This window comes from Equus asinus, chromosome 10 (genome assembly GCF_041296235.1).
Source record: "Equus asinus isolate D_3611 breed Donkey chromosome 10, EquAss-T2T_v2, whole genome shotgun sequence".
NCBI classification, from domain to species: Eukaryota; Metazoa; Chordata; class Mammalia; order Perissodactyla; family Equidae; genus Equus; species Equus asinus.
Genome location: NC_091799.1, coordinates 36207125 through 36278745, shown reverse-complemented (window position 1 = coordinate 36278745; position 71621 = coordinate 36207125). Strand labels below are relative to the sequence as shown.

General features: G+C 46.2%; 1 protein-coding gene and 1 long non-coding RNA gene across 3 annotated transcripts; both read right to left on the bottom strand.

Moving 5' to 3' along the window:
• Window positions 1-14574: 14574 nt before the first annotated feature.
• LOC123289346 (uncharacterized) lies at window positions 14575-42538 on the bottom strand. The gene is made up of 4 exons (XR_011506301.1): window positions 42188-42538; window positions 16116-16180; window positions 15412-15594; window positions 14575-15220 (listed from the first exon to the last, which is right to left on the bottom strand). It is a non-coding gene; the product is annotated as an uncharacterized lncRNA (long non-coding RNA).
• Window positions 42539-55488: 12950 nt separating this feature from the next.
• On the bottom strand, window positions 55489-60210 carry KLF4 (KLF transcription factor 4). 2 transcript variants are annotated; one of them, XM_070519074.1, is made up of 5 exons: window positions 59623-60205; window positions 59389-59509; window positions 57745-58735; window positions 57490-57654; window positions 55489-56575 (listed from the first exon to the last, which is right to left on the bottom strand). In XM_070519074.1, the coding sequence occupies exons 1-5, from the start codon at window positions 59625-59627 to the stop codon at window positions 56400-56402; spliced, it is 1458 nt and encodes a 485-aa protein (XP_070375175.1). In that variant the 5' UTR covers window positions 59628-60205; the 3' UTR covers window positions 55489-56399. The 2 variants fall into 2 exon arrangements, with proteins under 2 accessions (XP_070375175.1, XP_070375174.1); XM_070519073.1 differs by having other exon boundaries at window positions 57490-58735; window positions 59623-60210.
• Between the last annotated feature and the right edge of the window lie 11411 nt (window positions 60211-71621).

Genomic DNA, 71621 nt, shown 5'->3' with positions numbered 1-71621 from the left:
GCTCTCAGAATGAAAGCCAAGGTTTCCTTGAAAACTAGAAACTAACATTGTAATTGTCACATGTATCCTGTTAGGGCATCTGAGAGCCAACTATGAGACGATCTTTGCCCAGAAGTAGAAATGGCACCCGTGTAGGGGCTCCCCTTGGTGTTGCTGACTGATGTCAAGGAGTGAATGTTTCAGGATAACAGAGATGCAAGCAGGCCATGCTGAGGCTTTCAACAGTTCATCGAGAAAGTGCAAAAAGGAGTAGAGAAGAGTTTTGCAAGTGACAGATCACTGTGTGCCTGGATGGGCCAGTTATCATCATTTAAACTCTTTCCCACGTGGTACAAATAAAATAGAGACCTCATGGTGTAAAGAACACGTAATGGGAAGAGTACTGAGTTTTGAGCCAGAAGGCCCAGTGTGTAGGGTATGGCCCCACCACTTGTTGGTCACATGATCTTGGACAAGTCATTTGGTTTCTAAGTCTCATTTTTTTCATCAGCAAAAGAAGGCGGTGAATGCCTGCCTCGCGGGATTGTTGGGGGGCCTGGATTTGATGATGTCCTTGAAGGTGCTACCACAGCATGTGTGGCACTTGATAGGTGCCTTACAAATATAGGCTTTTGGCTCTTTCTGTCACACCCAGTAATAGGTCTCATTAAGTCACAGTTCAACTTAAGCATAAACTGTGACCTTAAGACTGGACAGAGCTTTAATTGTCCTCTGGTCCAGCCCGCATCTAAGGCCAGAATCTTGGCTGCAATATCCCTTCCAGATGGAGAGCCAGTCTCTCTTTGCACACTCTCGGGAACAGGGAGCCTCCTCCCAGAATCCAGAGGAGAGCATTTTCTAAACTTCCTGAGCGCTGGTCTCCCTGCATTCTGAGCCCTGTGCTGTGCTCTGCTTGGCAGCCCCTCCCTGACTCCCTGGATGAAAGTCACTCTCCACCAACATCACTGCTTCCTCCATTGCATCAGGACATCCATCCCCGTTGGTCAACGTTGGGTCCAGAGTAGCCATTCCCCATGGCACCAACTCCCTCGAGGTCAGATGCTGGCAGGCAGCCCGCAGACCACTGAATCTGCTCTACAGATGTGCTTGTTTTCGTTTTTTTTTTACCTCACAGTGTTTTTAAAAAATAGAATTAGTGCCAACATTTAAAAACCAGAAGCTATTACATTTTAAAAATCTAGGTTCTTATGGAATGTCTGTTAATACCAAGCCTCTATTCCTATATGCCAAGAGTTGGCTGGAGCTGAGTAGAGGCCACCCCAGACACAAGGGCACAGGGGTTTGCTGTTCACCATACTCTCCACCTCTCCCAACTGCCTTACACTCAACTGGTTCACCTCACTTATATTTAATACGTGGTCCCTATGGGCATTAGGATTTACCACCTGTGCTCCACTTGGGAGACCTCCTTTGTATGTAAACAGTTCATTCTCAGCCAACACAAAGGTAATCCACACCCCTCAACAGGCAACTTGACTTTCTGCAAAATTCTTTCATCATTTTTGGGTACCACCTTTGAGTATTCATCCTAAAGAAATACTTTCACATGTGTCCTAAGTAGCATGAGTAAATATGTCATCCCAGCATCGATTATAATAATGAATAGCTGAGAATCACTTAAATGCCTATTTACTGGGCCGTGGCCAAGTCAACCACAGTATCTCCACGTCACAGAGTACTATGCAGCTGTAATAATGATAATAATAGTAATAATAAGACGGCACTACATGTTCAGACTTTGAAAAAATCTCTAATATAGATTAAAAAATAGTACAGAAACAAATATAGGCAAAAACCCAGTAAGCTGCAAGATAATATAAAAATATGATGCAATTTGTAAATATGTAAAATATATATTATGTAAATAAATATTATAAAATATATAAAATAACATCGTCACAAATAGATATGCATATGTAAATGGATAGAAAAAGTTCAAGAAGGCAACACATCAAATGTGGCAGCAGTTACTGCTGAAATGGGACTAGAATTGGGGACAATGGTTAAGGAAGATTTTGGCTTTATTAAAATTGTTTAAAAATTTTTTTCAGTGAGAGTGTATTTATGTGTAGCTTGAGTTGTTGAAATCCAATGAAAAAGACAATTCCTGCTCCGTGCAGAAGTTCGTGCCTAGGATGGAGACTGAAGGTGAAGAAATCTGTCACCTGGATCACACTCTGTTTGTGGGCTGGTGTCCTGCATTTCTGGGGAGCCATCGCTCTGGGCTTTTTGGGTAGAGTTCCAATTTGAAATGTCCTGTGTCCCCATAAATACACTCATTCTTGCCAGACTTAGCCTTCTGATTTTAGGTTTGCAAAATATAGTCACTGTATACCTTATACAAATTGCTGTTTCTAAGCAACTGCATATCAAGGATACATCAAATTTACCAAAAATATACCCTGGAAGCCTCTGTGTCCCCAAACAGGGCTCTATAATGTATCACTTCTGACCGATATAAATTCTTGTGGGCTCAGAGCAGACGGAAACTCATCCAAGTGTTCCATCTCGGCTCCAGATGGCACAGTGACAGCGCGGTTGAAAACAGCGCCCGGAGGGCACTGCTCTGAGGGGCTGTGCTGCCTGCCGGCCCGCACGTTTCCACAGAGGCTGAGCACGGAAATCTTGGCTGCTGCCAGCCCCTTCACCTCTCGACAGATGTGTGGCTCCACATGAGGCAGGCCCAGGGAGGCGCCGGCTGGGGTATTTCCACATCTGGCGGGAGTCTCCCATCCAAGCTGTTCAAGACGAGACTGGGACTCGCTCTTTGAGGTCAACCTGCCGAGGACGGATGCACTGCTCGTGAAATCGCAGACTCTCTGGGCTAGACGTGGCCTTAAGGGAACCTGATATCTAAGAGATGCCCTAGGTCCCTAGCAGGCCAGGGCAAGCCCAGTGGGCATGCTGCCCCCAGAGAAGGGGCTCAGCCAAAGCAGAGGGGCCAGATTTTCTTGGATCAAGAAGGGTGACACGAACACAAATCAAAACCACAATGAGAGATGACTTCATACCCATTAAGACGGCTATTATAAACAGCAACAACAAAAACAAGCAAATAAAACAAACAAAAGAACTCCCAGAAAACAACAAGTGTTGGCAAGGACGTGGAGAAAATTGGAAGCCTTGTGCATTGCTGGGAAGAATGTAAAATGGTGCAGCCTCTGTGGAAAACAGTATGGTGGTTCCATAAAATATTAAATATAGGATTACCATATGACCCAGCAATTCCGCTTCTGAGCATATTTCCAAAAGGATTGAAAGCAGAGACCTGAACAGACAATTGTACCCCAATATTTCTAGCAAGAACCAAAAGACAAAAGCAACACAAATATCCATCGACAGATGAATGGATCAACAAAATGTGGTCTATCCATGCAACGGAATATTATTTGGCCTTAAAAAGGAATGAAGTTCTGACACCTGCTACAATGTGGGTGAACCTTCAAGACATTATGCTAAGTGAAATAAGCCAGACACAAAAGGACAAATATCATACGATTCCACTTAAATAAGTTACCTTGAATAGTCAAATTTACAGAGACAGAAAGTGGAAGAGTGAGCACTGGGGATTGGAGGGAGGGAGTGATGAGTTATTGTTTAATGAGTGCAGAGTTTCAGTTGGGAAGATGAAAAAGTTCCAGAGGGTCCAGCCTGGTGGTGCAGTGGTCAAGTTTACATGTTCCCTTTTGGCTGCCCAGGGTTCGCCAGTTGGGATCCCAGGTGCAGACTAGCACCACTTATCAAGCCATGCTGTGGTAGGCGTCCCACATATAAAGTAGAGGAAGATGGGCACAGATGTTAGCTCAGGGCCAGTCTTCCTCAGCATAAAAAGAGGAGGATTGGCAGCAGATGTTAGTTCAGGGCTAATCTTCCTCAAAAGAAAAAAAAAAGTTCTGGAGATGCAGACTTGTGATAACTATGCAATAATATGAATATACTTAATGCCACTGAACCATACACTTAAAAATGGGTAAAATGGTAAATTTTATGTTATATATATTTTACTACAATTAAAAAACAAAGAAAGAAAAAAGGAAGAGGGATGATATCCAGAGCAGAGAAGGTTACCGTGGTGGCAAAGTGACGTGGCAGATGAAGCTGGAATCACCCTAAAAGGCCATGGACTTTCGTCTGCTGCCGTCAGGGCTTCAGCCTCCTTTTAATGGCTGGGCTCCTGGGAACGAAGTTTTACAGCAGGCATTAAAGCTGGTTCCGTGCCACTCCGGACCAAACGTCATCGTAAATCCAAAGGGAGTAGAAGCTAATGATACCCTTAGTCGGGTTGAGCGCTGCTCTTTGTTCTTGCTTTGGTGGCTGTCAGGAGGGTAAGAATTCACATTCAACCTGACAGGTGTGTGCTGGACTCATTTTCCCTTAGAAGGTTATGCTTTTCTTTGCTTTTTTTTCCTCCTTAGGGGACAGCCATATGTTAAATCCACGTGCCTGTGTCAACGCAAAGGTGGAATTGCATATGGCTGGCGTGCCCGCTGCATGGGGATGGGTAAGGCTGGCTGGGTGGGAGGGACATGAGAGCCGAGGCCCTCAGGTGTGGTTGCAGAGGCCTGCTGTGTGGCTCTGTGAGGCAGGGCACGCGAGCTGAGACTGCTGTGTGGCTAAAAGGCATCGGATGTGAGTGCTGAAGTGAGGCGGGGGCGGTGGTGGTGTGTGTTGACCAGAACACTCATCCAGAAATTCTCACACTGACTCTGGGAGGTGGGCATGACTATCAACCATCTGCATAAGTTGGATAAGAACGGGAGCCCTAGAGAGAGGAAGGAATTCATCCAAATTGCTGCAATGAGTTAGCGGCAGAGCTGGGACCAGAACCATGTGTCCTTGGCCCAGGTCCAAGGTGCTAAGTTCCTATTTCCAAGTACTTAAAAATTGAGGGTCCCAAGCCATTTATTGGTTCTCACTGACACATTACGTTGTAAATTTGCAAGTACTGAAATTCTGACTTAAGCCAGAATTACCATTGACAGGATGAGTGCGGCTATAATTCTAAAAGGGCCCAATGATCTCCTCCCTCTGAAGTTCTGCCCTGTATAATCCCCACCCCTCGAGTGTGGGTAGGACCTATGAGCTGCTTCCAACCAATAGAAAACTGTGAAGGTGATGGGCCAGCACCCTTGTGATTATATTATATTATATGGCACAGGTGGCAAGATTTTGCAGATGTAATTAAAGTCCCTAATCAGTTGACTTTGAGTTAATACAAAGGGAGAATTTCTTAAGTGGGCCTGACCTAATCAGGTAAGCCCTTTAAAAGGGACTCAGGTCTTCCCCGATGTCAGAGACTCCAAGCAGCAGATCCTTTCTCCCTCTCTCTCTGTCTCTGCGTTGCTGGCTTTGAAGAAGGAAGCTGCTACGAATGCTACAATCATAAGGAAATGAATTCTGCTAACAACCTGCGGGAGCTTAGAAGCAGATTCTCCCTCAGCCTAGCCTTCAGATAAGAACGCAACTCAGCCAACACCTGGATTTTAGCCTGTGAGACTCTGAGAAGGAGACTCAGTTAAATGTTATGCCTGGACTCCTGACCCAGGAAAACCGTGAGATCGTATAGGTATTGTTTTAAGCTGCGACATTGTAATAATTTGCTATGCAGCAATGGGAAACCAATACAATGGGCAAATTAATTGGGCATGTCCAGAAAAAATCCAGAGAGAAAAACACTAGCCTAAGAGGTAGCCAGACGAATATAACCTCAGGAGGTAACAGAACCCCCTGCCCAGCTGATTCCTTATCCTCTTAGGCTCCCCTTAGATTTATCTAAAGCTGTGGAGTCCACCATATGCTCTGGCACACAGGATTTCATTGTCTTCACAACAACCCTGCAATGTGCGTATTTAAAATATACCCATTTCACAGATGAGGAAACTAAGACCCAGTCTCAGAGGGTAGTTCTTTTGACACATATTCATTAGGCAATTTCTCTCCTCCAGGTACCATTACGGGTACTGATAAGACATCAATGAAAAGAACCAACAAAAGGAGCTTATAGTATAATGGTGCTTTGAGTTGTGGTTAAGTGATGTACCCAGAGATTAAATGACCTGTCTGGGGTCTGGGTTAGCAAGGGGAAGAGTGAAAACTAGAACCTGGTCTGTCTAAGCTCCGAAGTCTATACTCTTCAGGAGGAAGTCGCTATGGACTGCCCACACTTAAGGAATGGGGAATTATGCCCCCACTTCTTTAGGGTGGAGTCATCTACAGAATTTATTTGGAATTCTTCTGCACGGGGTATTTGTCTCTTTTTTCCCACTTGTTTATTTGTGCAATCAAGTATCAATAAAGTATCAGTTGTCTCTTTGACATACCTCCATCAAGGTGGCTGTGGTGGTGATGGTTTGAACACCCCCTTGCTTTCCGGCACTACAAGACGCTCCAGACTTGTTTTGTGCATCCCTGCCCCAGTCCTACAACCAGCCGTTTCTCCAAGGAGCTCGGATTCCTTTTAGTGGAGAATAGCATTAGAAACCAAGATCTGGGCACTAGGTGTGCTCATTGCTTCTGGGGCACTTTTACTTTGTATTTTCAGGTTGAATGTATTTGCTCCATGTTCAATAATTATAATTAAGTCTGCATATTTTGTGAACAGGTTGATCCTAAAAGTTAAAAATCAGTAAACAACAAAAGAATGAATTTGGACCCCTGCCTCACACCATATACAAAAAATTAACTCAAAATGAACCAAAGATCTAAATCTAAGAGCTAAAATGATAAAACACTTAGAAGAAAACATAGGCATAAGTCTTCGTGACCTTGGATTAAGTGATACTTTCTTAGACATGACACCGAGAGCACAAGCAACCAGAGAAGAAATAGATAAGTTGGACTTTACCAAAATCAAACATTTTTGTGCTTCAAAGGACACTATCAAGAAAGTGAAAAGACAATACACAGAAAAGGATAAAATATTTATAGATCATATATCTGATAATAATGTATAAATAACTCTTACAACTCAACAATAAAAAGACAAATAACCTAATTTAAAAATGGGCAAAATAGTTAGATAGACATTTCTCCAAACAAGATTTACAAATGGCCAATAAGCACATAAAAAGAAACTCAATGTCATTGGTCATTAGGGAAATGCAAATCAAAATCACAGTAAGATACTATGTCACACCCCCTAGGATGGCAATAATGAAAAACATGGACAATAATAAGTGTTGGAGATGATGTGGAGAAATTGGAACCCTCATAGATTGCTGGTGAGAATGTAAAATGGTGCAGCTGCTGTGGAAAATAGTTTGGCAGATTCCTAAATGCTTATACAGAGGCTGGCCTGGTGGCGCAGCAGTTAAGTTCGAGTGTTCTGCTTCTCAGCGGCCCGGAGTTTGCTGGTTTGGATCCCGGGTGCGGACACGGCACCGTTTGGCAGGCCATGCTGTGGTAGGCGTCCCACATATAAAGTAGAGGAAGATGGGCACGGATGTTAGCTCAGGGCCAGGCTGCCTCAGCGAAAAGAGGAGGATTGGCGGTAGATGTTAGCTCAGGGCTAATCTTCCTCAAAAAAAAAAAAAAGAAAGCTTATACATAAACCAGCATTGACCCAGCAATTCTACTCCTAGGTATATACTCAAAGATAACTGAAAGCAGGTGCTCAAACAACATGTTTATAGCAGCACTATTCATAAATAGCCAAAAAGTAGAAACAACCCAATGTCTCCTAATGGATGAATGAATAAACCAAATACGGTATATCCATACAATGGAATATTAGTCAGCCATACAAAAGCATGATGCACTGATCTATGCTACAACATGGATGGACCTGGAAAACATTACACTAAGTGAAAGAAGACAGCCACAAAATGACACATTTTGTATGATTCCGTTTGTATGAAATGCCCAGAATAGGTAACTCCACAGGGACAGAAAGTACATTAGTGGTTAGCAGAGGCTGGAGAAAAGGCCTATGGGGAGTGACTGCTAATGAGCACAAGGTTTCTTTTTGGCGTGATGAAAATGTTCCGGAATTAGATAGTGGTGATAGTTGCGCAGCCTTGTGAATATACTAAAAACCACTGAGCTGTCCACTTTAACAGGGTGAATTTTATATGTGAACTAATCTCACTAAAAAAATTAAGTTTAGGGGCCGGCCCAGTGGCATAGCGGTTAAGTTCCTGTGCTCCACTTCAGCAGCCCAGGGTTCACCGGTTCGGATCCCAGATGTGGACCTACACACCGCTTATCAAGCCATGCTGTGGCAGGCGTCCTATATATAAAATAGAGGAAGATGGGCATGGATGTTAGCTCAGGGCCAATCTTCCTCAAAAAAAAAAAGTTAAAAAAATCCTTTTAAAACTCAGTAAATAGCATTTACATTATAGTGACTATATAAGTATTGCATAATGCTGAGCTAAAGATCTCTTTGATGACATTTCCTGTCTTTTATAGTTTCTAAAAATTTCCCTGTGGCATCTAGTTGCCTTTTTAATTTAATCGCTTAGTTTTAGGAAAGGTAACAGGTGCACACGGAATACAATTTTAAAAGTACAAAAAAGTCTATAAAGAAAAATGATCCACTCAACACCTCTGCCCAGCAGCTACCCTGGTCTCCTCTCGGTTTCCTCTTCCTCCTGGTTTTAGGGAATATTTTACTCTTAAAGATAATTTTATATCAGCACATTAAAACCCCTCCTTTCATTTTTTTACAGTTGCATTTTATTCTATTGTATAGATTTCCTCCAAAGCAGCAAGTTCCCTCTATAATTTGTTGTTTTCAACCTTTCACTGTTATCGGCAATGCTATAATGAATACTCATGTACATGATCCTTTCACACATAGTTAGGTATCTCTATGGGGTAATTCCTAAAAGCAGAATTTTAGGTCAGATGGTGTGTGCGTTTTTAATTTTCATAGCTATTGTCAAAGGATCCTACAAGGAAAGTATATCAATTTACACTCCCAACACAATTCATCAGAGTGTCTTTTGCCCTATTCCGTTGCCAATAGGAGTATTATAAAACATTTTAGTCCTTATGAATCTCAGAGTGTCTCATTCTAGTTTTAACTAGTATTTCTTTTATGTTTAACGGGAAACATCTTTTCATATATTTTTAAGAATATTTCCCTTGTCTGTGAATTATCTGCTTTTCTATTGGATTTCTTATTGAATTGAAGGAACTCAAAGGAGAAGAAGAAGAAAAAGAAAAAAAAGGATTGGCAACAGATGTTAGCTCAGGTGCCAATCTTTATTTTTTTTTAAGATTTTATTTCTCCTTTTTCTCCCCAAAGCCCCCGGGTACATAGTTGCATATTTTTAGTTGTGGGTCCTTCTGGTTGTGGCATGTGGGACGCCACCTCAGCATGGCCTGACGAGTGGTGCCATGTCAGCATCCAGGGTCAGAACCAGCAAAACCCTGGGCCACTGAAGTGGAGCGTGTGAACTTAACCACTCAGCCACCAGGCCAGCCCCTAAGGTGCCAATCTTTAAAAAAAAAAAATTAGGGGGCTGGCCCCATGGCCAAGTGGTTAAGTTCGTACGTTCCGCTGCAGGCGGCCCAGTGTTTCATTAGTTCGAATCCTGGGCGCGGACATAGCACTGCTCATCAAGCCACGCTGAGGCAGCGTCCCACATGCCACAACTAGAAGGACCCACAACGAAGAATATACAACTATGTACCAGGGGGCTTTGAGGAAAAAAAGGAATAAATAAAATCTTTAAAAAAAAAAATTAGCCCTTTATTGATTTTTGTGTTCAAATAATTTTTCCAACTTACAATTTGAGTTTTAAATTTGTTATGGTATTTTTTGCCATGCAGGAGAAAAAAAATACTTTTCATACAGTTGAATCTATTGAGCCCTTTTTAAAAAATAATCTTTTGCTTTTTTGAACAGGTACCTTCCTAACTCTGAGATGTATAATAAATTTTATGTCATAGTTTATTCTAGAACATTTACACTTTTTTCTGTTTAACTTTTTAGTTATTTCTTATACTCTTTGCAAGAAATACAACATGAAGTTTTTCCAGCCTCCATATGTAATCAGACAGTCCTTCAAGTGTTTCCAGAAATCTTTCTTTGGGGATTTTTCACTCTCCTGCTCCAACCTGGTCTGGCCTCTCCAGGCCTATTGTCACCGGGACTTCCTTCACTGCTTCCCTGGGTTGATCGCCCCATTCGTGGATCCCATGTGGGTTTTTTCCTGGATTTCTTCTCCATTTGCTGTTGCACTTCCATTTGGTGCCCGCCCTCCCCTCCAGAAGAACTTGGACACTGTTGAGCTTTGTGATTTGGGGCAAGTCATGTGACACCCTGACCCTCAGCTTTCTCGTCTGTGAGGAGAACACCTGCCCCACAGGATGGATGAGATGATGGAGTGGAGAGTGCTTACGACTGGGGCTGGCATGTTGCGGGAGAGCAAAAATGGTGGCCAGTCCATAGCTAGACACTGAGGTGGACCAACACGGTGCTCCAGCATCCACACTTCCTTTCTGTTCCCCTCCCCACCCCCACTGCCCCAGGACCTTGTCTCTTCTCCCTCCAAAGAAGGATTACATAGTCATTCCCACCAGAGCATTCAAGATGTCCCTGGGAATCAGAACAGTGCATGAAGTTTTTAAGAAGTATTTATCATGGAGAATCTCAAACACATACAAAGCTGGAAAGAGTCATATAATAAACGTCCATGGACTCGGCTATAGCATGTGTCAGTTCATAGGCAAATCTGTGTCGTCTGTACCTTCACGCAGTCCCCGTGCCCCACTCCCCATACACACAGGGTCCTTTTGAACCAAATCTCGAATTATTTATAAATATTTCAGTAAATATCTCCAAAAGATAAGAATTAAACACACACAAAAAATACCATAATTGCACCTAAAAATTAAAAATAACTCTTACGACTGTCCAGTCAGTGTTTACATTTTCCTGAGTGCATCCTTAATTCGTTTAATCGTTGGTTTGTTCCAATCAAGATGCAAACAAAATCCAATAGAGCATCCAGTTGCGATGTCTTTTCAGTCTAAAGTTTCCTTCTTCCTCTTGCAATTTGTGTGTGGTTGTTTTTCCCTCGCCAGTGTCATCCTGTTACCTCAAGTTGGCTACGTTCTCGAGATCACGGATTGCAACCCCGGGATGTCCTTAAGCCCGGAGGCTGGGTTTTTGGTGCCTTTCGTCCAAAGTAGACACCATTGCTAAGGCAGGAGAGGACAACGGGCTCAAGGAAAGGGCCGTGCTGTTCCCTTTTCTGCCCCTCGCCACGTCTGCAGCCTGACCAGGCTTGCCGCTCAAGTGCTCTGCCCTCTACAGCCTGTGGGACTCTGGAGAGAGGAGTGGTCAGTGAGCAGGTGGAGTATGAAAGAGAACGTTCTAGATCAGCATGAAGAAGAAGCTTCTTATAGCACCAAGAGGGCTGCCAAATGGGATTTGAACAAGGGCAATAATAACTCAGGTGCACAAATGACTTTGCAGTTTACATAAGTCATGTTATTTGACCTCATATGATCTTGTGGCCCAGGGATTCGGAGACCCTTTTACAGATGAAAAGACAAGCTTAGAGAAGGGAAGCAACATGGTCAAGATCACAGACTAGTGGTGGAGCCAGAAGTTTCCCCTCTGAAGACATCCAGCAGAATCCAAAAGGCCAGTTAGCAGTGGTGTCCAGGAGGAAAGGCAGACAACAGATGGTACATCTCCTTTCCTGTGCTCCAATGCTGGAACTTTCCAAACATCCACCCATCCATCCTCCCACCCACTCATCCATCCATAGCCCTTTGCCTTGGCTATCTACCAGCCACTCGGTGAGAGGACACTATGACCCCACCACTGGGCCAATGGCCAGGGACACAGGGATGAATCAGATCCAGCTTTGGTCTTCAGGATGATCAGGACCAAAGCAAATACCAGCAGGGAGGCAAGAGATGCCAGCATTGGGCCTTCCTGTCATGCTCCTCTCCTCACAGACATGAGCAAAAGGGAGCTCATACCAGGGGTTCCTGACTGGATCTCGGAACGTTTCTCAGAGGATGTGGCTCCTGGGTTGTCTGTTGAAGGATTCACAGGAATCAGCCAGGCAAGGCGGAGAGGGTAAGTGGGGAGGGAAAAGAGAGGACATTCTGAGCAGAGGCAGTACAGGTGGAAAGGCCTGGAATCTAGAGAAAGGAACAGCAAGTGTTTCAGAATGGCTACAGCACAGGGTGTGATGGTGCGGATGGCTTTAGACCTTGGAGGCCCCAGGCACTATTTTCCGAGGCCCCACTCCCACATTATAACATTATATCATGCATATTAACATTCACCCACATTGCACATTAAATATGAGTTATATAGAGCTATGTAGCAGTTGAGGCCAGCTGCAAAGACAGTTGACATCACGTTACATTTTTCAGACATTGAATTACACATGTATTCATTTTGCCTTGGCAGCCTCCTCGTTTTAAAATTTGGGGACAAAATACATATATATAAGAAGAGAGACTCTGGAAAGAAATCTTTCTGCAGCTTTATCTATCTGCAGTAGCTAATTAATAACTCAGTCCTAGAGAATGAGTTGCTGCAGGAAAGGACCCTAGAGGTGCCTGTGAATGGCCATCCCAGGGGGCCCTGGGTGTCCTGGGGGAAGCTTAGTGTGAGAAGTTTTGAAGGATAGGCAGCCTAGGAGGGCTTCAGAGGGAAAAGTCTAGAAGAAGGGAGGCCAGAGAGGAGGCCCGTGCAGAGGCTGAGATGCAAGATTGGAAAGAACAGTCGACTTCTTTCTCCAGTAGGCATGCATTTGCAGGCTTAACGCTTTTTCCTGATTCTCCAGCCCTGGCCTGGGTCCAATCCCTGGGTCCCAGGATTCAAGGCTGAGTACTTGACAGCAAGGACAGGACACCCTGCTCCTGCCTCCAGAGGGCGTAGCAGGACAGCTTTTCCCGGGCTGGGGCTGGCGCATGTGCGGCCGCTGCAGACACTTGGGTTGACAACAGCAGTTTGGCTGGGCTGGAAGCCAGCACGTGGTGAGGCCCCTGGAAGAAGCTGGTCCGGCCCGGAGAGGAGGGGCTCAGTCTTCCAGAGCCGGGCTAAGACTCCAGCTCTACAGAGGGAAAGACCCCAGCGCATCCCCAGCCTGGCTGCTGGGAGCACCTGCGTGAAAATCTGAGCCTACCCAGATGGCCTCACCTTACCTAAGAGGAAACTGAGGCAGGGAGTGGCGGAGCTCATCCGGGGCCCCAGAACCTTCTAGAGGCAGGCCAGGACTGGAGGCAAGCTCTGTCCTGGCCCTTGCGCTCCATTATTTCAGTGTGTGGCTCAGCACCTTGCAGCGGTCAGAGACGTGGCGAGCGAGAGCAGTGAACATTGAGCCCTGTGCTAAGCACTTCATAAGTGTCACCTCCTTTCTTCTCACAACTTCCCTGGAAGCTTGGTAATAGCAACTGCATGTCCCCGACCAGAAAACGGATCCCCTCGAGAGTAGGGCCAGGCCATGCTTGAAGTCACACAGCTATGCTTTACAGAGCCGGGGACCCCCAAATGTCCTCTGACTCAGCCCCAGGGCTGGGTTTAATTTCGAGAAGAAAACAAGAATGCCGCCTTACTGTACTTTCTAAGAATCTGTAACTGTGTGCACTAAAGTGACTTTCTAGACCTGGAAAATGGACTCATATACTATCCATATTTTCAATAAGGATGTTCTAGTTAGTTGACCCTTAGCCAGGATGTTAAATTAACCAGGACACCTGCAGCCCTCAGCACTCTGGCTCATTGGTTAATGGAGACTTTGTCGTACCCGCTATGTGGCTTTGAAGGCAAAACAGGGTGAACCACCCTGAGCGGGGCTTAAGTCCAGGAGCCCAAATCCTCACATTTGGGCAGGAAGGACCCTTAGAGATCAGCACTTGAGGGACGCTGGGACTCTGAGAGGGGCAGTGACCTGTCCAGAGTCACAGAACTGACCGCCTTGTATCAAAAGCCTCCACTCTTAACTGTGAAGCTTGGTTGCAAATCAACAAAAGAAAGGACTGTGACAGCCATGCAATTCACATTTGCTTCTCCATTTGCCAGGACAAGTAAGCAGAAAAGACAAAATAAAGGTTCCAGGAGCATGTTCCTTGAAGGCACACGGACGAGAATTTGGCTTTGTCCATCTTGAAGACAAACAAAGGCACTTGAGGGGTCCCCCCCTCTTGGAAGAGCCCCTCAACATTCATTAAACAAATATTTCCTGTGGGCTCGGAGGAGACCATGGTGACCAGGATGTTCAAGGTCTCAGCTCTCAAGGAGCTTACATTCTAAGGATGAAGAGAGACTGGGGTGGGGAGTGGACAGCAAACACAATATAAAAAAGTGTAAGTTCTGTGACGACAATAAATCTGGCTGATATGATGAAAGGGGGCTGGAGTGGGACCGTTCAGGAGTCAGGCATGAGAAATTTGAATTAACATCTGAATAACATGACAGAAGAAAGTCACGCTGGAAGAAAAGCATTCTGGGCAGACAGAAGAGCAAGTGCAAAGGCCCTGAGACCAGAAAGAAGCTTGGCATGTTGGGGTAGCAACCGAAATATAACGTGAGAGACGTGCAATTTTAAATTTTCTAGTTGCCACGTTTTTTAAAAAGTGAAAAGAAACAGGTGAAATGAATTGTAATAGATTTTATTTGACCCAATATACAAAAAAATTTTATTAAGATATTTACATCCTTTTTTTTTCTTACTATGTCTTTGAAATCTGGTGTCAATTAGGAGCACATTTCAAGTGCTCAACAGCCACATGCACCTGGCGGCTGGCATGGGGCAGGCCGGTGGGCTGTGATAGGAGAACTTTAAGCCAGGGCTGTGAACTGATGGGTTCTGATGATTCTGAATGTCTCAGGACTACTCCTTAGAAACCCTGAGAAAGCCCCGCTTGGGCTCTTTGGAGCAGCGGCGTCCTGGTGCAGGGCGGCGCACACAGACGGGAAAGCCCCCAGCTTTCCTCTCTCGGGCCCTCCACCCCTAGAGTTTGGCCCTGGCGAAGCTAACGACTTCACACGTGGGAAAGCAGTGTGGCTGGCCCTGGGCCTGGAGCCACCTCCCAGGCCCACTCTGCCAGGCCTCATACCAGATGCCAGCGTCCTCCCAGGTGAGGTGGGGCCTCTGCGCCAGCCGCCCGGCCACGCCCCCTGGGCTCGGTTTTGGTGTTCGGGTGCAGACAGGTCTACGTTCCTCTGAAGAGGCCCGCTCCGGCCTCATCAAAGCCAGCGAAATCCAGGAAAACAGCCACCCAGGACATCGGCCTGCAGTTCCTGCGAGCGCCACAAGGGGCGCGAGCAAATCAGGCTGGTGCTGGGGGCTTCCCAGACCACCCCCGCCCCCGCAGCCTCCCCTCCCCACTCCCCTAAGTGGACCCCAGACTGGCTAGCCCAGCTCAGCCCCCACCTCCCAACACGATGCTCCCTCCCCCAGCCTCACCCCTAACCCACGTCCCCAGCCTTGCCTAGGCGTCTTAATTTTCTAGGCCTTGGGCCTCTGCCAAGATGGACGTCTGCCAAGGGTGCCAGCTGTGCACAGGCCAGAAACACGGGAAGAAGAGGGTAGATGTGCCTCGGGAGGCCCTTCTGCTTGGTGTGGTGATGGCTGGAGACAGACAACGGTGAATCCAACGTCTGTGCATTCCGAGCTGGAGCCAGGAACAAAAAAGAGTCCGCTGTTGGGATGTTTTCACCCCCGAGGCTGAAATAACAGCAGAGGCCTGGCTACCCACGCGCTGTCTATGGTCAGAATAAGACCCACATAATAATGGCTTAGATCAGGCAAGAGCCTTTCCCGTTCCACGGGGCGATGTCGTCATAACAGCAACAACAACTCTCTACAAGCTGACCTAGCTACACAATGGATGCCTTGCTTCTGCCCTCGCCACATGTCAGTGTGTTCCAGTGGCCTCCCCAAAACCTGGCGCGGTGATGCCCTGACTACTGGGAACTGCTAGGCCCTAGAGGGAACTAGAGATGGCTCATCCCTAGAAGACTAAGAGACCCATCCAGCTGGCTCATCACCTTCCTCAACCAGTGGTCAGCGAGAGACGGCTGCTTCCGGCAGGCTTTCTGGTAGAGGGGTGGCTGTGCTCATCTTTCTAGAAAAACACGTGTCGCATGTGCCCGTGCTTGTGCAAGAAAGCACCCACCTTTAGGAGTAGCTTACCTCCACAGCCCTAATGAAACGGCAAAGGCCAGGTCACCGAGGAGCATGCCATTGGACACGCCAAGCTGGAGGGTGAGATCAAATAGTGAGATTCCAGGGAGGAGAATGTGAAGAAAGCAAGTCTTGGTCTGGGAAGAGCACACTGAGGAGGTGGGTCATGAGCAGGAAAGGCAAAGAAGGCAGTTTGGAAGGGCCTGAGGGCAGCATAGGATTTGGAAAGCAGGGGAAGAGAAGGGCTGCCTTCTGTTAAGCACCTTCTGTTCCTCCAGGGGGCCCGCGCCTGCATTCACCAGTATTCGTGTGTACTTTGAGTGTCTTTAGTCCTCGTGGTAACCCTCGGAGGCAGGTACACAGCCATGATGTCAATTCCAAGTTCCGAAAAGCCGCCGAAATGAACACACTTTTGTAATTTACTTAGTGGTAAAACCTAATTTGAAATCACACATCTTTATCTCACTCGGTGTGAATATCTATGCTTTTGTTGCAAAAATGGTCATGTGTTTGATTTTGGGGGTGCTGTCCCAGACTCCAGTGGGATGTTATATAATACATAGCATGACTGCTTGTTACCTTTCTAAAATCTGCAACGTGCTGGCTTCTGAGACACTGCTGGCCTGGAGGGTTTTAGGAAAGAGATTGTGACCCTGGATTATTCCCACTTAACAGAGGAGAAAGCTGAGGCTCAGCAAGAAAAGCAAATTGTGTTAGGTCACAGAAGTGAGGATGGCAAATCAACGACTCCAGCCGACGTCCAGTTTCGAGAAAGGGACTCTTATCCCATGAGGCTGAGAAAAGGCTAACCCTGGATGACAGAGAAATGGCCTGATGGAGAGAAGACTGTGTGGGCCATTTATGGCCCACAGATGCAGAGGCCAGCTAGCTGAGAATGGATGTGGAAGGCAAAAGAGACTGCTGCCCCTGGAGAGATGTCAGTGTCCCTAGCGAGCTGGGCCCTGGGCTTCGGGCAGGGCCAGAGGCTTCAGTGAGGCTGCTCTGAGGTCTGAATCCAGAGATCCACAGCTTATTAGCAAGTTACTCTGTTACTCTCTGCATTCATTTCTTTTTCTGTAATATGGGGATTGTCACAATATCTGCCTCTTAGAGTTGCTGTATTAAATATGTTTGAAAGCACTTAGCATCGTACCTGGAACCTAGTAAACATCCAATAAACATTAGCTGTGACCATGATTCTCAAAGTGGGGCACGCAGACCTCTTGAAGAATTCCAAATCTCAGTGTAGATGTGATGAATATTCTCGGATTGCCCATTTTGTTTGTTTACTAGGAACTTAAATCATTCTTTCCCGTTAGAACAAGTACCGAGTAAATACACTTAACCCTACTGAACTGTGCACTTAAAAATGGTTAAGATGGTAAGTTTTCTGTTTTGTGTATTTTACTACAATTAATAAAAATTAAAAAGCTGGCACAAATACATGACAGAATAGAATGCAAAAGTGCATGAATAAAATACAGGGGATTTCAAGGCGTTTCCAGCCGTTTGCGGGGTGGGGGAGGGGAGGATGGAGATTGACTGTGGGGAAGGGAGAGAGGCAAATTCATGAATTGCAGTATGAGGCGTGTGAGAAACTCGGCTTAGATGCCCTCTCGGCCCGTGTTCCTGAACTTGGTCCAGGGTTATAGAATCTGACGCACTTTTTAAACGCAGGCAAATCTGAGTTCTACAAATCTCCAGGACGTGAATAGCCATCACACGTTTCAGGTCCTACGCTGGGCACTGGGGCAGACACAGACTTCATGTGACGAGGTCCCTGGCTTCAAGGCTCTCTCGGCTAATGCTGGGAACATAAATATAAGGAGGTAACAGTGACAGCCACTGCACGTGACAAGCGCTGTGCAGAATTCTGTGAACACTTTGAGGAGCTTTGAAAAACGAGGCGCTCCATCTGTAGAGGGCAGCGGGGTGTTGGGAAAGACATCACGAAAAGGCAACCTCTGGGCTTGGTTGCGTACATTTTAACTAGACAGTGGTTCTCAAACGTAAGCAGTCTCAGAATCCCCTGGAGGACTTGTTAAAACCCAGATTGCTAGTCCCCACGCCCAGTGTTTCTGATTCACTGGGTCTAGGGTAGGGCCCCAGAATCTGCTTTTCTAACAAGCCCCCTGGTGATGCAGCTGCTGTGGCCCAGGGACCGCACTTTGAGAACCACTGAGCTAGACCAACGAGAGGGGGAAGAGCATGCCAGGAGGCAGGAGAAGTTCATGCAAAGACCTGAGGCGTGAAAAAGCAGCAGATGTTCAGAGGGGGATGAGCAAATTTATGAGGCTCGAGCATGGTGGGTTGCCAGGTGCCAGTGAGGATGGACTCGTGTGCCAAGCCTCGGAGTTCGGACTTGATCCTGGAAGTGAAGGGCAGCCAAAGGAGTTTCTTGCGGAGGGAAGAACATGAAGACATTGGCACTTCAGCAAGATCACTTTGCAAGGCAGGTGACTCGGGGAGGAGAGAATGGAGGCACAGAGACTAGTTCGGAGGCTGTCACAACTAGCCTGTCAGATCCCACTAGCCTTGGTCTTGTTGGTACCCAGAGTCCTGGGAATGGGGAATAATCTGAAAACTAAACAAGTAGCAGTTCATGTAAAAGTAGCAACCTGGACAACCACTGGTCTGGCAGTAGGCAGTAAGCATGGGAGCGAGCACTTTCTGTGCATCATCTCATTAAATCCTCCTTACAGCCTGTGCTCAGATGCCGAAATGGAAGCTCAGAGGAGTCAGGAACCTGCCCAAGGTTAGGACGGGGCCAGATTCAAACCCAGGGATGAAGCCCGTTCTCTTTGTGCCACTCCACGTTTCCCCACGTCTGGATCCTTTAGGAGCTTCTCTTGTTCCTCCGGGGACTTTGTGGCTGTGTGTGTTGTGAGTGCTCAGTATGTCGTGTTGTATGTGCTGGATGCTGTGGTGTCATGGCCCGCCAGACCCTCCTGTCTCACTTGTCACAAGGCAAAGGGTCTCCTTGGAAGTCTTCATGAGGATGGAGAAAGCCACAGAGGGAGGAATTTACCAGGCATTCAATTTTCCCCGTGGGGTGATAAATCAGAGGCTAGGAGAGAAGGATGTCACCCCGCCCGTCAGCTCCACTGACATGACTTGGAATGATTCTCAGACACTCCCAGGTCAATAGGAGAGAGAATAAGGCCAGCCTTGCCAAAATCCCAGGGACCATGGAAGCAGCCAGGAGAGTTCACTTGCCAGGTAGAAAGTGATTTTTTTTCATAACTCAAACAACTCAATCAGGAACCAGGCACCTAGAGAGATGTGGAAGAATGGAAGAGGAAAGGATGGCAGAGAGGGAGGGACTCATTCATTCAGAGTCAGGAAAGCTGCGTCCAGGAGTCCCAGCCGCCACTTGCCGGTTGTGTGACCCTGGGCAAGTTACTTCCCCTCTCTGGGTTTCAGTTTCTTCAACTGGTAAAATTAGGTGGATGGATCAGATTTTCTCTAAGCTCCTTTCCCGCTTTGACAGTCTGTGCTTTTCCTTTCAAAGTACCTGAGTGTGACTTTTCCAGGAAAGTGTCAGACGTTTCTAAGAGCAAGTTCTTGTGTTTGCCAGACATCTTTTGTCACTGATCTCGTTGACATTCATGTCCGGGGGATTTTCTACAATGTATGTATTTTCTAATTTCTTCAGCTATATTTCCTTGTTTGTGTTGGTCGACTGTTACAGAAACAGGACACTGTTTTTTTAAGCAAATATGCAGCCCCATGCCAACAGGAATATCCTGTTTACAAGAGCCTCCTTTTATAAGGTACCAGCTGTTTGAAAACATTTGTGTATTGCCACATCAGAATAATCTCCTGATAAGCAACCATTTTTTCTAGTAATATAATTTTCTCTAACGTAATCCTACAGTGGGGTAGACGTTCCTTAAAAAGTAAATATCCAGTGTGGTTATCGTGATAATCTGGTTTCTTTCTCCCCTTCTATACTTTGATGGGGCTGCCGTACGAAATACCACAAACTAGTGGCTTAGGCAACAGAACTTTATTGTCTCATGGTTCTGAAGACCAAAAGGACAAGATCAAAGTGTTGGCAGGGTTGGTTCCTTCTGAGGTCTCTGAGGGAGAATATGTTCCATCTCACCCACCTGGCTCCTGGCAGTTTCCTAGCCATTTTTGAGGTTCTTTGGCTTTGTAGATGCGTCGCTCATCTCTGCCTTCATCTTCACATGGAGCTCTCCCTGTGTGTCTGTGCCCAAATTTCCGCTTTTTGTAAGGATGTCAGTCACATCGGGTTAGGGGCCCACCCTACTCCAGTATGACCTCATTTAATGTAGACTTCAACTACAGAGAGAGTAATTGACCCAGAGCTGCTCTGACATCCATCGCTCTGTTTGTACTGGCCACACTGCTCCTGGGCTGCTCCCAGACATCGGCGGAGGGCGGCAGGAGGAGCCAGGCAGCCCTGTTCCTGGGAGATATCAGACTCCTCTGAGAGGTGACATTAGTTCCAGGACTCCCCAACGACCTTGCTGAACCTACACTGTGTGGCAGTCTTGGAAGCTTCTATCCATGCCTCTTTCCTTGTCTCCTGGGGTCTTCACCTGGGGTCAGACTGGCATCCACCGTTGTTCTCCTTCTTGAAATAACTCTCTAGACAACTCGGTTCCCTTTCCCACCCCTGGAACTCCCCCAGCTTCCTGCTGCTGCCTCCTGGTTTTCTCTCACAGGTGCTTCTTCTAACAAAATCCTGCCATGTCTAAGCCCATCTTAGTACCTACTTCATGGAAGACCTGGACTAATATAAGAGATGACTGAGACTCAGGCTCTTCAAAACCACAGTGAGCTATTACCTCACGCCCCTCGGGATGGCTGCTATCAAAACACCAGAAAATAACGAGTGTTGTGGAGAATCTGGAGAGATTGGAACCGTTGTGTACTGTGGGAATGTAAACTGGTGCAGTCGCTATGGAATGGAATGGTGGTTCTTCAAACACTTAAACACAGAATTACCATATGATCCAGTAACTCCACGTCTGGGTACCCGAAAGAATTGAAATCATGATTTTGTTTTTTTGAGATTGGCACCTGAGCTAACAACTGTTGCCAATCTTCTTTTTTTTTTTCTTCCTCTTCTCCCCAAAGCTCCCCAGTACATTGTTGTATATTCCAGTTGTGTGTGCCTCTGGTTGTGGCATGTGGGACGCCGCCTCAGCATGGCCTGATGAGCAGTGCCATGTCTATGCCCAGGATCTGAACTGGCAAAACCCCGGGCTGCCGAAGCAGAGCATGCGAAGTTAACCCCGAAATCACGATCTTAAACAGATATTTGTACACCCATGTCCATAGCAGCATTATTCATGGTAGCCAAAAGATGGAAGCAACCTAAATGTCCATTAATAGGTGGGTAGGTAAACAAAATGTGGTCTATATATACAATGGAATATTATTCAGCCGTTAAAAGGAAGGAAATTCTGGCACATGCTACAACATGGATGAACTTGTGGACATTATGCTAATGAAATAAACCAGTCACAAAAGGACAAACAGTGTATGATTCCACTTATATGAGGCACCTAGAGTAGTTGAATTCACAGAGACAGAAAGTAGAGTGGTAGTTATGAGGGGCTGGGAGGAAAGGGAAACGGAGGGTTATTCATCAAAGATACAGAGTTTCAGTATGAAACGATGCAGAAATTCTGGAGATGGATGGTGGTCATGGCTGCACAGCAATGTGAATGTACTTAACGCCACTGACCTGTACACTTAAAAGTGATTAAGATGCTAAATTTTATTTCATGTGTATTTCCTCACAATTAAAAATAAAATACAACAAAATCCTTGCCTCTTAGAGAGTGCAAAGTTGGAAGAATACCGAATCCTGTTGATGAGCGCTTGGAGTACCCGGATGTAAAGGCCCAGGAAGCAGGGACAAGTGTTTCTTCCTCAAAAGACCTGGATGGCCTGAGGGCCTCTGGGGAGCAGTTGACCACTTTAAAACCGCAAGTCCAACCTTTTCAGTGTCGGCATGGACCTCATTCACACCTCATTTCAAGGAGCTTTATGATTCACCAGACAGCTGGTCGTGAATTGGAAAACATGTTTATAGTGCTGGCTTGTTACTTCATAAACAGGTGTTTTTACGTGAGAGAAAGACAGAGGGAGGCAATGACGCCTAGCAAGAAAATTCCCCCTAAATGAACCATTTTGATCATTTAAATGCATCCTTTTGTCCCAACCAGGAAGGTACCAGATACAAAAATGGTCAGACTTTTCTATCTGAAAGTTTTTGTTTTCAAAGAGAGAAAATACAGATTTAGGCTCAAGTTAAAGGGATTTGGCCAAATATCCAACAGGCAGAAAGGGAGAAAACACTTTCTGATGTCGATACTTTCTTTTTAGCCTCGCGTCTTCAAACTACAGTTATGAGAGGGCCTTGGACTTGGGGTTAAATTTCAAATCCTAACTCGACCATGCACCTTGGTTAAGTTAAACAGTCATTCTGTGCCTCAGTTTCCTCACCTGTAAATCGGGAATAAAAATAGTACTCCTTCATAAGGGCGTGAGTATTACCAACAGCTAGAAATTATCTCACATTTTCTATGCGCCAGGCATTGTGCTAAGTCTTTTATACACATTGACTCACTTAATCCTCAACCCAGGATGATCTAATTCCGAAGCGTATAATCCTAACCACAACGTGACACCACGTTGTTTGAATGGCGGAGTGCGTGTACAGAGTGTAAGCCTGGCCGCGGTAAACAGCCAGTAGTTGTAGCATTTACCCTCTCCTTTAGGCATGTGGATCTGAGGTTCAGAGAGATGAAAATGCTCTCTAAAATCATATACCAGGCGACCGTAGAGTTGGGGCTTAGCGGTGGCTATTTCCTTCCCAAATCGGAACAACGCGTGCAGAGGAGCCAAAGAGACTGGCCATCAGGCAGGGAGGCGGGGCTTTGAGCTGGACTTTGAGAGAACAGAGAAAATGGAAGAGGGACAGGAAAGGTAGTTCGGGCTCAAAGTCCTAGAGACGAGGAGGTGCAGGGTAGATTGGCGTTCTGGGAATGGCACACAGAGGGCTTGAGAGGGTTGTGGGAGCCAGGCCGGAGAGTGTCCTGGGCCAGACCACAGACAGCTCTGAATTTCAGGCCAAGAATACCCTTCTCCTGAACATTCACAAACCCTGCAACCCAGCAATCCACTTCTTGGTATATACCTTAGATGAAGCCCTCTCATGTGCCACAGAAACACACACAGAATGTTCACAGCAGCCTTGTAAATGATGGCAAACACCTGGAAACAAGCATATGTCCATCAGCAGGATAAGGAATGACAAGGATGGGGTATCCACACAATGGGATACTATTCGGAGGCGAGCACGAGTGAACTACAGCCACGTGCGATAACGTGGACTTAATGAGACAGGAAGGAAGGCTGCAGAAATTTGATAGAGAATTACACCTTTGTATGAAGCTCAAAACAAGCAAAACAAAAGGAACTAAATGATAGATTGTTTTCTTATATATACACTTAACGTGACACCATTAAAAAATAAACAGAATAATGCATAGAAAGTTCAGGATAATGGCCACAAGAGGTGGTCTGTGAGGGTCTGCAAGGGGATGAGTTAGGAAAGGCCCACCCAGGTGGAAGCAGCAGTACGAGAAGCTCTCACGTTCTCGAGTTGGGCGGTGGTTTATGGGTATTCATTTTTAAATTATATTTCATAATTTATATATGTAGCGTTATATATATATATATACCTTTTGTGTGTATCATATATTGCCTCCTAATACTGCTAATATTTTTAACAAGAAAATGCAGAGGTGCCTAATAGGAATGCTCAAAGAAGTTAAATGAGCGAGCTCTAAGTTTGAGCCACTTGCAAAACCTTGAGAATGCGAGGTTTCGGGGTGCGTGGTGTCTCTCCCACAGCTCTGCTGTAGATAGCTAAGACTGTGCCACTCTTTCATTCATTCAGCGACCATTCTCGGAGTCGCTGCACTGTGCCACGGATCTGGAGATAAAGAATTGGTCCTTGGTCTGGAGGAGCTCAAAGAGCTGGGAGGGCATGAATGGTAGGGACACACAAAGTTGTGGAATCGGGTCCCGGCTCTTCTGGGGCCTCCGATGATGGCTTCAGAGGAGGCCCCAGGCTGCAGGAACAGAGCTGTTTCATCCCTGGCATAGATGTCCCCCTCTGTGCACGTCTCCCACGTCGCTCTCCGCCCAGGCAGAGGCGGTCCAGGCACCAGTCCCCCTTCTGACTTCCCGACTCCTAGCTGGCGTGCATCCTCCCATCCTCCTCCGACCCCCAGGCTCTGCACGGGACATGGCAAGGCAGCTTTGGCTGCTGTCAGTGTGCTGATGCTGACCTTGCATTTATCAGCAGCTTCCCTCACTGTGCAGAGCACTCTGCTCCACACTGGGGTGATGCCAGGAAGTCAAGACACAGCTGCAGCCCTGGGAGGGCCCAGGATCATGCTGGCCTCTCAGTGCCAATCTGCTGTTCTCCCCAAACACTTACACAATTTTAAAACATCTCTGGGAAAGACACTATCTTTTTCTTGTGAGTCACGTATAAGATGATTAGTAAAGTAGTATTTCATCTGTTTCGTCTTAAAATGACCTCTTTCCGTCTGCCCTGCAGGGAGCTCTGACTCCCCAGGATTTGGGGGGTACCTCTGGGAACTCCTACAGTCCCCTGTGTCGTGAGTCCCACCCTCACGGTTCGGCAGGGAATGGCTTATTCACTTGTGGTCCTCCCTGCTGGAATAGATGCTTGCTGAGGGCAGAGACACATCTTCATCTCCATGTCGCCAGGGCCGAGCTTAGAGGAGCCGCTCAAGCAAGTGCTCTTGAACATCCACACGTATGTACAGAGGCATGGACACGCAATCAGGTTATTCCAGTTACACAGCATCACACCGAAAACCCCAGAGCACCAGACTGTCCTCACTTGTGAGTTTAAAAATAATACCCCCTTCCGTTCGTTCCGAAGCGTCTTATGCTTTACGAGTGCTTCTGCAGCCGTTCACTCAGGTCAAAACTCACAGCAACCTGGGGAGGCAGGTATTGTCCCCTCTCCCATTTTACAGATGGGGAAACTGAAGCTCAGAGAGGAAAACAGATTTGACCAAACGCAAACAGATCCAGGTCTCCCAGTCCTGAGTTTAGAGACTTTCTGGCACACAGCAACAGCCTGTATAGACGAGGCTCGGGGACAGCGCCACACGGTGGTCGGCGCCTGTCCAGGTGAGCGCAGAGATGCAGGTGAATGGCTCTCCAGCCTTGGCTTGTTGCTGAGGTTCTGGTCAGGAGCTCCTCTCAGGATAGGCTGAACTGGAGACGGGAGCCTCACAGCAAAAAGCAGAGCCCTGCGCCCGCCATCCAACAGCGGCAGCTCCTCAGAGCCTCAGCTCGTCTCGCGCTGTGCCAGGCGCTTTCACTTTGGAGTCAACTTAGCTGCGTGTCCTGCCTCCTGGAATTCACAGAGGAAACACTTGACCCAATCTGGGCTAGAAGTGGAGGTGGGCATCAGAGAAGCTTCTGGAAGAATGAAAGCCTGAGCGGGTCTTCCAGCCTGAGCAGGCATTAGCTGGGCAAGAGGAGCGATGGGTGAGCAGACGGGGAGGCGAGCTGGGGAGACAGGAGGACCACGCAGAGAAAGGGCATTAAAACAGAGAAAGATCTTGAGCAAAGACATGTCAGGTCTGTGCACAATACTCACAATCTTAACCACAACTGGCTCTCACCTGTACCATAGCTAGATAATATTTTTAATTGACTGTTTCTGAAACCTAAATGCGTTTGTTTAAAATGGACACACTATAACACGGGGGTTGCTTGCTAGTTGCTTTTTCCCAAATACACATTAAAATAGATGCCCAAGTATTTAAGCGAAAAATGGTCATCCCTTTACTCCCCCGAATCATCTGGTACCAGGTTAGAACAGGTACCACAGTTGGCAGACAGTGAACAAAGGCACGGCTGTGAGTAGGGATGTGGGATGCGGAAGAAACTCTGAAAGAGCAGGAATGAGGCGAGACAGTTGTGATGTGAGGTTGGAGAACTGAATGGAGCGTGAACTTGAAAGAGCTTGTGTGCCCAGGACTGGATCATCCGAGCAGGGAGTGGGGACCCACGGAAATTCGTACTATGAGCAACTCATAAGACGAGACAACCAAATCCCCTCCTTCTTGTGGCTCAAGTTGTCCCTTGAAGGTCTTCTTTTAAAGCCTTAACATAAATCTCAGTCATCAGGAAATCTTGAGGAGGCAGATCTCTAACAGAGAATTAGAGTCAGAAAACCATCTCCCTGACAGCTCGATGACTTTGGGCAAGTCATATGCCCTCGTGTAGCCTCAAGCATTCTGTCTGTAAACTGGGCCCATGCCAACGTGCCCGGGGCAGGACCTAGAGGTTGCAGATCACGAGCCTCCTTGCCCACTTCCCTCTAGATCAGGGTTTCTCAACCTTGGCACCGGTGACAATTTGGGCCCCTAATTCTTTGCTGTGAAGAGCTGCCCTGCATGATACAGAATGTTTAGCAGCATGCCCAGTTTCCACCCACTAGCTGCCAGTGGCATTTTTCCAGTTATGACAACCAAAAAAATTCTCCAGATATGGCCAAATGTCCCCTGGAGGAGGGAGATGTCACCCAGACTTGTCTTTAGAGAGTTGGAATGTCAGACAGGTCCTGGTGGCCTCAGCAGTGTTGGCTGAAGATGGACGTGGGGCCGCGAAGCCTTCCCACAGATGGGCCCACACTTTCCAAGTTCAGAATCTCACGTGGGAAAGGAGTAGTTGACGAAGGAGTTTTTGCCATTGACTTTGTCACTGAAAGAGTGACTCATTGATTCCCTAAGTCACATCCTGAGGGAAGGACACCCCGAACGTGGTCACATGCTCCCAGAACTCAAGGCTATAACCCAGTGCTCCCCTGCTTGAGCCTCTCCTCCATGAGAAGGCGGACAGCAGGAGGAGGAAAGACCCCTGGGCTTGGAGCAACTATGGGAAGATTCAGAGTGAACACCCAACATGGCAGTGGACTCACACGCACTTTCCAGGTCCCAGAACCTGGCCAACCTGTTCTTTGACTCATCGAAGTAATTACAGGAACAGCATCACTTGAGCATCTACTGTATACCATTGCACGCACTTATCTAATCCTCCCAACAATACATTATCCCTATTTGGTACATAAGGAAATTGAAGTTCTGCGGGATTGGGAATTTACACAACACTGAACAGCTGTTAAGTAGAAGACACGTGAAAAGTGTAGACAGCAGGCTGTAGCCCAGGTCTCTCTAATTCCAAACCCTTTGTTCTTTCTCTTGTGTTGGGCTACAAGTTCTCCTTCCTGGTGGTGCTATGGGAAAGAAAGACAAGTGCAAAATTGTAAGAGTTTTGAAGAACCCCAGTTATGGACTTCTTAACTGTTGCTTCCGGTGCCAGAGCTTAAAGCCACACGCACACAAAACTGGAGAATGTCGCCTCTGATATTGTTAACCTTGTGCAATAAAGCTCAGGTACAGGAAACCAGACAAACATATAGCTTAGTGAATTGTTCTAAGGCACACATCTTTTTTTAAACTCCATCTGAGACAGGAAATAGGACTTTGCCAGACTCCCCAGAAGCCCTCCACATGCCCCGTTCTAATCAGAGCCCCAACCCTCCTTCCAAAAGTAACCACAAATCTTGATTTTTAGAGTAGTCGCTTCCTTGAATTTATCACCCAATTAGGCATATCTAAACATTATAATAGTTTTCCCTTTTTTTAAAAAAAAACTTGATATATCTCTTAAGTCTATGTTAATCTCTGGGTTTCCCCTTCATCTCTTTCTTTTCCATACACTGTCTATTGAAGAACTCCGCAGGTGGAATCATAGAGTTTCTCACAGTCTGAATTCTGCTGGGGGCCCCTCAACATTTCCCTCTGTCCCCTTTATTCCCTGCAAAGTGGCAGCTGGACCCAATTCAGCAGACACAGAAGTGTTCCCATTGACAATCCTATAGGGGGCATTGCATTGTTTCATCAGGCAACACATAATGTCTCGTTTTCATTCCTTTTCTGAAGTTAGCAGCCATTGGCCCTCCATGTCTAGATCTATTAATTTACTGGGGTTGCAAAATGGTGATATTCGAATTCCAGCGTTCTATTTTCATACGTTATTTGGAAAATCTTATAAGGAGACACTTTCCCTGACGTGTTATTTGGTTGCACAGTGATGCAAGTTCATCTGTCACGTCTGATTCTGGAAGAGAAGTTTGTTGTTTGTGCCATCAAGTCAATTTCAACTCCTAGCCACCCTGTGTACAGCACTGCGGAAGCCTGTCTTGTCTTTTTGCGCCATCCTCTCACCTTCCGGGGCTCTATCAGACAATGCTCCATGGCCATCCATAGGGTTTTCATGGCCAGTTTTTTTCAGAACTGGGTGGCCGGGTCCTTCTTCTTGTCTGTCTTAGTCTGGAAGCTCCACTGAAACCTGTCCACCATGGGTGACCTTGCTGGTATTTGAAATCCTGGTGGCATAGCTTTCAGCATCATAGCAACAATGCACCGCCACAGTCTGACAACCGAAAGGTGGGTGGTGTGGGTCCCTGACTGGGAAAGAAACCTGGGCCACGTGGTGAGAGCATTGAATCTTCATCACCAGACCACCAGGGCTGGCTGGAGGGGAAGCAAGTGACTGTTTATACAGGAGACTAATTTCTCTGTCTATGCCTATGTATTTTCCCATCTTTCCCTGCTTTAATTTCTTTTGTGTCTTCAAATTCAACCTGTCCATTAGATTGGTCCTCCCATCATTTTCTATGTGCTTAATCTCTCTCATCTTGTAGCAATACCCCCTCCAGCAGCTCATGCTGCAATTGCTGCCCTGGATGCCCCCCGCCTTTCAGAGCCGTGCGCTGGGAAAGCACTTTATACCCACTTGCTCCCCTGCTTTGCCTCCTCTCATTCCTTGGCTCACTGCTGGCTGGCTTCCATCCCACCCTCCAGGGAACCTGCCCCAGCAGGGTCCCCAACAACCTCCATCAAGCAAAAGTCATGCCAAACGAGCTTGACCACGGGGATCCCTCATCAGTCCAAGGAGAGGGGGCACAAGAAAGTTATCTGAACAGAGCTCCACGTCATGGACAGTCTCAAACTTGGACTTGTGATAGCATCTCCAAGTAAGTGGATACGGGCAATTGATGCATTCCTGTGTCCAGGGCGTTGATTTGTTAAATGTAATGACAGCTCTCCTCTCTTTGGGCACTTCATTTTTTTTTTCTTAATAAACCAGGGCCCTCAAAAATGAGAGTGACCCCAGCCTCACTCAGTCTCCAAAAGGCCTAGTGAGGACCATCAAGCAGGCTTGGTTGAGGCGACATTGGGGGACAGTGAAGCGCGAGGTGGGCTGAAGGGAAGACCTCAGTCCCAAATCCAAAAGTCTCTCCTTCCTCTCTGTGCCTCCACTCCCTCGGCTGCCACTTCCTCTCACCTCGCCAGGTCATTGTGAAGATGAGAACTACAGCAAAGCCACGTACGCACAAGAATTTTATAACAGCCAACTGTTATCCAGAAAGACCGCCCAGGATCCCTAGGGTATTTTTCCCTGAATGGAATAAATCAGGAACTCTCGGAGGGCACTCTGAAGAGAGGGTGAGAGTACTGCCTTGTGGAATTTGTTGGTTACATAGACACATGCACAGATCCACGTTTGTGCATGCATGTACTGATGCTGATGCAAAACGTATTTCTTACTAGAGGCCACATTTTTTAGAGTTTGTAAACACTGCATGATAGGTGCTTTTACATATATCTCCCTTGAGAATGGGGATTGTGATCCTCGTTTGCAAAGGAAGAAGTTGAGGCTCAGAGAAGATGCATGGTCAGGGGTATATGTGCATGCTTTAGAGGAAGGCCTTGGAAATTGAGGGAAACTGCCTAAGCTTAAGAACCACCTGGGGGCATCTTCTACAAGCTGATTCCTGGTCCCTCTGCAGAGATCCTGATTGGCGGTGCTGGTCATGAATGGACACCTATAGTAAGCCCCCTCGGGTGATCCGAGTGCTGGCCATCCTGCCTGCCACCCAGCATCTCGCTGCTTTGGAGCAGTGGTCCCCAGGGGAGTTTCCTGATCCCCATGAGGATGGGAAGAAGTATTTGAGCTCCAATTGCTACCTATTCTCATGTCATTCTTTAATAACGTCTATGCATTTTATAATGTACATACTGTATCAGTATAATGGTACACACATATAACTTATAAATACCCATATGGGCATACAACATCTGTATGGCTTTGTGCATACCTGTCTATACATAAACGTATGGGCGCACAATATAAATACAAATATGGGTATATTATGGGGAGGGTGTGCTAACATTTTCCGCTGGTTGGCGAGCAATGAGAAAAGGAAGGTGATTGCTGCTTTGAGCCCAGTCATCCCTGTGTGGCTCCTGTTTCAGAACGATGCCTGTTCCTTGTTCAGGCTGCTCGTCTGAAGATGTCATGGGCAGTGCAAGATCCTGTAGGGGCTACTGTGTGCACAAAATACAATGCTAATGGACCTTGGAGTTATGCAACATGGCAGCCTGGTGGGGTGGTTAACAACATGCAGGGACTTTGGCGTTGGCCAGTCTCAAGGTCAAGTTCGGGCTCTGTGGACGACTAGCCATGAAACTTTGGGCAGGGACTCGGTGTCCCTGACCCTCCGCTCTCTCATCTGTAAATCAGAGTAATAACAGTCCTGCCTCCGAAGGTGGCTGGGATGGTGGAATGAGCTAACAGTAGCACACAGCTCCCACTCTTATAAAGCACCTAACACTATTCTAAGTACTTTACATGAGTTACTCAGCAATCCTGTTTGGTAGGTATTGTTATTATCCCCATTTGATAGAGAGGAAACCAAAGCAGAGGTAGGTTGAATTCTTTGTTCCAGAGCATAGTTAATGACTGACAGATCCAGGAAGGAAACCCAGGCTAACTCCAGAAGCCACATTCCACCTCGCTTTTCTGTAGCATCTCCCTATTTGTGTGTCAAATGCTCTGCACAGGGCCTGGCACAGAGTAAGTGTTCAAGAAATGGTCATTATTGCCCGTCCTATTACTGCTTTTACTACAGGTACCATCGCCAGGTGTCCTTTGTATTACAGTATACAGCTTTTTTCATACACATTACCTCATTGAGTCTTTGCAAGAAATTGGCCATGTGGGTATCAATCCCATCCTCCAGGTAAGGAAACTGAGGCTCAGAGAAGGCCATTTGCCCAGAAGAACGTTCTTCCAAGGCTTTTTATTTGCTTCCATTCCAGAGGTTTACTCTTGTGAGACACTGATTATACTGTTTAAAAGCCTCTGATGAGGGGACCTAAATGGACAGTGTCATTTCTCTCATAGTCTCTAGACATCAGCTCTAGCCTCCTCTCAGCTGGATGGTCCTTTCTGTGCAAAACAGGATTAAGATGGCCCATCCATCATTTGTCAAGGGGAGGTCCAAATTCCTAGGAAAGGGGAATTTGGAATCAATCTTCAACACTTGTACAGATCATCTAAAAATGCCCAGAGAGGTTGCTGGAAACATCAGAGCAGGCCAGACAGTGAGATGTAGCAATGTAACATTGTTTGGGAAGATAAGATATAAAACGATAACTATGGATATAAATGCCTGCATATTTCTTTCTCTATGTTTATATGGTTTTGAAACACACGGCTAGTAAAACATCTAGGGGTTTTCTTTTAATTGCAGAGACAGTCTGTGGAGTTCCTGTTAAGAGCTCACAAAGCCTGTTCTGTGGCTGAAATGGACTCCATTTTAATCCTTCTGTAATGATGCCATTATTTTTACAGCTGTTTCTACAGCCGCATCCATGATTTATACACAAGATCTGGTCTCCTTTTTATGTAGGTATGTACCATCTCCTGGAAACTGCAAATTCCCACAGGACAGGACCCATTTTGGCACATGGTGGGGGAGGGGAGAGAAAAGAGCGTGGCATTTGGAGACAGATGTCTCCAGACTCAAGCTGGGGTCTGCCGAGCACTGGCTGGGCGAACCCGAGCAAGCCATTTCACTCGCGAGGCCCTAGAGGTTCATTGAATCCTGGTAACTGCTGGTAGCAGAAATAGACGATATTGCATACAGGTCATTGCGTGGCTTGAATAGGGTTTGTTTGCTCTGTGAACCTCCTTATTTTGTAATGGAGTATTTGCTTGGCAATCTCTCCTCCCGAAACTCACAGCACTAATGTAAACTGGGAAAAGATGAGCAAAACCGTCAGGGGTCTCTTGTCCCTTATTAGGTTTTTATTTTTTTAATTTTTCTTTGCAAATAATTTCCAACTTATAAAAAGTTGCAAGAGTAGAAAAAAGTATAAGTCACCTCATACAGCCGTTACCCAGATTCACCTACTGTTAAGATTTTACTCTGTCTGAGTAAGTTACACACACAAAGAACTTTTACCCCTAAATAGTTGAGTGCATATTTCCTAAGGTTGGGGACATTCACCTCCATTCAACTTCCGTGATCAATTTCATATGTTTACAAGGATACAGGCCTTTTATCTTCTGTACCCGCCATATTCCAAGTTTTGTCGGTCGATTCATACTAGATTTCGACTGTATGGAGTCTTGTCTGAAAGTGCCAGATTTGGCCCTTGGAATTCACAACTTGCAGCCATGGGGGGTAAAATTAATTTGGATTCTTTTCTGATTCCAGGGCAAGGAACTGGAATATGACAGAAGGAAAATAAAGAATTTTTTGACGAGGTCTTCCAAATTGTAGCAAACAATATGCTCCTTGCTGTTAGAAACCTAGACCAGTTCCTTTAAATGACCAGTAGGGGGCAGGAGACTAAGGCCCAAAGATGGGGAGGGGCTTGACCCCTGAGGTCCCAGGGGAAGTGAATGGATGAGCTACAGCTGGAAACTATCAAAGATCAGAGGCCTGAAGAGCTTCACTCCAATCTCTTCTTAGAAATAACATTATCAGCATCACTTATTAACTGAACCTCAGCTGGCCTCCTTTCTCCCAACACACAGGAAATTTGACCCAGTTAATAATAAAGATAAAAATAGCCAACATTTATGGAATGCTTGTGATGAGACAGACACTGTGTTAAACACTTTATATGCTTTATCCCATTTAATTCTTATTAACAATCTTAACAAGCCCTATTGTCTTTCCCATTTTATAGATGATGAAACTGAGGCTTAGCCAGGTTAAGGAACCTGAGGTCCCACCCTCAGAGAGTAAATCTGTCAGCACTTGAGTCTCGTCTTCCAGTGTTGGGTTTCTTTGACCGCAGCACTATGAGGAAAGGAGTGAGCACCACTGGCCTTTGGGGGCCAGTGTTTTGGAGGAGTTGGAGAGGGTCAGGCAGGGCTCCTCAAATATGGACATATCAAAACAGCCAGGTGTGCACAGATACTTCCCATGGTTGTTTGTTTTTGTCCTTCCAAATATCCATTTTAAAAAAGATGAACATAAGGTTCAAAGGAGTTCAGTGAATTCCACAAGGTTCCATGGCTATTCTGACTAAGTGGAGATTTGACCCAGATCTGCCTTTTTTTTTAATTCGGCTACCCAAGAAGGCAGATGATATGTGATCAGGCATGGAATGATGTACTTATGAGGATCAGGATGCATGATGTTTCGTAAAGAATGCCAGGATAGCTATGTTACCTGGGCAAGCTGAAAGCCACCTCCTGGTTTAAACACTACTTCCTAAAGGGCAGAACAGGACCATGGTTGCCACTGCTCCAAGTCCTGAAGTTTTCAGATCATTTCAAATTTCGCAGATCGCCTCTTTATTCCACAGCTGCCACCATCATCACCAGTCAGCAGGTGGGGGCTAATATGTGGAAGAAACAGCATCTCAGGTGTGGCCTGGGGTGTGGCACGGTAGCAGGAGCGCTGGCTTTGATCAGAGTGAGAACATGCTGAGTCACCTGATTTCTCCTCCGTTGGCATTCTTAGTCATTCACCTATTCTTTCCAAATATTTATTAAGCATCTGTTACACGCCAGGCACTGTTCTAGATGCTGATACAGCAAAGAACCAAGGTAAACCAAGTCCCTCTTATGTTTGAGCTTGTGAAATGACAAACTCACACAGTTGCAAAAAGCAAATAGACTTCAGAGTGGTAATGTCATGACTTTTCCCATCTTTTATCTTCTCTATTCAGGACATTAATAACTGGAGGGTAGGGGAGTAGAACCTGAGTCATAGTGACTGGAAAGGACTGGTGTTGGGCTGCCTGCAGAGCAACAGAAGAACAGATGCCACCCTCAGGAAAGCCCATGCTACGGGTCACCAGGCAGCCTCGGGGTCCATATTTGTTTAAAATTTCCTAGGTGATTCTGATATAAAGCAGAGACTAGAATCTCAGGCTAGTTATGCCTCAGTTTCCTGAGTTCTAGGATCAAGATAACACCTCCTATCCTGGGACTTTGGAGAATTAAATGATAAAAGACCTTCCATTTATATTAGTTTCTTTATTAATGTTTTCTTCTGAGAATACTTTTGAGCCTATGTATTTAAAGGACAGTAGGTAGTGAGAGGTCTCCTCTTTATACGCACATATATTTATTTGTCCTGCACATATATACAGAACATTTCACCCGATAACAGCAGAACACACATTCTTCTCGAGAGCATATGTAACATTATCCAGGATAGATCACATGTTAGGCCACAAAAGTCTTAAAAATTTAAGAAGATTGGATTGTATAAAGTATCTTTTCCAACCACAATGATACGAAACTAGAAATCAATAACAGGAGGAAAATTGGAAAATTCAAAAATATGTGGACATTAAATAACACATTTATAACAGCCAATGGGTCAAAGTAATCAAAAGAGAAATCAAAAAATATCTTGAGATAACTGAAAATGAAAACACAACATACCAAAACTCATGGGATGTGGCAAAAGCAGTACTAAGAGGGATGTTTATAGCAATAAACACCTACCTTAAGAAAGAAGAAAGATCTCAAATAAACAACCTAACTTCACAGCTCAAGGAACTAAAAAAAAGAAAAAAGAAAACCCATAGTTAGCAGAAGGAAGGAAATAATAAAGATCAGAGGAGAAACAAAGGAAATAGAGGTAGAAAAGCAATACGGAAGATCAACAAAAATAAGAGTTGGTTTATTTAAAAGGTACACAAAATTGACAAACTTTTAGCTACACTAAGAAAAAGAGAGAAGACTCAAGTGAAAAAATAGAAATAAAATAGAAAATATTACAAATGATGACACAGAAATACAAAAGATCCTAAGAAACTACTAGGAACAATAATATGCCAACAAATTGGATAACAGGGAAGAAATGGATAAATTCCTAGAAACACACAACCTACCAAGACTGAATCATGAAGAAATAGAAAATCTGAACAGATCAATAATGAGTAAGGAAATTGAAGCGGTAATCAAAAACGTCCCAACAAAGAAAAGCCCAGGACCAGATGGCTTCACTGAATTCTACAAAACATGTACAGAAGAATTAATGCCAATACTTCTCAAATACTTTCAAAAAATTGAAAAGGAGGGAATACTTCCAAACTCATTTTACAAGGTTAGCACCCTGATATCAAAGCCAGACAAGGACACTACAAAAAAAGAAAATTACAGGCCAGTATCCTTAATGAAGATAGAAGCAAAAATCCACAACAGAATAGTAATAAACCAAATTCAACAGCTTATTAAAAGGATCATACACCATGAGCAAGTGGGATTTATCCCTGGGATGCAAGAATGGTTCAACGTATGCAAATCAATAAATGTGATACACCACATTAACAGAATGAGGGATAAAAAGTATATGGTCATCTCAATAGATGCAGAAGCATTTAACAAAATTCAACACTCTTTCATGACAAAAACACTCAACAAACTAGATATAGAGGGAATGTACCTCAACGTAATAAAGGCCGTATATGAGAAGCCTACAGCTAACATCATAGGCAACAGTGAAAAACTGAAAGCTTTTCCTCTAAGATCAGAAACAAGACCAGAGCGCCCACTTCTGTCATTTATGTTCAACATAGTACTGGAAGTCTTAGCTAGAGCAATTAGTCAAGCAAAGGGAATAAAAGGCAATCAAATCTGAACGGAAGAAGTAAAAGGTCTCTGTTTGCAGATGACGTGATCTTACAAAAAGAAATTGCCAAAGACTCCACCAAAAAACTGTTGGAACTAATAAACAAATTAAGTAAAGTTGCAGGATACAAAATTAACATACAAAAACCAATTGTGTTCTATATTGTAACAACAAACTATCTGGAAAAAAATTAAGAAAACAATCCTATCAATGCACCAAAAAGAAAAAAGTACTAGGCATTAATTTAACCAAGGAGGTGAAAAACTTATACACTGAAAACTATAAAAGACTAACAAAAGAAAGAAGAGAAAAATGAATGGAAAGCCATCCCATGTTCATGGATTGAAAGACTTAATATTGTTAAAATGTCTATACTACTCAAAGATTCAATGCTATTCCCATCAAAATCCCAATGGCATTTTTTACAGGAATAGAAAAAACAATCCTAAAATTCATACAAAACCACAAAAGACTCAGAATAGCCAAAATGATATTGAGAAAGAAGAACAAAGCTGGAGACATCACATTTCCTGATTTCAAAATGTATTACAACACTACAGTAATTAAAACAGCATGATACTGGCATTAAGGCAGACACGTGGACCAATAGACAGCCCAGAAATAAATCCATGCATATACGATTAACTGATCTTTGACAAGGGTGCCAAGAATATATAATGGGGAAAAGACAGTCTCTTCAACAAACGGTGTCGGGAAAATTGAATATCCACATGCAAAACAATGTAATGGAACTATGTTACACGATACACAAAACTCAACTCAAAATGGATTAAAGAACATAAGACATAGTGGATAAACATAGTGGAAAACATAGTGGAAAAACTTCTTGACATTGGTCTTGTCAATGATTTCTCAGACATGGCACCAAAAGTTCAGGCAACAAAATAAACACACGGCAGGGGGCCAGCCCGGTGGCGCAGCCATTACGTGCGCACATTCCGCTTCTCCGCGGTTCAAGGGGTTTGCCGGTTCAGATCCTGGTGCAGACGTGGCACTGCTTGGCAAAAGCCATGCTGTGGTAGGCATCCCACGTATAAAGTAGAGGAAGATGGGCACGGATGTTAGCTCAGGGCCAGTTTTCCTCAGCAAAAAGAGGAGGATTGACAGCAGTTAGCTCAGAGCTAATCTTCCTCAAAAAAAAAAAAAGATATCTAAAAAAATAAACACATGGGAGCACATCATGATGGCATCATTAAAAACTTCTGTACAGTAAGCAACCAACAGAGTGAAAAGGGAGAAAATATTTGCAAGCCATTTATCTAATAAGAGGTTAATATCCAAAATATACAAGGAACTCACAACTCACTAGCAAAAAAACCAAATAGCCCAAGTTTCTAAATGCACAAAGGACTCGAATAGACATTTTCCCAAGGAAGACACACAAATGGCCACAAGGTATATGAAAAGGCATTCAACAGCACTACTCATCAGATAAATACAAATCAAAACCACAACGAGATATCACATCACACCTGTGTGGATGGCTATTCAGAAAAAAACAAAAGGTAACAAGTGTTGGTAAGGATGTGGAGAACTCGGAACCCTAATATACTACTGATGGCCATGTAAAATGGTGCAGCCACTAGGAAAACAGTACAGAGGTTCTTCAAAAAATTAAAAATAGAGCTACCATGTGACCCAGCATTCCCACTTCCTGGTACGTATCTAAGAGAATTGAAATCAGGATGTCAAAAGAGATCTACACTCTCAGGTTCATGGCAGCATTATTCATCATAGCCAAGATATGGAAACAACCCAACGTCCACCAACAGATGAATCGATAAAGAAAATGTTACACGTACACTGGAATATTATTCAGCCTTAAAAAAGGAAAGAAACTCTCCCATTTGTGACAACATGAATGAATTTGGAGGACATTATGCTAAGTGAAATAAGCCAGTCACAGAAGGACAAATACCGCATCATTCCACTGACATGACGTATCTAAAATAGTCACACTCATAGAAGCAGATAATAGAGTGGTGGTTGCCAGGGGCTGGGAGGAGGAGGAAATAGGGAGCTGTTGCTCAATGGGTATAAAATTTCAGTTACGCAAGATGAAGAATTTCTAGAGATTTGTTATACAATATAGTGCCTACAGTTAGCAATACGCTGCTGAGCACTTAAAAATTTGTTGAGAGGTAGAACTCATGTCAAGTGTTCTTATCACAACAACGAACACACACACAAAGGGACACAAGGACACTTTTGGAGGTGATGGATATGTTTATTCCCTTGATGGTGGCGGTGGAATCACAGGTGTACGAATTTGTCCAATCTCATTGAATTAGATACATTAAACATGCAGTTTTTAAAAATAGACCATTACACCCCAATAAGGCCGAATAAGAAACAGAAATCTGTTTCATCCCCAAAGAACTTGAGATCCCTGATGTTATTTGTTTGCTAAATAAAATCAATCCTTTTGGGAGAGAGTGAGGAAGTTGTTTCATGTTAATGTCCAAGATAAACATTAATAGCAACTGGAAGTCATACTTCTCTTCCAACAGAACTCTGTGGAAAACTGAAATAGAGTGGAGGACGGGCAATACATTTGACATGGTCTAGAAATCTAATAAGCCAAAGAACACACCTGGAACACACACAAAGTTCACACCTGGGAACCATTAAGTCCTGCTGTACATGGAGACGAATTAAAAAGAAGGCTCTTCAAAGGCCCTGCAATGAGTTGCTCTGGCCTGGAAGGTAAAATACATAGTCATTTTGAATTGAATCCTTGAATTCGAGAGGCCAGCCTGGTGGCACAGCGGTTAAGTTCGCACGTTCCATTTTGGCGGCCGCAGGTTCGCCGGTTCAGATCCTGGGTGTGGACATGGCACCGCTTGGCACACCATGCTGTGGTAGGCATCCCACACGGAAAGTAGAGGAAGATGGGCCTGGATGTTAGCTCAGGGCCAGTCTTCCTCAGCAAAAAGAGGAGGATTGGCGGCAGATGTTAGCTCAGGGCTAATCTTCCTCAAAAAGAAAAATGAGCCCTTGAATTCAAATCCTAGCTATGCTACAAACCAGCAAATCTCTTGCCCTCTCAGAGCCTCAGTTTCTTTGTCTGAAAATGGGGCTAATGCAACCCTATGTACGTGGGAGCCTGCCTTGAGTTGGGCTCTCTGCAACTGCTTCTCACTCATGCTTTCCATGGCCTGGCCTCACACGCCCCCATGACGTGGGGACTGTGGTCCTTCCCACTTTGCAGATGGGGTGACTACTGGATGCACTTAATATGCACATCTCTCCTCCTGGACTGTGAAACACGGGACGTGAGACAGAGAGACCATAAATACTATCCCTTTGTGTGTTGTCAAGCACAGAAATTGGAACACCGTAACTATTCAGCAAATGCTTGAGTAGATTTTTTAAAAACGTGTATGACACAAAGAAAGTCTTAAATTTTGAACAGCCTGGCGCTTACCAGTTTGCAAAGTGGAGCCAACCGCCCTACTCCCAAGGATGACAAACCTCCTCATTTTTAGTTTGGCTTCTAAGTATGACCATCACCTGATAGCAACTTATTTTTGCTTCCTGTGAGTCAGAGAGCAAAAGGCACTGTCCTCAAGCTGCCAGGGCAACCTTTAAACAAACGGCCCCATAATGAATAGTTTTGGTAAAGTAACAGCTGTCGTGTACCTTGTCATAATACGGAAAACTCTCTAATTTGTTTCGGGCTCTGTATTAATAAAGTTCATGTCCTATCGTTTCTAGAGAGTCTCCAAGAACCTTTGTTCAGATGGCCAGTGAACAGCCCCACGTCGGAGCTTGGAGAGCAGCGTGTAGATGAGCAAGGACTCTAGAGGCAACTCTGTGCCACGGAAATGAGCCCCGAGTCAGTCACTCTGCCTCAGTGAGGCTCATCTGGAAAATGGGCTGCGCTGAGGATTAAATGGACATAACAGACCAGGAGTGCTCTGTGACTGACGAGGCCCACATAAAGATTGGACGCTGGTTTGTTTGTTTGTTCCCATTGGGAATTTGTCATATTGAAAAGCCAGAGAAGTCACAGGGACGGGACCCCAACATTGCTGGTATCTTATCACACATCCACAAAATGAATCACATTTGGATTGCTGGCAGAAAGTCCTGTTACACAAGTGCTCATATAATTCTGGATGACTCTTAAATAACACTCTACTCTCCTCCTCCAAATAAAAGGCACATTGGCCACCAAAACCCAAACAAAATTATGAGATTCCAATGTTGAATTTTATCTAAGTAAACTTTTAAAATAAATATCACAGAACAGATTTGAAAGAGGCAATATGAGGCCTTGAATTCTGGAAAGATCCATCACTTTTTTTTTTTTTTTTGGTGAGGAAGATTGGCCCTGAGCTAACATCCATGCCCATCTTCCTCTATTTTATATATAGGACGCTACCACAGTATGGCTTGATAAGTGGCGTGTAGGTCTGCACCTGGGATCCAGCCTCTGAATCCCAGGCCGCTGAAGCAGAGCGTGTGAACTTAACCACTACCCCGGGCTGGTCCCTGATCCATCACTCTTCCTATATGCAAAGTACCAACCTCTAGAAAGAAGGCCCGAGAGGGAGGTCACAGAAGACATTTGATGAGCCCATGGACAGGGAGAACGCCAATGGGGAGCTTTCCCAGGTGTAGAATTTGGCAAAAGGGGACGCCCAGTTCAATCCAACAAATATTCACCCAGCACCTGCTTTGTGCTTGAAACAATAATAATAAATTAGTACTATTTACTGTATACCTACTATGTGCTTGATGCTTTCATATACACATATCCATCCGTCCTCACACAGGTCCACCCCAGGTGTTATTGTTTTATTTTTTAAGATGAGGTAACAGGTTCAGAGAGGGTGCAGGGTAAAAACAGCCAAAACCTGGTCGGCGGCCCTTGGCAGCCAGGCCTCTGACAGCCCTCCATTACTCCAGGTCAGCAGTGTGTGCTCTGATTCTTTCTAACACTACTAACTTCCAAAAAGGATCCATCTGTGGGAAGGGGCTTCCAGGGGAGATGAGGTAGAGGGACCGGCAACAGTTAAAGCCTCCTGTAGCCCAGGCTGCCTGGGTCACAGACAGGGATAGAGGGGCGCCAGAGGTACATGCTAAGTATGGCAGACTCACTGACTGCTGGGAGTGGGCGGGGCTTGCATTGAGCACCTACTAAGTGTGGTAAGAAAACCGACTGCTAACTGCCTGGGCCTGTGCGCAAGGGTCTTGCCCCGCACCCACCCCGCACCGCTCTTCTGGGACCTGCTGGCTGGGGGGTGAGGGTGAAGTGTGCCGGGGGCGTGAGGCTTGCCCTGAGCATTGAATAAGCGCCAGGAGCTCTGCATTTCTTATCTTGCAGGAACTCTGTGAGCCGGGTATGATTACTCTTGTTTTGCACTGAGGATATTGGGTTCAAAGAGGGGACGGCTGAGCCCACACTTCGACGTGGCGTTAGTGGCACAGCTCGGTGCCGGGTTCCTTCTCCACTTCAGGGGAAAGGCAGACACTATCCCACCTGGTCCTCCTCCCATTAAACCCGCCAGAGAAGAGCAGAGACTCAGTGAGGCCCCCTCCAAGGCCTCACCAGCTAATAATAATAATAATAATAACAATAATAATAATGCCCGCCACTTATTTAGTACTTACTATACATCATGCACTTGATTGCATATTCTCGCTTCATTATTTAACTAATTTTCTCCGGGATTTTATGCACGGTAGCCAAAGAGAGGCAGGGGTCCGGAGTTCCCGGGAGCACGCAGCCAGCAAGCGACAGAGCCAGGATGAAAATCCACTTCGACTTGATTGTAAATTTCGTAACACTGGGTGGGCCTTAGCAGAGAGGAAGGGGGGCACACGTGTCGCACGCCCAGGTGCGGGGCGGGGGCCCGAGGCCGGGAGCCGTCCTGCGCCAGGCCGTCCGGCTGGGGGCACTGCAGACCGCGCGCCGCGCCGCGCCCGCCTCCCGCTCCGGGCGCCCTCCAGCGCGGCTGTGGCCCCCGCCACCCACGACCCCCGAGCGAGCACCAACCTCCTCGCGGGGATGCCGGAGCGCGGGGTCACCCCTCTGGTTGTAGGGGCGCAGGTCCGTGTCGGCTCTACACGTGGGTGCCCCGCGCCCTGCCCTGCGCGCGCTCACTCTTACACCTCCACTTGGGCACGGAAAGGCTTCGGGGACCGGGTCTTTTAGGGTAGCCGTGGCGGTCCCGGCACTGGGTCCTGCCGGGGATCGGGGATTTAGACTCGTCTGGCTCCCGCCCGGCGGAGGAGGAGAAACCCGGCCCGAGAGCCGCGACTCCGGGAGGATCCCCGGCGTATTTGAATGTGGGTTCGCTGCTTCCCCCTCCCCGCGCACACTGTCACCTTAGTCATCTTCTACCCTGCGGATTCCACACCCCATCCAGCCCGCTCACCGAATTCTGACGTTGAACCCAAACGTGGTCAGGCGTGTTTGGGGCCCGGCCACAGCCAGCAGCCGCTCTGGCCCTCGCCAAAGCTGCTGCCAGTGGGTATCCCTGTCTCCGTGGAGGGGACCCCACTTCGGACCAACCGAGGTGAGCCCACGCTTTGTAAAGTCACTCCCAGGCGACGTTAAGAGACAGCCATGACCTTGACCCTTCCTCGCGGTCACCTGGGACACAGGCATTTAAGGTGGGCTGTTTAACGAGGTGAAAACGAAGTGAAAATGGCCTAATAGCGTCTTGAATTTGAAGCCCCGACTGAGGCTTTCTTTAGAAAGGGAATTTTATGAATAGGTTCCTCTCAAGCAGTTCCGTTACTGGTAGTAAGCCCTGAATGTTAATTGGTCATGATTACCTTGTTAAAAGTCTGGTGAACCCCTCCAAGTTCTAAGACGAAAAGGAAAGAACGTTTCTGAGGTTCACGACGGGGAGGGAAATATATTACTTTGCATTCGGTTATATATTAGCATACTTGTTGAATTGAATTTTCCGCTTTCACTTTTTAATATCTTTCCAATTCCCAACTAGTCTCTGGAAATTTAAAAAGGGGCAGTGGGAGGATCGGTGATGTGTATGCCACAGATGGAGATGGAAAAGCTGCCCAGAACATGTTGACATTTAAAAAAAAGTTAACATCCCCCCACGCTTTTAAGACTATGATATTAGGAACAGAGTATAGTGGCAAAAGTTACTCGTAGAACATCTGTTCCTTCCAATGGGAGGATTTCTTTCCTGCCAAGAATTTATGAATTTTATATAGGAACTTGGTTCTGTTTGGGGAAGGAGGAAGGAAGCCGGCCAAAGCAGCCCCCTCCTCAGCATGGAATGCTGGAATACTCTGCTCCTGACTTGTGGGTGGTTTGGATGATGGGGAAAGGTCACTCTTCCCAAGGACATGGCTGAGAATGAAAAATCTCCAACAACTGCCAGGCACGGTTGAAAGTGAGTAAAACAGTACAAAGGTAGGTCAAGGCCATAGCACTTGAAGACAAGACTCCTATTCACAGGAGTCCTAATCCTTTTTAGAGGAGAAAGGACAGAGTTTATGATTGGGATAAAACCTAAACAACTCATATCAGCTCATTTCAGATGTTCCTTTCATTTTCACATTCGTCAGATAGGCGGCCACTCATTCATCTCAAAAACTTTGGTCAATCCCTTCATCTATTGTCTTCTGCTGTTGCTCCATTGAGCCTGTTGGAGGGAAGGTTTATCTTTCTGAAACCACCAGGGGGATGCTCAGAACACTAAATGGATTAACAGTTGAACCACTAATGAGTTTCTTATCGCAAAGCTAGTTTATCTAAGTAGATTCCCCATGGTCTCCTTTCCTGGAATCAAAAGAACTTTCTGCTCTTGAGAGGGTGGCTGTCCAGTATGGAGGAGGTCAGCAGCTTTTTGCATTTTCAAATAGACCATTTTAGGTTCTTGCCCCTGAAGTGGAATGGATGTGTTTTTTTCTTTTTTACTCAGAGGATTTTGGATGAAACATGAAAAAAAGAATTCCATCATTTAAGTATCAAGAATTTAAATTCTTCCTGTTTGACAGAGAGAGAAAATAAACAACCACCAACATTAAGGGTTTGGTTCATTCAAGTCCACAAATATTTATTGAGCACTTACTGCATACCAGACACTGTGTTAGCATGGTCCTACCCCTCATTCCAGAGGGAGCAATGAATGGATCCGGTATATGTCGCATCTCAGGTAATGATAAGTGCCATCAGGAAAAATCAAGTGCATTAAAAAGATAAAGAATAACAGAGACAGGATGGGAGGGGTTTTTTAGTGTGGTCAGGGAAGGCTGCTTTAAGGAATTGACATATGAGGGCCTTCTAGAACCTTCCCAATGCAAATATCCCAAAACACATAAACCTAGATCTATTTTAACAAGTTGGGTCATACTATACAGGTGTTTCCTCATCCAGTGAACTTTTCCTGAACATTCTTCTGCATGTACAGAGCCTGAGGCTGGGCAAAATCAGGCTTAAATTCCAGCTTCACCACTCACTGGCTTTGTGATTTAAGGCAAATGACCTAAGTTTCTTTGCTTCAGATCCCTCATCCTTAAAATGAGAATAAGAATGCCTACCTCATAGAGTTATTGAGGGAACTAGACGAGAAATATTCATGTAAAATGCTGAGTACAGGGACAGCATGGAGTAAACCTTCATAAATGTTAGCCCTTATTTATTGTTTTCCAGATAATTTTTTTTGTTTTATGGTTTTACGTTTTTTTTTTCTTAAAGATTGGCACCTGAGCTAACATCTGTTGCCAATCTTCCTTTTTTTCCTTCTTCTCCCCAAAACCCCCAGTACATAGTTGTATATTCTAGTTGTGAGTGCCTCTGGTTGTGCTATGTGGGACGCCACCTCAGCATGGCGTGATGAGTGGTGCCATGTCCGCGCCCAGGATTCGAATGGTGAAACCCTGGGCCACTGAAGTGGAGCGCGCAAACTTAGTCACTTGGTTACGGGGTGGCCCTCCAATTTTCCAGATAATTGTAATGGAGCATGGTAGTCCTTTCTAAGAACGTACTAGGACTTACTTACCCAATAACCTACTGTTGGATGGAAGGAATTGGATATAAACTTAACTCAGATGATATGAATGTGCTAAAGGAGAAAAATAAGAAAACAAAGCCCAAATGTAGAAAATGTGCCAAAGGAACACATTTTCTAGGAGAGACTCATTTCCCTTCTTCCATGCCTGATGCTGAATCACACCCACACATGAAAAAACCTGTCCATTTATCACCCATACCTAGCTGCGGGGACCCCTGGGTCTTGCTTAGCAAGTCAATTTAAGGCCTGATGTGCAGGCTGAGCATGAGTCTGCAGAAGTCTTAGCCTGGATTGGGCTTTTGCAGTGGGATAACTGTAGGAGACCTGGGGGCCTCGGCTTCCTCGTTTGTGCAAAGGAAACTTCTGGTGAAATGTTCTTGGGAACTCCTTCCCGCTCTGTCATTCGTCTGTTCTTGAGCGCTCACTAGCTCCCAGACTGTGCTCCCATGCTCTGAGGAGCTTTCTCTGCCTCTGAGGTCTGAAATGGCTCTCTGAGTCATTTGTCCGTGCCCTGTGGCACATACCCAGATCTATTTTAGGTTGAGATCCCGTTTAGGGGAAAAGGGATTATCTTTAGATATTGGGAGCATTAGGAGAATGTTGGCAGAGCATTTTGGAAGATGGCAAAGAGGGAGTGTTTCCCATGGGACGGCGCTGAGAATGTGGGCTCAGAGCACAGCACGCCAATGTGCCGCGCCTTTCGGCTGACTTCCTCTTCTGGGTTCTCCATTCAAAGCGGGCCTCAGAGTGTGTGATCTTCAGCAAAAGACGCTTTCTTAGGCCTACCTCCAATTGGCCCAACTATCAAAAGGAATGTCTTTTATGCTGATAGATTCAATATGCATGTAACGTGCTTTGGAATCAGTGAATGAAATACCCGGGAAGAGAAACAATGGCTTATTTACTCGTGGTGATTTCGTAGAGGCTCTGGGAGGGTTCTGACGCACTAGCGATTGCCTTTCCTTGAGTCATTATCCAAACTGGAGCAGAGGAATGTGGCGTATTTTTAATAGAATGACCAATGTGACTTGTGTCTATGAGAAAGAGAGATGGATTAGGTCAATCTTGTCCATATAGCTTCCTGAGCACCAAACAGAATCCCCGTTTAGTTTAAAAAACAAACACATACCACGGAAGCGAGGAGCAGATAAACCTCCAAATGAAGTTAGCTTTACTTTATGGGGAAGGCGGTGTGATGTGGCAGACAGAGCCTGAGCTTAGGAGTCAGATAGACCTGGGTTCCCATCACAGCTCTGTGACCTTAGGCAAGTCACTTGACTCCTCTGGGCCTTAGTCTTTTCCACTACAAAATGGGTATAGTAAATTCCTCATGGGGCCGGCCCAGTAGCACAGCGGTTAAGTACACATGTTCCGCTTTGGCAGCCCAGGGTTCACTGGTTCGGATCCCGGGTGTGGACATGACACCACTTAGCAAGCCATGCTGTGGTAGGCATCCCACATATAAAGTAGAGGAAGATAGGCATGGATGTTAGCTCAGGGCCAGTCTTCCTCAGCAAAAAGAGGAGCTTTGGCGGCAGATGTTAGCTCAGGGCTAATCTTCCTCAAAAATAAATAAATTCCTCCACATCTAGCAAAGTTCTTGGCACACCATAGGTGCTCAATGAATACTTTTCATCTATCTCCAGCTCACTCAACAGCAACGCCAAGCCTGGGTTCCCGGTACCTTCATCCAGACACGCAAGAAATGTTTTCCTGTGGTCAATGACAAAAGATGAAGAGCGAGAAACTGAAGAGTTAAAAAGAAAACAAACAAATAAATAAACCACGTGTCCCAAACCCACAATCTAAGAAATTGTCCCTCCTCACGAAGTTTCTATTCCAGGTTTTATGTTATGCCAATCTGGGAACATTGTCAAAGCAAATGTTAGTTAAAAATTGTTTACCAAAGGACAGGTAGTTAAATATCACGTACAGCGGAGAGTATTGTTATCACAAACCTAAAAAAACCTTTCTCAAACCTTTATTTATAAAGGAAGACATTGGACAGAAGTGTTCAAATACGTCCTGAGGCGGTCAGAGGATTTCTTTCTTTCTGTTCCTTGTGTAGATCTGCTGTCTGATCAGATCTCTGTAGTTTTTTCTTTTTTAACAGAGTGCCATGCATTCCAATTAAGGAAATAGATGAAACGTGTGTGTACCTAAACCTATGAGTTATTTGTCGGTTGCTGAATAGATTGCTGGCTCAGTATTGCTGGAGCCCAGGTAGATGCCGCCATTCGTGGAGAAAACCAATCCATTGCACTTCTTTAATCAGCGCAAACATTTGGCCGAGCAGTTTTATCAATTTTTTGGCATTCAGTATCGATCGTCTATCAGGACAAGAAAATGAAAATAAAGGAGAACTCGAAACCTGCAAGAGGTCATGCGCTTCCGAATGCAAATTCAGATCCAAGCATCAAACAATAGGGATTTCCAATCCTTTTACAAAGGCACAAATTGCAAATCAGACTCTCAAACTGGAGTGGCTTTGCCTAACAAAGTCTTTAATGCAAAGAATCCCTCAGGCAAAGCCTCCTCCGTTCCTACAAGCTTCCACGCCAAAGGAGCCCTGTGAAGTCAGTTATGCTCCGTAGCTATTAAGTTAATTGTGTCTAAAACAAAACCGGGTTGTTCCCCTGGTCTAGATCCGCAGTCTCCCAACCATAGAAATCCACAGCGTCTTGGTTTGCAGATTAAGCTCCATTTTGCTCAAATCATCAATTCCAACACAAGTTGTGATATTTGTTGAATAAGAACGAAAACTTCACGCTGAACCTGAATAACGCGTTTGAACATGCTCTCGCAGGCACCTGATAAACAAGTTGGATGTAGCTAAAATAATAAGCAATCAAGAAAATTGTAGGGGAAAAAAATGGTGTGTGTGGTTGTAGTTCATGTGGTTGAGCCCCTCAGAGGACTATCCGATCACCTTTCCAAGAGACGTAAACAATTTTTGCTTAGGCTTAGGCTAGAATGCTGATTTTCATTTAACTTACACTTTACACTCCTTGCGGAGCAAGTGTACCAGGGAAAAATATCTGTAGACATGCATATTTATATATTCTTACTCATCTTTGCTTTCCCGGCCCTTTGCAGAGTGGCTGGTGAGGCAGGTCCTTGAACAGATGATATCTGTTTGAATGAAGTTGCACAGGAAGAGAAAGCAGAACAAAGCCAGAATTGGACTTGAACACTTTGAGGGAATGGCTCCTAGGTTCTCTACAGAGGGACGCCGCGAACAATGCCCGACTTCCCTGGCCAGGGACACCACACTATCAAAGTGCTATAGAGACCAAGGAAATACTATTTGGGAGATCAGAGCACAATGTTACATTGAATTTAGAACTTTCCTTTTAAAGCCATCCTTTTTGCGTGGTTTTTAAAAAATCTTTATTCCCCTCTAAGCTTCCTTAGAGTTCTTGGATGGAGCTGTCAGCTCTCGGTCTGCTGCATGAGATACAGGAACTGGTTGGTTTTGAGATCCCAACTTGAGGGGACTTTGGGCAAGTCCAGTCCTTTATGTTGGTCTCAGTTTTCTCCCTTGAGTTAAAGGGTCCAGAAGACCCTTTTCAGCTCAAACAGTCTATGGAATTTTACAGCTTTTTTTTTTTTTTAAATCAGATGCCACTGCTTGTGCTTTTCCTCGTCCATATGAATTTTTTTTAAAGATTTTTTTTATTTTTTCCTTTTTCTCCCGAAAGCCCCCCCCGTACATAGTTGTATATTCTTTGTTGTGGGTCCTTCTAGTTGTGGCACGTGGGACACTGCCTCAGCGTGGTTTGATGAGCAGTGCCATGTCTGCGCCAAGGATTCGAACCAACGAAACACTGGGCCGCCTGCAGTGGAGAGCGTCAACTTAACCACTCGGCCACGGTGCCAGCCCCTACAGCTTTTTTTTTTTTTTTTTGAGGAAGATTAGCCCTCAGCTAACTGCTGCCAATCCTCCTCTTTTTTGCTGAGGAAGACTGGCCCTGAGCTAACATCTGTTCCCATCTTCTTCCACTTTATATGTGGGACACCTACCACAGCATGGCTGGCCAAGTGGTGCCATGTCCGCACCCAGGATCCAAACTGGCAAACCCCGGGCCCCTGAGGTGGAACGCGTGCACTTAACCACTGCACCACCAGGTTGACCCCCTTGGAAGTTTACAGCTTTGATGCTTGCAATCTGTTACCCATCCTCTGTGAGGCAGTAACAGTGCCTCAAAGGCAGGGCCGTTGGACAATTTCGTGCACCCTTTTCTAGAGTCAGTTTACTTACTCATGTTCAGAAGTTGGAAAACTACTGTCATTCAAGAAGCAAGGGGAGGGGGGCCGGCCCCGTGGCCCAGTGGTTAAGTTCGTGTGCTCCACTTCAGCGGCCAGGGTTTCACTGGTTCGGATCCTGGGCGCGGACACAGCACCGCTCATCAGGCCATGCTGAGGTAGTGTCCCACATGCCACAACTAGAAGGACCGACAACTAAAATATACCACTATGTACTGGGGGGATTTGGGGAGAAAAAGCAGAAAGAAAAAAAAGAAGATTGACAGCAGTTGTTAGCTCAGGTGCCAATCTTTAAAAAAAAAAAATGCAGCAAGGGGAGTCTCAAGCTTGAAGAGCAGCAAACTAGGTGGGAGGTTTCACAGCCACCCACAGACGTCCCTTCCTCATTTGGGTAAACTGGCCCACCCAGGGTCCTGGAATAGAAGGTACCTTCTTTAAACTTTTAAAGTGCAATCTTTTGTTTGTTTGTTTGGTGAGGAAGATTCACCCTGAGCTAACATCTGTGCCAATCTTCCTCTGTTTTGTATGTGGGATGCCTCCACAGCATAGCTAGTAAATGGAGTAGGTCCACGCCTGGGGTCTGAACCCGTGAATCTGTGCCGGTGAAGCAGAGTGCCCAGAACTTTAACCACTCAGGCACCAGGCCAGCCCCAAAGTGCAATATTTTTTTAACCTTCCTTGTTTGTCATATGTTCACAGTACCCTTATATTTTGTCCTTGAAAGGAGGTACAATGGGTTATCCAATGAGAAGAATAAAATATTCCTTTTTCTCAAAATTCTGGCTTCGTGGAGGCCATGCCTAGTGGTCCCCTAGCTGCTTCCTGTGGGTTACCTGACACCCACATGCCTTCCCCAAGACACAACAAACCCCTCTAATGAACACAATTCTTTTCAGAATCAATGCAGAGAATCACCTGTCAAGGAAGAAGTCTCTAAAAAGAGATGCCAGGATTTGAGGCTAAATGTTCAATAAATAATTTTCTTCAATTAAATCCAGTAACTATGGGCCTTCAAGGGCAAATAAGGAAAGCTCCCAGTGCCCTTCGGGAGTTCATGTCTGTTGGAGGAAACAGATGCACAAAACCTTGTAACACATAAGGATAAAACTTGAACATAAGATCTAAATCCAGAGGAATGGAGGAGATTTTTTAAGAGCTCGGCTTTGAAGGATCTGTGGGTGCTTGTCAGGGGAGTATGGGTCTTCCTAGAAGCAGCAGGGACCAGCATTTGCAAGCAAAGTCTGAAAAGCTGAAACAGGCACGGTGTGTTGGGGGTCAAGGGTAGTTTGCAAGGCCCGTACACTTCCGGAGTGATTGAATCCTTAAGGAGAGCATTCTGGACAAGTAGCTGGGGGCCACAATTGGAGGAGCGATCAAGCTAAATCTTTATCTGCTAGGCTCTGGGCACCTTGGGAAATTAATGAATAGAGGAGGGGCTTGACAAGATCTGTTTGACCAGGACGGCTGTGTGCTGGGCCGGAAGTGAGGACAAAAACAGGAGCTTTTGATCCCACTTCAGAACTAGAAGTGTGGCTCATGCTCATGGCATAGTGACCAGCTCAAGAAACACGTGCAGGAAACTCAGGCGTCCCAGTCAGTCACCTTGTCAAAGGAAACAGCACACGGATTGGGAGACAGAAAGTCTGGGGCTTTTGACTCCTAAACAGGTTTACTGGAAGAACTTGGATGTGAGCAAATCCTTCTGAATTGGGGTGTATCCATTTTGCCTGTAGCCCTACCTGCCCAGCAGACTGAAGACAAAAGTATTAGAAGAGAAATGCTTTGAGTATGTCAGCAAGAATGAGACATGAAAACCAAACATTAAACCATAAAGGGAACCTCGGTTTCCTCATCTGGGAAAATGGAGACGGGAGAGGGAAATCCCACCCCTACCTTTGTTATGAAAATTGAGGTAATGGAGAGTGTCAATACTTCATAGACCGCACAGAGTGGTGCAGAAGTAAGGGGTCACTCTACACCAGCAAATGGTGACTCTGGTCAGACAAGAGGTGTGCCTGTCCTTGATGAAAAAATCTCTTCCATTTGTTTCGTCTAAGAGACCCTGCTTATGGTTTGCACCAATCCCCGTATCTCCCTGGCTTTCAGCAAGTGTGTCAAGTTCTTTTAATTTCTCTGTGAAGTTATTTACCCATTTTAGCTTTCAAGTGGGTAAGCAGATCTAGCATCCGAGTGCATTGGCTTTGTGTCATGGCCATCTGACCACCATTCAGTAGTATGATGATCCAGGGCCAGGTAGGAAGATTCAAATATTACAGGTGAGATGGGTACTATAACCCCACTCAACCTCCTGGCCTCAGATGCCCTGAACTGAACAGATTTGACTGTTTGCCCTAATTGATTTTAGATAATTGTCAAACCTCCACCTGGGGCTCCATCTATCTGTCTCTCTCCATAAAGAGCTTCTTCTCTTGTTTCTTGCTCTATTTAGATAATAACACGTAAGGTTAACATGAAAAGAAGCACAAAGGGATGGCAAATGGTTCTCACCCTCTGGGATATCATTATAATTATCGTGCTGTATCAATGAAAAATGTTCTATCCAGTAGATTCAAAGGGATTCTGAAAGTGTGAATTTCCTTTTTGTTGTCGCTATTAAATTGGATTTGTTTATTTCCTGCTTTTCCTTTAAGAACAAGTGGAGAAGCCTATTTGGAGGATCGGTTGCAACCTGCTGACTCATCTAGGGCGTCAAGAAGACAGAAGCAATTCAAAAAAGGGATATTATAGCAATGACACTGTGGAAAACAAAAAGATGGAGTCCTGTTGTACACGATTCCAGAGACGCTGTTTCCTTGATGTTCCTACCCCATGGGCCCTCCTCCCCCCGCTAAGTTAACTGGCTATGGTAGCCTAGAAGCCAGCCTGAAGGATTGTCTGTGTTTAGGCGAACATTTTAGCAGTGCTCTCCTCTGAGCTTTGACTGTGACCAGCTCCTTGAGGTTCTGCGTACTCCATCAGGATTTAAGAATTTATTAGTTTTGTCAGGAGGTGGTGAGAAATTTACTCACGAGCTACTTTTTTGTTTAAGGTAAAGTCTTCCAAAGGATGTTTGTTGCGAACTTCCATTTTAGTTTTATTTAACATGAAAAAAAAAGATTTTCTTTCCATACAGCCTTCTGATTATAACAGTAATTCCTTTGCATTTTCACAGGGAGAACATTCCATGATACAGTCCACAGTATTTATTGTGTAGAGAGTTCTCGATGGTTTTATATGAAATATTATTTGAATGACTCTACACGTGAACAACGAATGGTAGTTTCACAAGCAACCTTTAGAAAGCACACGGAGCTTCAGTTTAGCATCATAAAAACACGTCACAGTACAATAGCCTGTGGAACGTGCCAAGAAAATACGAGGAAATAAAATAAATACACAAAATATATAATAATAAATAAAATAATAGAATAGAATACATAAAAATGTTTGTGTAGGACTGGATGGTGTCCATGAGAGGGAGAAGGGTGGAGCGGGGAGAGAATGTGGACCATAAATTCACTTACGTATATGTGTTATTGTGCTGAATGAAGCTTCAGAAGCCAGATCGGATAATAGAACAGGTGGCTGACACGGCTGCTAAATTTAGATGCTCCCATAGATCCAAGTACAACAGGTACCACCACTTGTCTCAATATTTTCCCTATGGACTTGCTTCCATAGCATGAGAACTGCCTCTCCTGGGCTTTCTTACATGCAAAGAAATTATACGTAAAAAATTGTTAATCTCCGGATATGAAATAACATCTCACGTTTCTAAAACTTGGAACAGTTTTTGAAAGGAAAAGAATTATTCCCACGACCACCCTACTTGAGATGGTGAATATTCCTGTGCATTCTAACAAAACTAGAAGAGGATTCTAGGAGTCAAACAGGTTTTCAGGTAGAAAGGATATTTTGCTGGAAAAGGCATTTTGCTGGAAAAGAGAGAGACAAAGTCTGTTGATGAAGGAAACACTATTGTTAATCTTTTGTGTGTTTGTGTGTGTGCGCGCACATGAGTTAAAATCTAGGACGTATAAAATTAAACGTCATAAGGAAAATGTAATAAGCAGGCATCTCAATCATTAGGTCGCCTTTATTACACAGTATAAACGGCTCTGTAATGCAGTAATGACAGGACACCTGGAGCTCGGAGCTGATAGGTTCCAGAGTAAATAGTTGAGCTACTTGTGCATGTTAAATAGTTTGTCCTGTTACATTTTTTAAAAGCTTCCTCATTTATTTTAGATGTTGAAGCTTTCTTTTGCCGGTTAGAAAAAGTTAATGCAAGTGATGTTTCCCTAAGACATCGGAAAAATTTGAACCAATTTGAAGTGTCTTATTATTTCATGTTTCTTCTACTTGGAATAACAGGTGCTTAGCAAATATGAAGATGGTAACCATCATTTGATAAACATTTTTAATACGCCATGTGCCAGAGGCTCTGTGTAAGAGAGAGGTAGCTTCCAAGACCAACAACCGCAATTTAACACAAAGAAAAATGTATTAGAATGTAGGCTTTGTTTAAATAGTTTTAACTGCTAAAAAATGAAGCTGAAATATTTGCGCCTGTGTTCAATAAAAAACTCTCTGTTTTAAAAACTTATTTTAGAATATCTGGAAATTGCTGAAAATTTAACCAGGGAAAATCAGTATTAATATTTTGGTATTTCCTTCCAGTCTTTTCTCTTAATTTTCTATTGCTTCTCTCTCCTTCAACGCACATCCACACTTAAACTTACACAATTAGAATCCTACTGTTTATAGTCTCATATCCTGCTTTTTCCACTTAACATACCATGAGCATTTTTCCATGTCATTAAATATGCTTTGAATATGTTCTTGGCCACATAAAATTCCATCCTATTGATGCACCTGTTTTCTTTTAAGCTAAGACACATGCCATGTTTTCCAGTCATGCTGGACTCCTTAAAACAAGGAAAATACTTGATGTACCGTGAACCTCTTATGAATTTCTATTTTTTTATTCCATTTATGAAACGCACCCACAGTGCAAACACCCCTCTGGACATTATATATAATGGTTAATAAGCAGTCTGAAGAAAATGCCAGTCAGCTTCTGTCTGCTTGACAATGTTAATTAGTCACCCGCATCACCATTACAAATATATAAAGTGTCGTCAAGTGTCACAAATACTTTTTCCCTTTTGTGACAGCCATAAAAGGAGCCTCAAATTCTTGGACATCCGCCTCAAGCAAGTACCAGTGCAGTTTTCAGCTTTAATAACTTCAGAAGTATGCTACGAACTTACAAAAACACCGTTTAAAACTGACATAAATTTGCTTTCCCCTTAGTTTGGTGACTTTGGGTAATTTGTAATATTTTTGTTTCAGTCTGCTGAAACAATGGGTCTGGCTATCTCCAGAGGACCAATGAAGTTTTAAAAGGATCTGCTAGAAACTAGTTAAGGATATAACCAGAAGGAATGTATCTGTAACACACTGAGCATAAATGAGTCCCATAATCCTCAGGAGGGCACTGTGGAACCACGTTCTTAGGGTTGTGCGCTGTGGGAACGCTGTTGTTACTTAAATTGTTCTAAGCACAAGGCCAGGCCTCCGAAGAGAGAAGATTTTTGTATTTTCATTTAATTTTAAAGACAAACTATAAAGCTGTTTTAAAATGTAAAACTGAAATGTGTACGTTGATTTTATGACTACTTTTATATTAAACTGAGCAAATTGAAGAACGACTGAGCTGTTTCCACCTCGAAATTAATACTCAGGTAAGGAAACTGCTGTCATGTCCTTTTATATACAATTTGGAAAAGCGACCTAAGGCCAGGTAAGTTTAATTCTCTATCTCAAATACTCAGCCCTTTCAGCGCCTAAGACATTGAAAGTACTTACTGAAAAACTAAGTAGTCTTTAAAAAAGTCTTCTTTTAATCTCTGTTGAGATAGCTGGCTCGCTCTCCCGTGTGATTTTCACTTGCCCTACCCATTGTGTTTAAACTGAAATCTGTGACAAGCTTCTCCAGGGGAAAAACGAAACGAAACGAAACGAAACCAAAACCATGTTCAGATAAAATATTATAGGTTTATTTAAAACTTAATTCTCACCTTGAGTATGCAAAATACAAACTCCACAAAATGTTCATTTTTTTACTTTGTAGTTTACAAATATACAAAATAGAAGTTTGCTTAAATTTATATTACATATTTATTAAGGCAAGGAACTATATAGAAAAAAACATTTGTTCTGCTTAAGGCATACTTGGGAATAAACCATTGTACAAATTATTGCACATCTGAAACCACAGTGCATAACAGACTGTCTGCATAAAAAACGTTACAGAAGTAAACCAGGTGTATTTACCTGACTTAGGTCATAAATGTAGATCGGAAGACAAAAAGAGATTTTCCTTGTCAAAGTATGCAGCAGTTTTAAGAACTCTGGCTTCCTCATTTGGTACCTTTAGAACCAAGACTCACCAAGCACCATCGTTTAGGCGATTAAAACACATTTTCTGTACCTGAATTTCTTCCTCTTCTTCTAATATCATAATAATGGCTTTTAGAAGGCAAAGAGAATACAAGGTGATGTTTATGCTTAAATTGCAGCGCAACACAATTCAAGGGAATTCTGGTCTTCCCCTCCCCCAAAACTCACGGATCTAATTTATACCCTGATATCCACAACTTCCAGTCACCCCCTTGGCAATTGTAAGTCCAGGAATATTCAAGTTGGATTTAGAGTTGGAATGATAGAAGATCCAGTCACAGACCCCATCTGTTCTTTGATTTGTCTTTTGGTTTCCTCATTGTCTCCTGATCGTCCATTCACAAGCTGACTCTGGGGAACTTGACCACGACTGTAGTGCTTTCCAGCTGGGTTCCTCCCCTCCCCGGGAAGACAGTGTGAAAGGTAAAAAAAAAAAATACTGAATTCTCTTCTGGCAGTGTGGGTCATATCCACTGTTTCGGGAATTTAAAAGTGCCTCTTCATGTGTAAGGCGAGGTGGTCCGACCTGGAAAAGGCCCGGTCGCACTTCTGGCACTGGAAGGGGCGGTGCCCGGTGTGTTTGCGGTAGTGCCTGGTCAGTTCGTCAGAGCGGGCGAACTTCCACCCGCAGCCGTCCCAGTCACAGTGGTAAGGCTTCTCACCTGGAAAAGGGAAGGGAAGCCGGTGAAGGCCTGGCTAAACAACCCCGCTTGGAAAGGATCCAGGAGCATCTTTACACCACTGAAGGCCGTATTAGGTTTCAGATCAGCAACAGGAATACGCAATGTGTCTTAAGTATTCTTTTTTCAGGGGAACACAGATAAGTACCAAAACCACCTAAACCTACACTTCTACAGGGATAAAAGTTTCATTCTTCTGAGCCAAGACAGGACAGTGGTGGAAATGAATTCGGAAATCATGTCTGCTGGTGCATCTCTTCTAGCCCAAACAAAGCAATAAAATCTTATCCCACTACAATTAGGTCTAAAAGGCCACAGGAGACTACTTCTGTACTAACACCTCTGCTATTTTACTGAACTTTACCTACATGACCTTACGCGCCTATTTACATCAACATCGAAATTCTCTGCAGTGATGATCTTAAACCAGAATCTCGGCAATCCTAACCATTAAATGCGTGTAATTTAAATAAAACCTAATTATTAAGAATAGAACTATAAGGAAGGGAAGGTGAATCTGGGAAGGGAACAACCAACGAACAGGCTAGAAAATGAAAATCGGATTAAAAAAACCCGTCAGGCTGTTGCACTGCAAAGTATAATTTCTTGATTACAAGGGCCAAGCTTTGCTCAAGCTAGGAGAGGCCCAGGGCCGCCTGGAATCTCCCTGCCTTTCAAAGGCCTAACAAAACTGGACGTTCAAGCACTGATACCATCCATCAAGCAAAAGGCTCCTGGGCAAAAAAGCAGGCGCCAGTTTGCTGTACTCCGCTGTGATCCAGGAGATGGAGGAGATAGACTGCGCCCCACGTCCCAAGCGAGGTCCCAAGGAGCGCCCAGTTAGCCGATGGAGCTGGCCACCAACCCCCTCCTCTCCCCAGCTCCTGTCCTCCTACCTGTGTGGGTTCGCAGGTGTGCCTTGAGATGAGAACTCTTCGTATAGGTTTTGCCGCAGCCCGCATAATCACAAGTGTGAGTGGCTGTCCTTTTCCGGGGCCATGACCTTCTCCCCCTCTTTGGTTTGGGCTCCTCCGGCATGCAGGAACCAGGTGGCATGAGCTCTAGGGGTGAAGAAGGTGGGGTCAGCATCATCCCATGCACCCCGGAGGGCCGGCACTCGGGAGCTGGAAGTAGGAAACCCCAGGACTGACCTTGGTAATGGAGCTGTGGAACCTGTGGCTGCATCTGGTCCGGCAGGAAAGGTGGGTAGTTGGGCCCTGGGTGGGGATGGAAGCCCGGGGGGAGTGGCAGGGCAGGATGACAGTCCCTGTTGCTCAGCAGTTCCTCGGCACCCAGGGTCGGGGTAGTCCTGCTGGGGAGCTGCCGCCCCAGGGGAAAGTCATGCGCAGGTGGCCGGTGGCCATTGCTGAGAGGGGGTCCAGTGCCCAAGTGGGCCTCTAGGGGCCGACCGACCGTGCACGAGGAGACAGCCTCCTGCTTGATCTTGGGGCACATGCGCGGTGGCCCGCCGCTGTAGGGCGCCACCACCACCGGGTGGCTGCCGTCCGGGCTGCCTTTGCTAACACTGATGACCGACGGGCTGCCGTACTCGCTGCCAGGGGCACTCAGCGACGCCTTCAACACAAACTTGCCCATCAGCCCGCCACCTGGCGGCTGCGGCTGCTGCGGTGGAATGTACACTGGGTCCAATTCGGGCCGCAGGAGCTCGGCCACGAAGCCGCCCGAGGGGCTCACGTCGTTGATGTCCGCCAGGTTGAAGGGAGCTGTGGGAGGGGGCACAGACTCCCGGCCATAGAGGAGGCCGCCGCTCGTGCTGCCCGGCGCCACGCCCGGGTCTCCCCCGGCCCGCATCGGATAGCTGAAGCTGCAGGTGGAGGGAGCACTAGCAGGACCGCTGCTCGACGGGGAGGACGAGGATGAGGCCGAGGCCGACGAGGACACGGTGGCGGCCACCGACTCCTGATGGGACAGCGAGTTGGAGAGGATAAAGTCCAGGTCCAGGAGATCGTTGAACTCCTCCGTCTCCCTCCGGGGTAGGAGCGCCGGGTTGCTGCCGCCGCAAGCCGCGCCAACTCCGCCACTCTCCAGGTCAGTGGCCAAAGTCGTCGCCGGCAGGTCGTAGGGGCGGCCAGGAAGCACCGGGGGAAGTCGCTTCATGGGGGAGAGCTCCTCCCGCCAGCGCTGCGGGAACAGCACGGGAGAAAGGCTGTCAGTCGTGGTCCCGCTGCTGCCACCAGACATAACCGGCGGGCTACCACACCTATACCGCCCAGGCATGAGGACCGGGCAGGCAGGAAGTGCCTGGGGACTCTGGGCGCTAGCGCTGCAATCTTGGCCCACAACCCGGTCCAAGGAGAGGCGGTGCGCCGATATGGAGGATGTAATGTTGTGCCTGCCCGATTGCGTGTGAGGGAGCGCCGCGGCTAGCGAGCCGGGGTCCCTCCCCAGCCAGATCCCGGGGACGCTCCCGCCGCCCCCGGAATTGGGACACCGAGGCTCTCCTGGTGCGCCCTAGCCACGGGGACGCCTACGCGCTAAGCTCACTCGGGCCCAGCCAGTGTCTGGGGACACAGACACCGCCCGCCCTGCCGCCTGCGCGCTACGGGACGTGCGCGGACCCGGTGTGCGCCCCCGGCGGCTCCGCAGCGTCCGGACCACACGCACAGACAGCTGAGCCAAGGGCGCGGAAGCCATCCTGGGAAGGCTGCGGAGCCCGTGCGGTGGCCACTCCTGCCCCTCGCCTGGTGGTTCGCGGTGACCCCAGGGCTCCGCTCGTCCCCACCCCACCCGCAGAGGACCACTGGACGCTCCCGACAGCCCGGGGCAACACTCACGTTATTCGGGGCACCTGCTGGCCGCAGGGTCTTCTCCCTTCCCGCCGGGCCGGACGCGAACGTGGAGAAGGACGGGAGCAGTGCGTCGCTGACAGCCATGTCAGACTCGCCAGGTGGCTGCCTGCGGGCCGGGTCGGGTGCACACGGAGGCAGGAGTCAGGGGGCCACCCTCGACCGCCGCTCCGGCGCGTGCCCCCGGCCGTCACCCCTCCCCGCGCCCCGCGCTGCACCTACCTCATTAATGTGGGGGCCCAGAAGGTCCTCGAGAGTCCGAAGCAGTGGGGGTACCCGAACCCCAAAGTCAACGAAGAGGAAGAAAAAGACTTAGAAACGAAGTCAAAACCAAAACCCCCAAATTGCCCGAGGTCCGTCTTCTTTGGATTAAATATAAATGGGAGATGCCTTTTTAAAAAAGTTCCTTTGTATACAAAAGTTCTTAGAAAAGTTGTAAACTCATAAAAATAGACAATCAGCAAGGCGAGAAAGTATGTCCGGTGGCCAGGCTGCGCTCTCTTCGACTCAGCAGCGTCCCCCCCCGCTGTCGCGGTCGCCGCGGCTGTCGCCGTGGGCGCTGGGGCTGTGGCAGAGGTGGCGGGCGGGCGGCGCCGCCAGGTGAGACTGGCCGCGGTGGCGCGGATCTGCGGACTGGGCGGCGGCGCGGGGCGCGGAGTCCGGGGGGCTGCGCGGGGCGCGCGCGGCCATGGGCGCTGGCAGCGGGCGGGTGGGTGGCTGGGTGGGGGGCCGGAGGGGCGGGGAGGGGCACTTGGCGGCTCCCGGTGCCGCCGCCGCCCGCCACCGCCTCTGGTCCCCGCGCGCCCGCAGCCGCGCTCGCTCTCTCGGCCCGGGGAACTGCCGGCGGCCGCCGCGCGCTCCTTACTTATAACTTCTCGGCTCCCGCCCTCCCCCGCCTCCTACCCGCAGAGCGCAGGGGCCCGCCGCCAGGCCCCGCCCCCCCTTTCTTCTCCCCTCCCTCCCGCGGCCCCCCCGCGCGTTGCCATGGCAGCTAGATAAACAAACTCTGCGCACGTGGGGGCGGGGGAGAGGGAGGGGCGCAGGCGGGGCCGGGCCGGGCCGTGACGCCAGCCCGGCAGCTGGCGGGCAGGAGCCGGGCTGACGCCGGCGGCGGTGGCGGCGGCGGTCCCGGCGCGGGGGACGGGGCGCAGGGTCGGCAGTCGCGCGCCCAGGGCAGTCGGCGTGGCCACGGTTCGCTCCCTGGGTTCGAAGCCCGGGGCCGAGAAGGCTGGTGGGGGCGGGGGTCGGTAACGCGCCCCCACCCCCGCTCCGGGACGTGCTCGCCGGTCTGTCTGCGCGCTGGAGAAGAGCGCGATTATCCGCGTGACTCATCCCGCCCTGCGTCCCTCCCTTGCGCACGCAGAAGCCCCGCGCGGGTCCCCGAGCGCCAGTGCCGGCGCGTGGCCGGGCCCCGCGCGGTTCCTCGCGGGCTCTTCGGCTGGGTGGGGGTTGGGGTGTCGGTGTCGAGAGGAGGGGGTGCCCTGCACTGCGTGGTGGGGCCTAGGAGCCTGCGAAGGCCAGAGGGGTGTTCCTCGCCTGGAAAGGGCGGAAAGAGGTGGAATCGGAAACAGAGTTATGGTTTTGATATTTAAAGGAGCGAGGACGGGAGGGAAAGGGCTCCAGATTTATTTTGTGGGGTGGGGCAGGGCTGAGGAGCGGGGACACCTTTCAACCAGGGAATCGCAAAGCACTTGACAAGCCACGCACTCTCCTTTCCACTTTATGGATGAGAAAACTGAGTCATAAAGAGGTGAAATGGCGAGGTAGAGGTCACACGGCAGCTCGCTCCCTTGGCTCGGGCTCTGAGCGGTCGGCCCGCCGAAAGGGACTTAGCTGGAAAGGCACCGGGAAGTGGAGCGATGCGGTGGGACCCGGGTTCCCGGAAAAGGGCCCCCGGAGCTGCGGCAGCCGTCCCTGCCCACCGGGAAGAGAAGAGGAAACGGCGATCGTTATTTCAGTCGTATAACTTTGCCTCCCCACCCCCGCTCTCCCTTTAGTTTGTGATCAGTAATTTTCCAGTCGGGAAATGTTTTCGCCCTCATCTTTGCAAACAGTGCTTTTTTTTTTTTTTTTTTTTTTTTTTTCTCCTTTTACACGTGAGCGTGGTGTTCGGTGTCTCTTGTTAAAGGCTGGCGAGGTGTTGAGTTTGGACTCAGGCGCGCGGACCGGCTCCGCCCGCGTTCTCCCCGAGCCCCCTCAGGATTAAATGCCGTCGATCCGGCCGGGTGTCAGTCGGGAAAGCAAAAGGCGGGAGGACCGGGACAGGCGGGAAGCCCCAGCGCTCGGCAGAGGGTGCGCTCACCCTCGCTGAGCTTTGGCAGCCCCGTCTTTTAAGTCTCTGTCACCTGTTTGTTTCAGTCCTGCGATTCTGGTCCCTATGAGGTTTCCCCAGAATATGTTGGCCTTGACTTTTCCAGTCCTTGAGGACCACAGAAGCAGTCTTGGAATCCACTCGGCCCTCTCTGCCAACGCCGGGAATCCCTCTGGTTCCAGAGAATCGGCCGCCCTTGAAAGATGACTTCCATCCTCTAACTTGGCCTTGGCCGAGCGCTGCGACGGCCCGCAGCTGGGGGGAGGGGCACGCTTTGGTAGGGAAGTCCCGACCCCTCCCTCCCGGGGCCTCGAGGGGTTCAGCCCCATGCCACAGGAGCAGGCCAGTTACTTTAACTTTGAAAATACTGTCTTTTTCAAAAGGAGGACCCAGGAAAGGAAGACACCTGCTACCTCCTCCTCCCACTCCTTCCATTGTGATGGCAAAAATTTCTTGGGGTGCTAGGACTGGAGGATTGCATGGACAAGTTACCCACTTTTCCACCCAGGCCAAGGTTCCTAAACCCCAGTGAATTTGGATGAGCCCCTTAATTGGCAGCCGTCCCTCTCAGATGTGAACCTGTAAGTTAGGACCTGGAATTTCCCACTTAGGTAGCCAGTGAGGGAGATTTTTCCTGCTTAGCTCTTATTTATCTAAGGCAGTAGCCGTTCCTTTAAGCAAAAGTAACCACCGCAATGAAAAAACAATATTACACAGATGAATTGGAAAGCCACTATTATTATGTCATATAATCAAGACAAGATTCTGACGCTCGGTTAAAAAGACCAACTTGGGGTTTCCTTCTGGAGGAGAAAGTCAGCGCCTCTTCGTGGCAGGCAACGATCTGGTTATTCCTCTGATTGCATCATAAAGGAAAATGTCTGTATTCGCCTCACATTTCTAAAAGAGGTAAGGAACTTCAAGTTCGCAAATGATCTCCGGTCAAGGCAGTTGCCTGGTATGACAACAGGGTTATGACCCTCCCTCGCTTCACAACTGGTAGGTCCAGAAGAGTTAAATCCTGCCCTCTATAATTTATAAACATGAGGCTGAGCAAAGCTTTGATGACTAAATTGCACTCTAAAATAATAATAATAGAAGACACCCTTTAAAGGAGATTTAAATACTGGTGACTATTACAGCAAACTGATATTACAAGTTTTGTGGTATGGAAGTTAATTATTAATGTCCTTGGAGTTATAAAATAGATTTTTTTTTTTCCGGCACAAACTGCATTAGTTGGCAGAAGATGTGATGGAAACCATTAATGCTAGGGGATTAACATGGAGCCATGGAGGGGTGTGATGGGTTGAGGAGGCTGCGTAAAGGTCTCAGGTGAACACTGGGCACCAGATCTGGGCACGGGGCACCCCGAGGGGCCTGGCTGCACCCTGGCCTGGGGTGTCTGTGCGAAACTGCCGCAGGACTCAGGAAAAGCTGCTTTTTCAGAAAGTGAAAGCAGGAGATGATTTTAAGTATCCACATTTTTTGCAATGAAATCTCTACTGATTGTGAGAGGGTCTTGGAACTTTCACAAGGTGGCAACGCTTTTCTGAGCCTCCACGCCCATCTTCTTGGAAACTGCAGCTTTCTCCTTCATGTCAGTCCTGTGTGGAGGGTAGGAAAGCAGGCTTTAGCACTCACTTCCCTGGGCTTGTGTCCTGGCTCTGCTGCTTTCTAGTTGGGCAAGTGACTTGACCTCACTTTGCTTGTTTCTTTTTCTGTAAAATGGCGCTATTAATAGTATCTACTTAAAGTGGTGAAGATCATAAGTGGAATCATTCAAGTAAAGTGTTTAGCACAGGACTGGATCATTAATACATGATAATTACTATTATCACCACTATTCTCCAGGGCAATGTAAGCTTCATGAGGACAGCACCTATTGTTTTTTGTTTTTGGTGAGGAAGATTGTCCCTGAGCTAACATCTCTTGCCAATCTTCCTCTTTTTTTTTTTTTTTTTGGTGAGGAAGATCGGCCCTGAGCTAACATCTGTGCCAATCTTCCTCCATTTTGTATGTGGGATGCTGCCACAGCATGGCTTGACCAGCGGTGTGTAGGTCCACGCCCAGAAGCTGAACCCATGAATCCTGCACTGTCGAAGTGGAGTGTGCAAAGTTAACCACTACACCACCGGGCCAGCCCCTGGATCTATTGTTTTGTCCACAGCCATATCCTCAGGTCCTGGTATGGGATCTGCCTGGTACATGGTAATGCCCTACAAGTGTTTGTTGAATGAATGAATAATGTACTTTTCCTTTTGAACAGTCCATTAGCTGGAAGCCTGTTTTTCCTTTCAGCTCTCAGCTGTAGGCTCATTAATCCCCTTTCTTGTCAAGAACCTCAGTCCACCCAGACTCTTATCATAATTTTCCCCGCATTATTTCATCACTTTTCCCAGCTTCCCAAGCTCGCAGCCTAGGTTTTCCTCAGCTCCTCCCTCATTTTCTTTGACCTGGGCATGCAGGCATCCACAGAGTTAACCTTTTCCATTCCTAAATATCTCCGCTATCTTTTTCCTACTACCGACTTGGGCTACCTTAGTTGAGACCCAACTCATTTATAGATTTTAATTGTTGCCGTCGCTTGCAAGCTGTTGTTGTCCCCCTCCGTGTCCTCCGTGGTCCCCCTGGAATTTCCCTGCTGCATCTAATCCATTTTGCTGACAAATCACCACGGTTCTGCTTCTGCTCAACCCCCCAGCCCCCAGCAGCTCCCCTTTGCCCAGAGGAGGTTTAGCCTGATGTACCAGACTCTTCCTCATCTGGCCCTAGACAGACTTGACAGGAACATCCCTAGAGACTGAGCCCACCCTCCCTAAACTTTAACGGCGTGTGCTCTCAAGTCTCTGAACACACGATGTGTGATGTACCGTCATGGGCTGTTTGCCTCCCTGAAATGCCTTTTCTCCCCCCGGGGCCCTCATCATCCTCAAAGTCCAGAGCTGCTCTCAGTTGCCCCTTGGTCTGTTAGTCCCTGTCCAGGTTAGCCGTCTTTCCTCGGAGCGCTAATAAAGCTCCGTGGCCACTCTGCTGTGCCATTTCCCCAGTGAACCACCGTCATCTGGTTACTTGTTGATGGCTCCTGTGTCACTGTGGCATTTTTTGGATAAATGCCCCCCAGGGAGAATTCCTTGTAGAATGAAGGGAGTGAGCAGAACTGCCATAATAAAGCAGCTCATCCGGGAGCCCGGCCCTTGTCTTGTTAAGAACGTTTCTCATGCCAGCCCCATGGTGTAGTGGTTAAGTTTTGTACCCTCTGCTTCTGCCGCTGGTGTTTGTGGGTTCAGGTCTTGGGTGTGGACTTACTCCACTCGTCAGCCATGCTGTGGGGGTGACCCACATATAAAGTGAAGAAAGATTGGCATGGACATTAGCTCAGGGTTGATCTTCTTCAAGCAAAAAAAGAGGAAGATTGGCAACAGATATAGCTCAGGGCTAATCTTCCTCAGCACACACACAAAAAGAACGTTTCTCAGTGCTGGAGAATTCACTGGTGTGGTCTCTGTTTCCTAGTCCCTTCTCTGCCTCCACCTGCTTCTTTTCTTTCTTTGAAAAGTTCTGTGAAGGAGACAGAAAATAATATCTTTCATGACTCTGTCCTCTCAGAACAGCTGGACAAAAAGTAAGCGAACAGCCCTGACCGAGGCATTGTAATGAAACAACCTAGAAAACACAAACAAAAATAACCAAAAGCCAAACCAAAACCAAATGGAGAGAAGAGTCGACTCTTCTGGAGCCAAATCCATTGCCTTTCAAAGCCCAAACATTGGGGCTTGAAGTTTTTAGAGCAGAAAATGAATCACAGACATTTGAAAATCAATTCTCAGAAATTTAATTAAAATCTTTTTCATGAAACGTTAGGTTTGATCACTTAAGTTACACTGTTAGCTCCCAAATTTAGGTCCAACACAGTCATTAAGCTATTTAAAGAGAAATTCTAAGCTTAATGGGATTATCTTAAAAACTTTTGAACTATTCTGACAGCAATATGTTAAATTCGGCTTTTCTGTGTCCTCGGCTGTGTTCTGAGACAGTAAGAAGAAATTTTTAAAAACTCCTCTTTTTAGGTTGTTTATTTTGAAATGTCTCAGTACAGAATACTAACTTCTAAGAGTAAGATACATAGTCGTAATATTTCTCTTGAAGAAATTAGAATCTAGTGTTTACCATCTTTATCTAGAATGATGTTTTCAAGGCCAGAAGACGAATCCTCTTATCCTATATGCATTTGAAAATAAATATTGCATTTAAAAGTAAATGATCTAGCAAAGAAAGCCAATTAGCAGAGAAAATCTGTTGCCGAAATTTTCTCCTTGGCTCGGTCCACCACATTTTCCTGGCCTGGTAAGCTCTTTCCCAGGGGAGAATTATCATCGAAAGGAGGGCTACAGCATTACACAGATAAAGATTCTGTTTCCTTAGTTTAAGAGCCTCCATACCTCAGATTTTTAGACTAGGACAATCTCTTCTGGGGAGAACAGGATTCCCTCATTTAAACCAGAATGGAGGTAAAAATTTTTGCACTGTGGAAAATGTAGGGATCTTGAGGGTTTGAAACCCAGCGCTTCACACCCTGGGAAATGCAAACAAGCAACAAACAATTCTGTGTTTAATTTTCTTCTCAGTTTGTGGGCCGGACAAGCGGATAGGTTATTTTTGCCAATTTGACATTACGTACTTTGAGCCAAGGAAGTGATTTTTTTTAAAAAAACAATAGTAGCAGTGCATTTGGTTACCCTGTGATGGACTCTTTTTCACAAACATTGTGTTGGTTAATCAATTTTAACTTACTGGCTGGTGGGGCGAGCGCTAGGACCCCGGCCAGTGCCAATGTGAAAAAAGTAAAAGGCCAAACTAAATTTCTGGCAGCACTTAAATATCTCCTGTTGTGCTTGATGCATTTTTCGAAGTTGGTAACTCAGATCATCAAGGGATGATCGGAAGCTTCTCGAAAGGGGAAGCGCTAGAATGTCACCTCATCTTGAAGGAATTCCCAGCATTGTAATCGAGATTCAAGAGGGTGATCTATTCAGAGACCGCCCTCTATGTTGTCAGTTACTGATGAATTTTTCTGGTTGCTACATTTACCCAACAAAGCTCTCAGAGTCAAGTGTTTATGGGAAACACTGAACTGTTGAATTTCAATATTCTGTTTCATTCAACAAACTCGGTTTTCCATTAAAATAGAAAGTCATTTGGACTTCTTTAAAGACAAGACAGTGTCTTTGGGCTCTGTGAGTGCTGCTTGCAGTGTCATTATCTGCGTTTAATTCTTTGCGCCTTCTTGCTATGACTCAGTGAAGGAGGGGTCTTGGCGAAATTCATTTGCTTATGAGAGATGACGGAATGGCTTGGAAGGAAGGTGGAGCAGAGACTCTGAAGGGGGATGGCTGGGACTGCCACCCAAGAATTTGGCTTCCAGGCTATGCGCTGCCTCTTTCTAGCCAGATTACCTTGGGTGATCTGCCCTCTAATTTCCTTGTTGGTAGAATGGGGCTATGAATGTACCAGCCTCCCAAAGTCAAGGTGAGGATTAAGTGATATATGGGATGTGACAGCTGCCATTAATGTTAGTTCCTCCCCCTCTGGCAAAGAAACCTGACATAGTTATCCCCATTTGATAAACTTGAAACTGGTTCTGCAGTACCCAGCATGGGAGATGATGCAATATCTTGGTTTGAAGACTAAAATTCTTTTCACAGTATTTTCTTTCCCCCTAAATATCCCAGCGTCACTGCAGATACAACAATTAAGGACCAGTCTCACCTAAAACCTCACACAGACAGTTTTCAGTGGGGCCGGGTATAGATTAACTTGGGAATCACGCTTCCTGGGTTCACACCATGACTTACAAAGGCCTTTTTTGACTGTGTCAAATCTAGAAAGACCGTGACCTTGACCCTTCATAAACCGTTCAAGAGTTAGGCTGGACAGAGCCGAGTTGCAAAATCAAGTTCACTATTGAAGAGTTATATGCCGGTTGACAGTGTTGCCGAAGCTCTAACTTTATCTTCCCTGGAAGAGTCCTGGAAGGAGCTGCCATGTGCTCCCTCCAGGAATCAGAGAGAGCAGAGACATTCAAATGAGTAATTAACAGCACGACTATCAGACCCGGTACCAAGGACTGTGCGAGGCGCTTTCTATGCAGTAACTCATTTTATCTTCATACCACCCCTCTGAGGTTGGCGCTGCCATGGGGGCATGAGAATGCAGGCTTCAAGACGCGAGGACTCTGCCTGTCTTCCAGAATGTAACGCAGTTTGCTGGCACATCATAGGTGCTCGATACGTGTTTAATAAATGAACCCCATTTTACACTTCAAGAAACTACAGTGGAGAGTGGGTAAGTGACTAGCCCAGAGTCGGGCAGCTAAGTGAGCGAGGCAGCCAGTGTTCTTGGCGCTCTCAGGGCAGGAGGTCAGTGGTAGTGCTGCTTCATAGGTAGCCTCTCCTTGAGTAGTCCTCGCTTGCTGCTGCCCTCAGCTGTGCTGGGCTTCCCTGTATCCAGAGTTTCTGGATCAAGTTCTCCAGAGAGTACGCCTTTGATCTTCTGCCCAAGATAGAGGGAGAAGCAGTCACCCCAATTCCCTGGGCTAGGGTGGAATCTTAGGGCCTTACTACTTCGGTGGATTGGGCTGGATAGATGGTTGAATGGATTTTCCAATTGCTGCTTATATACGTTTTCAATCAACCATCCTGTTTTCATCCCTACATACACTTTACTTCCTGAATTTCTTTTTTTTTTGAGGAAGATTAGCCCTGAGCTAACTACGGCCAATCCTCCTCTTTGTGCTGAGGAACACTGGCCCTGAGCTAACATCCGTGCCCATCTTCCTCTACGTTATATGTGGGACGCCTACCACAGCATGGCTTGCCAAGTGGTGCCATGTCCGCACCCGGGATCCGAACCGGCAAACTCCGGGCCACTGAAGCAGAATGTGCGCACTTAACCTCTGTGCCAGGAGGCCGGCCCCATACTTCCTGAATTTCTTGGTATCTCCACTTTCTGAGCTGTCCAAGGGTCCAGGTCCAGTACCCTTGGAATGAATCAATCTGTTTCATTTTCCACTTTCTCTGATCTAAGTTTGTGGCCATTTGTCCATCTGCTTCCCAGTTCCCACTCTTTTTGTCCAAGTAGGTTTTGCCTTTTCAATTTTTTTTTTTTTAAAGATTGGCACCTGAGCTAACAACTGTTCCCAATCTTCCTTTTTCTTCTTCTTCTTCTTCTTCTTCTTCTCCCCAAAGCCCCCCAGTACATAGTTGTATATTCTAGTTGTGTGTGTCTCTGGTTGTGCTATGTGGGCCGCCGCCTCAGCATGGCCTGATGAGCGGTGCCATGTCCATGCCCAGCATGCAAACCAGTGAAACCCTGGGCCACTAAAGCAGAGCATGCGAATTTAACCACTGTGCCACTGGGCCAGCCCCTCAATCTCTTTAATGTCACCTTAATGGAGTTTCAGAAGGTGTATCAGAAATACATGTGTTGGGGTCAGCCCCATGGCCGAGTGGTTGAGTTCCTGTGCTCCGCTTCAGTGGCCCAGGGTTTCACTGGTTTGGATCCTGGGCGCTGACATGGCACCACTCATCAGGCCACGCTGAGCCGGCATCCCACATGCCACAACTAGAACAACCCACAACTAAAAATATGCAACTAAGTACCGGGGGGCTTTGGGGAGAGAAAGGAAAAATAAAATCTTTAAAAAAAGAAAGAAAGAAATACGTGTGTTGAATACACCATGCTTAACCAAAAATCCTTTGCTCCTTTTATTATTTTCCTATTTAAAGGTAAATTTTTTTCTGATTTCAAAAATTGATGTGTGCTTACTTAAAAAGATCAATCAATAAATGTGTGTTTCAAGAAAAAAATTCCACATTCTACCAATCCAGATACGACTATGATTAGCAGTTTGGTGTATAAATTTTCAAAATTTTTATGCCTATGTGAAAATATTAAAATTTATTTTTAAAATACCGATTACCATTTGTCTACAGCTTTATTTTATTTTCACTTAGCAATGCACCACAGACATCTATTCATGTTAATGCATAGGTATACCTTACATTTTTAAACACATCATAGTATTTCCTAATATTGGTATGTAATCAATCCCCTTTTGATGGACATTTAGGTTGTTTCCATTTTTCCCTGTTACAGAACTTCCATGTTCACCTTTAAACATGCTTGCTTATTTCCTTCTTTTAAAATTTAAATTTTTTATTTTTTGAGGAAGATTAGCCCTGAGGTAACATCTGCCGCCAATTCTCCTCTTTTTGCTGAGGAAGACTGGCTCTGAGCTAACATTCGTGCCCATCTTCCTCTACTTTTACATGTGGGATGCCTGCCACAGCATGGCTTGGTAAGCAGTATGTAGGTCTGCAGCCAGGATCCAAACCGGCAAACCCCGGGCCGCTGAAGCAGAATGTGCGAACTTAACCACTGTGCCACCGAGCTGGCCCTGCTTATTTCCTTAGGCTCAACTTATAGAAATTACTAGGTTAATATCAACTATTATCAATTCCCCCCCAAATATACATTCTTATCAATTTAGAATTCCATTAGCAATTTACATTCTTATCAGCAAGCTGTAAAGGCTGGTTGCCTTACTTGCTGCCCAGTACTGAGTATTATCACCTGATTCTTTTTTTACTCCTTTTAAATATTGGCATCTACATATATCAGCTTTTGGGCTATTCCACCTTTTATGGCAGTTAGTGTGGACTTCCTCCAGACTTTGAGGATGTGGAAATTGTACAATATTAGAATGTAACTGGAGGCATCCACTTTGCACACGTGGAAACAGAGGCCTGGGGGGCGGAGGTGACTTGCCCATGCCACAGGCTGGCGGGGCTGGGACGATACAACATATGTCCTGGCTCCTAGCCCAGTGCAAGCTTCCTTCCCTACGTCAAACCGTGTGGACAGGAACCCCCATAACTTGCCCTTCCCCGAGGCCCTTTCCTTCCTGAAGCCAGAAGCCTGGATCTCAGGAGGGGGATGAGAACCAACATTTCCCGAGCACCTTCTAGAAGCTTCCACCTGCCCCAGGTACTTGGCATAAATTATGCCCACAATAACCCTGTGAGGTAGGTATTATTAATTCCTTTATATGTACAGAGGAGGAAATGGAAGAACTGGAGATTAAGTTAATTGAGTGAGTAATCTGCAGCCAGTTCTGAGGAGGTTTAGCGCCGAGGACTGGATTAGATTGTTCTAGAATGAATACCATGGTAGTGTGTGAGTTGCATTTAAAGGGAGGAAGACTGGCTTCAGCAGGACCCATCTGCCCTGCATGGATGAGGGAGGTATTTTCTGAGAAGACTGAAGACCCTCTGACGCCTCCTCCCCTAACAGACACTACCTCAAGCATAACAGTAAAAACTGTCAGCATAGCACGTCTCAAGACACCTTCTAGCTGTTTCAGGATTTTAGGTTGCTCGGGGTTGAGTACAAATCGAACACAATGCTTGCTGGCCGAGCCTCTGTTCTGGAATGACTGAGCTGTCCAGCATGGCCAGTGTGTAAATGTCAAGTAAACACCAAATTCAAGTGCAATCTCACTATTGTGCTGGGACTGTTTGCTTTAGATATAATAGTTGGCAGGAAGGGAGAAGGAGAGAGAGGGGGAAAAATATATACCACTTCGGGAGGTAAATCGTGAACGTCGTGAGCCCTCCCTTGGCCAACTGGAATGTCGCAGAGACCAACGTCAAATAAATAAAGAGCTTGCACTCCATGTTGCAAAAATAAGCATATCCCTTTGCTTGAAAAAATTTTCAGATGAGGGAACATTTTCCAGTCAATCAGACTGCAGCAAAGTCATCCTGTTGAATTTGTGACTCACAGGCTTTCTGTGTCAATAGACGGAGAGTAAGCCCAGCGTTATGACTTCACTGGGAGATGAAGCAGA

Bases quoted from the DNA above. Each gene is read 5' to 3' on its own strand.
- KLF4 (XM_070519073.1), bottom strand. The intron at 58,736-59,388 runs GTGAGTGTTGCC...CTGTTCCCGCAG, and splicing joins CAGCAGGTGCCCCGAATAAC to CGCTGGCGGGAGGAGCTCTC. The intron at 56,576-57,489 runs GTAGGAGGACAG...TCCCTTTTCCAG, and splicing joins ACACCTGCGAACCCACACAG to GTGAGAAGCCTTACCACTGT.